The sequence below is a fragment of the Coptis chinensis genome, chromosome 7, assembly GCF_015680905.1.
Source record: "Coptis chinensis isolate HL-2020 chromosome 7, ASM1568090v1, whole genome shotgun sequence".
NCBI classification, from domain to species: domain Eukaryota; kingdom Viridiplantae; phylum Streptophyta; class Magnoliopsida; order Ranunculales; family Ranunculaceae; genus Coptis; species Coptis chinensis.
Genome location: NC_141462.1, coordinates 46,348,049 through 46,420,137, shown reverse-complemented (window position 1 = coordinate 46,420,137; position 72,089 = coordinate 46,348,049). Strand labels below are relative to the sequence as shown.

Genomic DNA, 72,089 nt, shown 5'->3' with positions numbered 1-72,089 from the left:
TGCTACATGGTCCCCGAAAGCATCCAATCTACTCGTTTTGCAAACAGGGCATAAACCACCGTCATAGTACAAAGGAATCATGAGACGGTATCAGAGAATAGAACGATACTCCACCGGCGACATATGCTGCCCAAGTCCCCCCTTCAGAATAACAAGTAGAAAATCTTTTGCATGTTCCGACTGCAAGCATCCTATGACTGCCTTTTGACGAATAGATAAATCAAACTCCCTCTCGAGACTAGCAACAATATTACCGTAAAATGCTTCCGCCAAAATGTTTTGTCGTTTTGAGGGGACGATAGCATTCACAGCTAGAGAATTGAAGTGAAAATTGGGTAGGCGGAGACTCAATGCACTGCTAACAACATCAAGAATCTCATCCAAAGGCACTGTACCACAACTCCTAAGAATGTGGTCCTAAAGCTCAAAAGTCTAAAAATGGGATGCCACAAAAGCAAATGTAGAAACATCAGTGGCATAATAAATACCTAAACCAGCCAGATATAATAGGAGTGTTGATAAACGCCACTATAAATCACCGAAGCCAGGGCCATCAGAAACCACAATACCCTAGAGAACACTGCGGAGATGCCGATCAAAAGTCTGAGCTGCCTCTCTAAAAAAGGATGGTGGACAAGTACGAATCGTGAAGACTGATAAGAGCCCAAAATTGTAGTTTTAACCCCTTAACAATAATACTTTTAGACCAATTATGCGACTAATAAATAAGAGTTAATGCTAATTACGTGCCTTTATATATTTTAGGCATTGAAGTCAATTATCTGCAGAAATGTGTCACTTTGGCGAGATAAAGGAGCAAGGGTTGGTTGCTAAGAAGTTCTGTGATTAAAGGCCAAGATTCAAGAAGAAAAAGCCTTTGTAAAGCCCGGTCAAAGCTGGAAAGCCAAAATCAACGCGGGTAGAAACAGCATACAAAAGTTAGTAGAACTTCTGAAGACTGTATCTTTGGACTCACACCTCAGAATTGGGCCTACCTCATGTCAAAATGACCGACTTCGAAAGAGCTTTCCAATGGTCTAAGCCTTGACCAAATCAGATGAGCAGAAGTGGATGAAAAGTCTATTAAATTCAAATCTACCTGGAAAGGCCTATGTACACTAAAGAAATTAGGTTTTGGGTTCGATTTTCCTGCTCAAAATATGGCTCCTCAGCCCATGCACGAAAATGTGGATCTGGTCTCCTCCATTTCAACACACAAGACTTAACTCTTAAGTATTCTTAGTTCAAGGTAGCCATTAGAGAATAGTTTTAGATCTAGATTTAGACTCAATTAATTAATTAGTTTTCATTTTTACCTTGTTTTTAATTTAGTATTTGAATCAATTGTTATTTCTTCATTAGATTAATAAAAATAGTTAGTTATTGATAATTTTAGTTTTGGGGTATTAAGTTACTTAGATCTAATTTCTGCTAGTAGTTGTTATTCATTTCTTAGTTGTTAATTTATATTTGAATTCTTGAGTAGATCAAAATAAACAAAGTTAGAATATTTATACCATGTCTTGTTTAAATTCATTGAGAAATGATAGTATAATGATTCTAGGCTAAACCTCCATTAGAAGGGGTTGAAGAAGCCTTGATGAAAACTTGATTTTTGTTAGCTTAGAAATAGTCGTGATAATCTATTCAATTCTAGAAAGTAATTAGTTCACCATGAGAATGGGTTTGACTGCTTCATATGCTAGTTATTATTTGGTAGAGGTTGACATGAATAATTAGGGATTAGAATTACCAATTTGTTATGCGAAAGCATTTCAATTTGGATTGCCACATTTATTTGTTAGTTGATTAAGTTGAGTTAAGGTGGAATCAATCCCCCCTAATTCCTTATCATAGATTCAATTTAGCATTTCGTAGTTGAATTATCGTATCTCGTTAGTATAATTTGCATTGTACTATAATTTCGTAAAACTCTCATTAACTTTGGATAGATTGATAATCTTAGGAAACGCGAATTCTAAAGAACTAGGAGTGGAACGAATCTTCTATTCCCACTATATTGTTATAGAATTGAGAGTAGAAAACTTTGATAACCTTCACACTAAAATATAAATTGCCGTGATGGTTCGATGTCCTCGTCTTTTGGCCATCTTTTTGTTGAGGTAAATGTTTTTCAATGATGAAACAGTTACCAGATTCGTCTGTAGATGGGGAGGTTAGCATTATCGAGAGCTTAGCTCAAGGTTATTTTAATAACATGTTTCCAGAAAACCAAATGCAAAAATTCCTCTCTTTTGGAAGTTTAGATTTTGTCGATAGCTCCTACTTAGAGGAAGTCAACACCATCTTTGAGTCTACACCTATCGTAAACCCTTTTGTTGCTCCATCTACTGAGTTTGAAGACCTGCTGCCTAAGCAAGTATTCATTACTCAAGATGAGGACCCTCCAGAAGCATTTATCGATATTCCTTCCACCCCGATGCTTAAACCTCTTCCTTCTGAGTTAAATTATATTTAACTTGCTCCGGATGGTAGTCATCCGGTAATTATATCTTCTCTGTTATCTAAGGAGGAAGAGACACGTTTGATTAGGGTGATTAGGGAACATCATTCTGCGATTGGTTGGTCCCTAGCCGACATTAAGGGAATTGACCCTAATGTGTGCACTCATCGTATCCATTTAGAGGATAACGCAAAGACTTCTCATGAACCTCAGCATCGCTTGAACCCTGCCATGAAAGAGGTGGTCAGGGAAGAAGTCTTACAATTACTAGATGCGGGTATCATATACCCAATCTCTGATAGTGAATGGGTAAGTCCCATTCATGTAGTTCCTAAGAAATCGGGGATTACCATGGTAAGTATTGCCAAGGGTGAATATGTTGCAATTCATGGTCCTATGAAATGGAGGATCTGTATAGATTATAGACGTTTAAATGCCATGACACGAAAGGATCATTTTCCTTTACCCTTTATAGATCAGATGCTATAACGTCTAGCTAGTCATGCTTTTTACTATTTTTTGGATGGCTACTCTGGCTATTTTCAAATTATTATTGATATTGATGACCAAGAAAAGACTACCTTTACATGTCCTTTTGGAACATACGCCTATAAACGAATGCCTTTTGGCCTTCGTAATGCTCCTGGTACCTTCCAGTGGTGTATGCTTCATATATTTAGTGACATGGTAGAGAACTTCATGGAAGTTTTCATGGATGATTTTTCTATCTATGGAGACTCTTTCACTGACTGGCTGTCTAACCTGTCTAAGGTTTTGACACGGTGTGAAGAGAAGAGTCTGGTTTGAAATTGGGAAAAATATCATCTCATGGTGAAAAAGGGCATAGTGTTAGGTCACATTGTATCTAGTAATGGCATCGTAGTAGATAAGGCCAAACTAGATAAGATAGTGACTCTACCTATACCACGGACTGTCCGTGATATTAAAGCCTTTCTAGGTCATGCAGGTTTTTATAGGCGCTTTATCAAAGATTTTTCGAAAATAGTTAGGCGTTGAACTTATCTTCTTTTAAAGGATGCCATCTTTTATTTTAATTTTAACTGTAAATAGGCTTTTAAAACTTTAAAAGGCACCTTAACCTCTGCACCCATTATACAGCCTCCCAATTGGTTTAAACCTTACGAACTCATGTGTGATGCTAGTGATTATGCTGTTGGTGCTGTTTTGGGATAGAAACTAGATAATAAGTCCACTGTTATTTATTATGCTAGTAAAACTCTAAACGATGCTCAAAAGAATTATACAACTACTTAAAAAGAATTTTTACCTGTCGTTTATGCTTTATATAAGTTTCGTCCTTATTTGGTTGGTTCTAAGACTCTACTTTACACGGACCATGCAGCATTTAGGTACCTTCTCGTGAAGAAGGATGCTAAGTAGAGATTAATCTGATGGATTCTTCTCCTACAAGAGTTCACATTAGAAATAAAGGGCAAAAGAGGGGTCGAAAATGTTGTTGCCAACCACTTATCTAGACTTACAAACGACGATGATAGTGATTCTGAGTCCATACCTGACTCTTTTCCTGATGAGCATCTGTATGCCATTTTTTCTACACCATGGTATGCTGACATTGTGAATTATTTAGCGTCTGATACTATTCCTGATGATTGGTCAAGAAATGAACGTAAGAAGTTCTTGGCCTGAGTTAAGCTATACTACTGGGATGAGCCCTATCTTTTTAAGTATTGTGCGGATCAGATTATTCGTTGTTGTATTCCCCAATGGGAATATAATGAGGTTCTCTCATTCTGCCATGACAAAGAGTGTGGTGGCCATTTTAGTGGTATGAAAATAGCTGCTAAAATTCTTCAATGTGGGTTTTATTAGCCTACTCTCTTTAAAGATGCCCAAGTACATTGCAAGACATCTGTTCGTTGCCAACAACTTGGGAGAATCACGAAGCGTAATATGAGGTCATTAAATCCAATCATGGTGGTAGAAATTTTTGACGTATGGGGAATTGATTTCATGGGTCTTTTTCCTGTCTCCCACGGTTTCATTTATATTCTAGTTGCCGTGGACTACGGTTTAGTGATGGTGGAACACATTTTTGCAAGAGAGTTGTTGCTTCTCTCGTGAAAAAGTATGGAGTTACACATAAGGTAGCAACTCCTTACCATCCACAAACTAGCAGCCAAGTAGAAGTTTCTAATAGGGAAATCAAAAAGATCTTAGAAACAACTGTAAATCCTGATAGGAGAGATTGGTTGAAGCATCTATCTGATGCATTATGGGCGTATAGGACTTCTTTCAAAACTCCTAGAGGTATGTCTCCCTTTAGACTTGTATTTGGGAAACCTTGTCATTTGCCCGTTGAATTGGAGCACCGTGCTATGTAGGCTATAAAAAGCCTTAACTTCAATTTTGATGAGGCGGGTCTCAAGCGCAAGTTGCAATTGAATGAGCTTGAAGAAATCCATAGCGATTCTTATGATCTCGCGAAGGATTATAAAGCTAACATGAAACGTGTTCATGATAAGCAAATCTTACCTAAAGCGTTTGTGGTAGGTCAAAAGGTCTTGCTTTATAACTCCCGTCTACATATTTTTCTAGGGAAATTAAAAACCCGTTGGTCTGGTCCTTTTCTGGTTACTGAAGTCACCCCTTACAGGGCAATCACCTTGATAAATCCCAAGGACAACAATTGGCCAACGGTTAAAATATTTTCACGAGCTATTGTCCCCGGATGTGGAGGAAGTCCTTTTACAGGACCCTGTCTATAAGGACTGACCTTTGTTGTTGGTGTACTTCCTTTTATTTCCATATATTGGTAAGTGCACCATTTAGGTAAACGGGCCCTCCTTATGGAGTGTGTGGCTATAAGTACTGGATCCTAAGTCCACATTTAACATAATTTACGTTTTCCACTCTTGCATGTTTTCTCGGTTTTTGAGTCATGTTCCTCTATGGTGTGAATTATGCATTTACTGCTTTATTGTTTTTCCCTATTAAATGTTTTTCATAAAAAAATAAAAATATATATTAAAACCATAAAAATAGTAATTTAGAAAGTCTCGGGAATCTGACTTTAAAAGACCCACTTTTAAAACAAATTTTCTAAACTCTGTTGTCTGAAATTTGTTTGGGGGTGGGGTGTTCGTTTTTCCGTCCTTGATTGTTCAACTTTCCATTTCTGTTGCTTAGGCCATTTACTCGTATTTCGATTTGGGTTGACATTTTCTATGAATTTAGATTTCATTCATTCGCATAACTTACGTCACGCACGCACTTTGAGGCGTTTTCCATCTTATATGTCACCCACGATTAGAATAGAGTGTTTTATGGATCATTGAATTGGAAATTCACCCCTGATCATTTCCATAGCTCATTCGCAAAAATCGGACCGGTAACGAAGCGGCAATTTTAGTTTGAAGTTGCAAGAAAAATCGACAAATTTGAAAAATCGAATTGGGCTTGGGCCCAATCTCGCACGTACATGCCATGCACGTGTGTCCCCTTCCTTCAAACCAAAACAGATCGCGAGTTTTCCCCTTCACCTCCGTAATTAACAAAGCTTATAAACCCTAACCTAAAATAAAAAAATAAAAAAAATAAAAAAAACCTAAATACACCCACGCCCAAAGTTAAACCAACTCCAAAAACTCCTCCAAACCTCTCCCATACCATTCCAAACCTTTCCCACCATTGAAAACATCCAAAAATCCAAAAAAATTGCACTGCCACCGCCATCACCGCGCCTCCTCCCATTACTTTTAGTGAGTTTGTTTCAAAACTCGTCTCCCTACCTTATTCAAACCCACAAATCCTATCAAAACTTCAATGGCTCAAAGACAAAGAATTTTGCCAGAACAAGCTTTTATTGCTGACCACTTTGAGCTGTTTTACAATGAGGAGATGATTCGGAGGGATTAGAATAGGTTGTGGTATACGACGAACGATTTTTATCACGAAGATTTGGTCCAACAATTTTATAGGACAAGGGAGTTAGTTAGGAATAAATTTTTTGTTAAAGTGAATAAAGTAAGGAGAGAAGTGGATAGGAGTTTGTTGGTTCATATCTTCGGGATGGAGGAAGGACGCACTCTCATAGCCATATTGCAGGAATCCCAAGCTAGTAGGATCAAGCCTTTGATGAACGAGACAGTTTTGGAGGGCAAATACAATCCGAAGTTAAGATTGTGTTCGCCCGGTTTTCGATGATTGGAATGTCATTGGAAAGGAGAAAGTCAGTGACATCAACCTGAATTATCTTCACATTCTATGGATACTCTAGACGAGGAAGTATAAATTTTGTATCCTCGAGTTTTTCATTACTATGATTAGAGGAGTTGGGAAGAGTATTGCACCTCTCCCTATTCTGATAACAAAGATCATGATGAGGTTGAAAGGGACTCCGAAGTCTGATCGGATTTGGCTGAAGAGGCACCAAAATACTACTATTTATACGGAGTGTATCCAGAAGACGTGGAGGTTGCCTAGAGAGAGGGTAGTTGAAGAGGATGAGTCAGAGGATGAGGAGGATACGGCATGTTTTGATGCCGATGCCTTGGAGAGGTGTACGTCCAATGCAGAACGCATGTCGGTGCTTCATCGTGGCATACGTTCTCTCAATAGTATTTGTGGAGATCTCCGGACTCGACATGCTACCATACATTATAACTTCGAGACTCGTGCCCAGCGCGACAATGAGCGTTGGGAAAAGATGAAGGCCGAGATGGAAGCTCAGTGAAAGTTTCGCGAAGATATGCTAGAACACTACCCACCCCATGGGGTTCTTCTACTGAGGAGGCATCTGTGAGGCACGAGCATCGTCGCCGAAGGACGGATGGCTGTGACCCATTGGGAGCTCGGGAGCCATCTCCTTCTCATGTGTCATCCACTACCAGCAGCACGTGGTTTAGGGATCTTATCAGTTGATGTTGTTTTTTTTTTTTTTTTTTGTTTTTATTAGTTTGGATGTTAATTTTGAATTCCATAGTTAAATTTGAATTCGGTAGTTAATTGTATTTGAATTTGAATTTGAATTTAATTTGGTTCTTTTCAAATTGTATGTTGTTTTTATTGTTAATCCCACCTTCCCGAATTGTTTGGGGGTGGTATTATTTATTCTAACATAATTTTTATATGATCCTCAATTTTAGAAGTTGTTTTGGAGTGATTGTTGGGAATATTGCCGATATTGGCAGGCTATGAGTAGATATGGTGGTAGGATGAAATCTAAAAGAGTTTGGAAGTTACTATTCTAAATTAAACCTAAAAGATATTTGGTTTGTTTTAGAATCAAGAATATGGGTTGTTTCCATTTTCGGTTTTGGAAATTTTTTGTTTCCGGCAATTGCCTTAAAACTTTTTGGAAACTTCCCGATTCGTTTTGAAAACTCAAAACCTATATAAACTTCATTCATTCTCCACACAAAACTCACATCTCTCACTTTCATCTCTCACCTTTCACTCCCAAGTTTTCCTTCTTTTTTTGCTTCACTTCAACACTCAAGTAGCTCGAGCGCGCCTGCGCCTCCGTTGAGATTTCGCCACCTGTGCCCAAAACACTGTAAGTCAATTTTCACCTGAGCGCGACCTGCGCTCTACCCAGACCAAGTCTGAGCGTGACCCGCGCCTAAAACACTGTAAGTCCAATTGCTCCTAAGCTCGATCCGCGCCCATACAAGGCATAGGTTTAGCGCACCCTGTGCCCTGACCTCCGTAGACACAAAAAATTTGGATTTTTTATGGGTTGTTCCAAGATCATTTGCAGTTGTTCTATATAGTAGTTTTGGATGACATCTCCTACAATCATGCTGGAATAGTCTTTCGAAGATTTGTCTTCGAGCGACACATACGGATATTGGTTTTGAGAAATAATCATACAAGTAGGATGACAATCTTTAATGGTAAGTTCTGATGAACTTTACTCTCCTACACTTACCTCGTATTTTTATAACCATTGTAAATTCTTTCATCAGATGGATGAGAACACGTGTTCTCCATCAACATTAATGATGAAATAATGGAAATAACCAAGTTCTTGTTGGCTTTTGTTGTTGAGCTTCCTATGCCTGCTGAGATTCAAGACCCATGGGGATACATAGTTGATAATTTCTCTGCCTACAACTATGAGTTTTTGCATGAGACTTATAGGGCCGGAATTTTCCGTGTAGAGGACCAAGGGAAATATAACGTAGCCCTTGGTAACTTGTCCCTTAACGTGGGAACGGTGATGTTCTTTATCCTACTAAACATATTAGGGGTGTGGCATTTTTCTTCTGCGACTGACGCCACTTGCGATGTTTTCCTTGCTCTAGCTAAGGGACGTCTGCTATATGGCCTTCCCAAGACATTAATGTCTAGTTTAGCACAAGCCCAGAATATAAGGCATAAGTATCTTCTTATGCCTGTCTTAGTTTGTCCCCCGAATCATGCTATCTTTCTTTCCCGTTTTTTGTACCCGTTTCACGGATTAGGCTTTTGTCGACACTGTGCGACCTACTAATTGTATTATTCAATTTTTCTGTGTAATGACTTGGCAAGGGTGGAGGATACAACCTCATCAGGTTGCACCTTACACCCCATCCGACCAAGTGGCGCTTAACAGGTTAGCAATCATAGATGATAAATGGTGTCAGGCTTGGCAAGTTATCATGGCATGGCAGGACACGAAGGAACCTCATCTCTTTGAAGAGGAGAATGATGAGGATGACGATTAAATGGGAGAGGAGGTTAGTTTTTAGTTTCAGTTAGTGTGTGCTTATGTCCCAATCAATTTAATTCTAATTAACCCCATAACGGGTGGAACTCCTATAGAGTTGCGTCAATTTTTATTTTCTATATTAGTATGTTTTAATCTTGTTTTACAGATGTTCCAGAATTTCACGTGTTTCCATGGTATTTTACTACCCTTTTTATTTCAAAACTTTGATGACAAAGCATGCTTCTTGTTTGGGGGTGGCATAGAAACACGTGTAATTAAGGCATCTGTTAGGATATAGATAGGTATAATATGCACTTGTTTTCTAGTTAAAATTTTAAAAAATTCAAAAATTTCAAAAAAATAACAATAAAAAGTTATGCTATACACTTAGGAATATTGGTATTGTTTTATTTCTCTATGCTCTTAATAATCTAGAAGTCTCACATAGTTTTTGCATTAGAATAGTTTTTGGAAACTTAGGTTAATATGTAGGTAATAATCTTTGCATCTATCTATAAACATATTACATGAGTATCTATGATTGTTTGGCAGTAAGTTTCTGAAATCTAAGCTAGAGTACTTATTCTACAGATCCTGTGAGAATATACACTACTACAGAAATGAACATTAACCACGGTAAACCAAATGGTATATACCACTATTTTCTCAATAACGGTGGCTAATAGTCAATAACCACAATAAGAAAGGCTTTTCTAATTTTAGTACAAGCAAATACCACTGGGCTAGTAAAACTGTCGGATATAATATGCCATATACCACGGTACAACCCAAAATTCCTAATTTGTTTTCTCACATTAATATACCCCACCGTTTCTACAGAAAATGTGGCTAATGCTTTGCGAAAAAATAGACCTACCGTGGGTAAAGCAATCAGACAAAACCCAAAAATCTGTCTCACGCTAAAACATAGTCTTTTCAACTTCCAGAACTCTTCTCAAGTCTCAACTTCTATCGGTTTCTCTTTTAAACTAGGGATTTGTACAAGGGTTTGAAGTAGTGATTTTGTTCATCTCTCCCCAATTTCAACTATCAGGTATTTGTTTTTTTCTCTCTCTCTCTCTCCCGATTTTGGCTGTAATATAATTAGTTTTGATGTTAATAGGGTTTTCTAAAAGTTTGATTTTCTTCTCCAAGCACAGAATTTTGATAAAGAAAATTGGTTCTTGTTTTGTGTTAGTCCCGAACGAAGTGAGTATTACCGCAAGGAAGGATTAAACCAGCCCAATTTTGTCGTTTGTCTGCTACACAAAGGTTACCTGTTGGCAGTTGCTACTACTTCCAGGTAATCCTCTTATATCATCCTTTATGCAAGTTTCTTGTTTGTTTGTTTGTGGTTTCTTTATCCTCTCTTCTATTAGATATTTAGAATTTTGGAAGAATAAAGCTAGATGTGTGTTTGTTGTTTTATGTAGAATAATTTGTTATGATTATTATAAGATGTGTGTTTGATTTATTATGATTGGATATATAATTCCCTATGAGGAAGAGTTTGTAATGTTGGCTAAAGTTGGGGTTCATCACTTCAGTGGAAACAATGTGGATCTCGGAACTGCCTGCGGGAAACACTATCGAGTGTGTTGCCTCAGTATCATCGACCCAAGTGATTCTGATATTATTAAAACCCTTCCGGGTGATTAGTGAAGATAAGAGACAATTAGATCAACTCCTTGTTTTGATTTCCTTTCATCATAGCAGTTTATTTCAGTAGGGGGTTTACTGAGTATGTGACCAAACCTTCAGCGTATCAGCCCAAGACGTCGAGGTACATATCGTATGTGTGGCCTGCGGTTGCATTCAGGATCTAAGAAAACCGTACGTTCTCCATTCACACTACCTCCCCCTCCAAGAAATTTGACTGAGACCTATGCGGTGGGGGATCATAATAAGTAAGGATTTGGGCTGAGGGGGAACAAATACTTACAAATAAAGATAGGTGTATTGCACATTAGGTGTTATTTCTACGATTTAACCCTATGAAAGGACAATATTGAGATAAAGACCTATTATGGGATACCCATGGGTTATGCTTAAATCACGAATGTTGTCAGTCAAAGTTGATTTCTGTATTGTAATCCATGAAGCACTGTCTTAACGGATCTAAGCATTAGTAGCGTACTTATGTATAGTTTCTTGGACGGAAATATTGCAGGTATTCAGACAAGCATTGATGCCAAGCATTCTGCCATATTTGCCAAGATACCTGAGTTTAGCAACAAAGACAGAACTTTGGTACTCCAGTACTCTGTTAAATTTGAACAAGACATTGAATGTGGTGGTTCTTATATCAAGCTTCATTCTAGTTATGTTAATCAAAATAAGTTTGGTGGTGACACACCTTATAGGTTGGTTAAAATTTTCTGTGAGTATATTCTTTTATTGTCTTCTCTATGAATAAATTTGCATTCTTGCCAAAACAAAAATAAAAACTTTAAACACTCACTTCGAGTGTAGAACTGTGATTGTCGCATTTTTGTGTCAGGTTATATGACATTATGAAAGGTATTGTTTTCATTATTCATTGCATTACATTAATATGGAAACGAGGAGTAGTCAAGTAGTTGTGTAAAGAGTGTATTGCTTGGTAAACTTTATAACCCTGTCTTACTTACCATTGTCTTGTGTACTTATGTGGCTCACAGACAAAGAAGCTCCATGTCATCATTTCCTATCAGGGGCAGAATTATCCCATCAAGAAGGACCTGCAGTGTGAAACAGATAAATTGACACATTTTTACACATTCATCCTTAGGCCTGATGCAAGTTATAGCATTTGGATTGATGGTCGAGAAAGAGAATCTGGGAGCATGTATACAGACTGGGACATTATTCCACCTAGGAAAATTAAAGATGTCCATGGAAAGAGGGTATGTACTTTTCCAAGGCCTTAGACTTTTGTATCAAAATGCACTGTTCATTGTTATCCTACTCCCTTTAGTTTTAGAGACTTGCTTCTCTTCAGTAATAGAGATTTAGCATTTGAGTATTCGATCTTCCATCCTGTTGAATCTGCTTGTTATGTCCACAGCCGGCGGATTGGGATGATAGGGAGTATATCGATGATCCAAATGATAACAAACCATAGGTACTTCATTGAGGGTTAAAGTATCTAACAAATACAAACTCTTAATCCTTATTAGAATGTTTTAAGTCTCATTTAAAATCAGCCGGTGACAGAATCTTTTCATTGAAACTGCGGGGGGTTATGATTCAATCCCAATTGAAATTCCCGATCCAAAAGCTAAAGAGGTCAAAGATCTAGATGAATTGTAATTAACTAATTACTGTGTTCTATAAGCCATGGAACGTTGATACCACACATTATTGGGTTTGATACTAATAGATTATGTCAGCCTTTTTTCGCTCCCTCAGACTACTTTCATATATGCCTAATATAATAGAGAAAAACTTCTCTAAATAGTAGATTTTATTATCCTTCTCCTTTTTTTTTTCTTTTTTTTTTCAAAAATAAAATAAAATAAAAATAGTAGTTGCTAGGTGTATTTATCTATATTTCCTTTTAATGGATGAAGCACTCCCTCCCCAACAACAACAACAAAAAAAAAACAAAAAAAATGTATCTAACTTTGCAATGGATACCATCTGACTTTGAGCAGCCTGATAGCTGGGATGAAGAAGATGATGGTATATGGAAAGCGCTAAAGGTACCTAATCCAACTTATAAAGGACCATGGAAGCACAAGGTATGATGACCATGCTTCTATATCACTTGGTACTTTTTCTATTGTGGGCTGACTTAGAGTTTTTCTTTTGATAAGTTTAGCCCAGAAAGTCAATGGGTGGTTCATCCAACATTTTTTCTTCTTCATTCAATAAATAAGAAATGAAAAATAGGTTACAGCTCACTTCACTCTACTCATTTTTATTTTTTCTTTGATTTAGCTTACAAGCTCTAATGACGATTTCTATGTTTTTCTTCTAGATTAAAGATCCTCTTTATTCATCAAGCAAGCTTCTATGTCTCGTCAATTTGCAGATTTGACTTGATTTAGTTCTCTGTTTGTAAGTTCATCAAGTAATCTAGGTTTCAATTTGAATTAATAATGACTAAATCCATCTAGTGAATTCATGTTGTTACTGATTGTTTGGTAACTTATGGCAAAATGTTGAATATTACTGTTGTTTTGGAAATTTAGGGAAAAATGTTAATTATTACTAATTTTGTGGAAATTATTGTCAAGGACAATAGTGATGCGATATGAAAATAGATCATTAACTATATGAAATAATTAGATCATTAAGTGCTTATCTTTTACTTGCTAATTAGGTTTTACATTGATCTTATTTTGGAGTGCAGTTATGAAAATAGAAAGACTTGAAGGGAAAGGAAGTAAAGGTCCAGTGAAGTGGGAGAGGATTATGGTAATATTAATAAACAAATTCTTATGCATACATACTGTGTGTTTGGAAAAATATATATATGCTTATGAATATTTTCCATGTTTGTAGTTAGGGCCTGTAGCAACCTGGTAGTAAAGAGTGGGTATTACGTAATGAAGTTTATGAGAGAAATAATGGAAGCTTGTTTAGATAATTCTTTTGAAAATAAGGTATAAGTTGTCATACACTAGCATTCTCTATTTTGTGTTACTCTTCATTTTTTAGTTATTATATTACTCTATGATCTTTGATCGTGCAGATAACAAATCTATCCCTCAAAGATACATACACACAGGAGGAACTTGATGTTGTTCGACTTGAAATTCTTAGATTCATTTAGCATAATGGAGCGTTCAAGCTTAGCGTTGTGTCTTAGCTAGGTTTTGACCCATTCCAGTTAAGGTTTGGTGTTTGGTTTCACCATTTTTTTGATATTTTAGATGGAACAAATAGATTTCTCTTTTGATTGATGGGATAAGTTATGTCATTATTATTTTGATAGAACAAGTACATTTGGATGTTTATTTCATTATTGATGGCTCGAAAAAGTTCAAAACTCTTTTAGCAATTCAATGTCTTCGTGCTGGATGTCTAAATTTATTTCTTTTGTTCGTGTTGCACTATGAATTGTTTATTTGAGCAATGTGTTTTTAAATCTAGTGTGGATATATATGGTGAAAATGGGCAGGTTGCAGGTTGAATGAATATGATTAGAATCAAATAATTAGGAGCTTTTATTTTTTTTTTTTTAATGACTATAAACCACGGTTTGGTAAGAACTGAGGTATAAGCAAATTATATACCCCACGGTATTTATCCAACCGTTGTATTTAGCATCACGATTCCCCACGGTTCACATTGAATAGAACATACTATTCAGACTATTAACCACGGTTTGGAAATCCTAATACCATGGTTTTAGTTAAAACCTTGGTATATAAAAGGTACTTTTCTCCACGGTTTTGCTAAAAGTATTTGTCACGGTGGTTGTTACCACGGTATGAAAACAGTGGCTAAAGGCTTTTTACCACTGTAAATAACAGTGGTATATGAGCTTTTCTGTAGTAGTGATAGTCTAAAGCCTTATATGAGTGAAATATTTGAGAAATGACACAATAGAGAAGTAAAATCTAGATATACAAATCACACGTCCACTTGCTTGATCATTAAACCATATCCTAAGCGAGAATTTAGGCCCTCTTTTGATTGATATAGCCAGAAATTCCAACCTATGAAATTATTTTCCGCAAGTCGCCCCTCTGAGCCTTTCTTTAGCCTTTCATAAACCGCAAATCCTTTAACCTTTTACAAAACAAAATAAAAATAAAAATCAGCCTACCCATTCTTTGAATGAGTCTGAGAATAGAGAAGAAGAATAGAAAAGAGAAAGACCTGTGAAATCAAGAATTTGTTAGTCACTTCAAATAAGAAAAGAAAGTTTCCATCCAAATAAAAAATAAATAAAAGAAAATAAGAGTTAGAACTCCAAAAATAGAATGAAAGGAGTCAAAAGCCAAAGAAAAAGAAAAATATGGCTAAGGTTGGAAACAAAGTGTAGAAGCAAAAGTAAAGAACAAGATTTTCTCTAGTTACATAATATAGAGACTCTATTATCTCAGACTTAACATTTTGAATATCCATTTCCTTCCTTCTTAAACCATCTCCTAATCCCGCAACACCTAATAATGACCTCTAGCTCAATTAGGAATAAGTTTGTGTGATAGTAAATGGCAGATGTGTTTGATCGACTCCGGCTTCCTTGTGTGTCATTGAGATTGTAAGGTAAAGTGTGCCCACTGCGCACTGGACTAGCAAAACTTGAGCGGAAAAATCGGAGTGGCTTTTGTCTTGACATTTATGTGAGGACCTACTTAAGGACGCTATTCTGAGTTTTCATAAATAGACCTGCTAGTGCATTTCATAGTATTACTCATTGTATATATGTTTATTCGTGGATGATTGATTATTATGCATATATTAGTTTAGGTTTCAACTTGATCATTCTGTATTCATTGCTAGTGAGGTGTATAGATAAATGAAGCATAAATAAGGAAACAATAGTTTTATTTCTTAGTCATTGTAGTATAGATGAAGTTTGTGAGTACCTTCACTGCAAAACTCTCACGAGGCTATAACTTGTCCACTAGGGAATTCCTAGTAGTTTAAAGCTTTGTTGCATATGATCAATGCAATTGCACTCGGCGAAACGAGAGTAGTTAGAACTCTATTTTTGGTCACTTATTCTAATTTCTCATATTTGCTTGAGGACGAGAAAAATATTGTTTGGGGGTGGTTTGATAAGAGCCCAAAACTGTATTTTTAACCACTTAACAATAATACTTTTAGACCAATTATGTGAGTAATAAATAAGAGTTAATGCTGATTACGTGCTTTTATGTATTTCAGGCATTGAAGTCAATTATGTGCAGAAATGTGTCAATTTGGCGAGATAAGGGAGCAAGGTTTGGTTGCTAAGAAGTTCTATGATTAAAGGCCAAGATTCAAGGAGAAAAACCCTTTTTAAAGCCTGGTCAAAGCTGAAAAGTCAAAGTCAATGTGGGCAGAAAGAGCGCACAAAAGTCAGTAGAACTTCTGAAGACCGCATCTTTGGACTCAGACCTCAGAATGGGGCCTACCTTATGTCAAAATGACCAGCTCGAGAAGAACTTTCCAATGGTCTAAGACTTGACCCAATTAGTGGAGCAAAACTGGACAAAAAGTCTATTGAAGTCAAATCCAGCTGAAAAGGGCTAAGTGAACTGAAGAAATTGGGCATTAGGCTCGATTTTCCCACCCAAAACATGGCTCCTCAACCCATACACAAAAATGTGGATCTGGTCTCCATTTTAAAAAACTCTTAAGCATTATTAGTTTTAGGTAGCAAATAGCCATTAGAGACTAGTTTTAGATCTAAATTTAGACTCAATTAATTAATTAGTTTTTATTTTTACCTTGTTTTTAATTTAGTATTTGAATCAATTGTTATTTCTTCATTAGATTAATAAAAGTAGTTAGTTATTGATAATTTTAGTTTTGGGGTATTAAGTTACTTAGATCTAATTTTCATTAGTAGTTGTTATTCATATCTTAGTTGTTAATTTAGATTTGAATTCTTGAGTAGATCAAAATAAGCAAAGTTAGAATCTTTATACCATGTCTTGTTTAAATTCATTGAGAAATGATAGTATAATTATTCTAGGCTAAACCTCCATTAGAGGGGGTTGAAGAAGTCTTGATGAAAACTTGATTTTTGTTAGCTTAGAAATAGTCGTGATAATCTATTCAATTCTAGAAAGTAATTAGGTCACCATGACAATGGGTTTGATTGCCTCCCATGCTAGTTATTATTTGGTAGAGATTACCATGAATAATTAGGGATTAGAATTACCAATTCGTTATGACAAAGCATTTCGATTTGGATTGCGACATTTCTTTGTTAGTTGATTAAGTTGAGTTAAGGTGGAATCAATCCCCCCTAATTCCTTATCATAGATTCAATTTCGCATTTCAAAGTTGAATTATCGTATCTCGTTAGTATAATTTGCATCGTAGTATAATTTCGTAAAACTCTCATTAACTTTGGATAGATTGATAATCTTAAGAAACGCGAATTCTAAAGAACTAGGAGTGGAACAAATCTTCTATTCCCACTATATTGTTATAGAATCAAGAGTAGAAAACTTTGATAACCTTCACACTAAAATAGTTTTAGGTTTACTTGCATTTAAGTTTCATCATCTATGCATAGGTACAACTATTCATTTATGCGTAGGTAAATCTCTACGAACCAACCAGCTGGCTATAGCTTAGTGGATTGGGAGGAATGTCATTGGAAAAGAGAAAGTCAGTGACATCAACCTAAATTGTCTTCACGTTCTATTGATACTCCAGACGAGGAAGTATGAATTCTGTATCCTCGAGTTTTTTATTACTATAATTAAAGGAGTTGGGAAGAGTATTACACCTCTCCCTGTTCTGATAACAAAGTTCATGATGAGGTGGAAAGTGACTTCGAAGTCTGATCGGATTTGGTTCAAAAGGCACCAAAATCCTACTATTTATACGGAGTATATCTAGAAGACATGGAGGTTGCCTGGAGAGAGGGTAGTTGAAGAGGATGAGTCGGTGGATGATGAGGATACGGCATGTTTTGATGTCGATGCCTTGGAGAGGTGTACTACCGATGCAGAACGCATGTCGGTGCTTCATCATGGCGTGCATTCTTTCAATACTATTTGTGGAGATCTCCGGACTTGGTAGGCTACCATACATCATAACTTCGAGACTCGTGCCCAATGCGAGGATGAGCGTTGGGAAGAGATGAAGGCCGAGATGGAAGCTCAATAAAAGTTCCGCGAAGATATGTTAGAACACTACCCACCCCACGGGGGTTTTTCTACTGAGGAGGCATCTGTGAGGTACGAGCGTTGTCACCGAAAGATCGGATGGCTTTGGCCCATCAGGAGCTCAGGAGCCATCTCCTTCTCATGTGCCATCGACTACTAGCAGCACGTGGTTTAGGGATCTTATGAGTTGATGTTGTTTTTTTTTTTTTTTTTTTATTAGTTCGGATGTTAATTTTTGAATTCCGTTGTTAAATTTGAATTCGGTAGTTAATTGTATTTGAATTTGAATTTGAATTTAATTTGGTTCTTTTCAAATTGTGCGTTGTTTTTATTGTTAATCCCACCTTCCCGAATTGTTTGGGGGTTGTATTATTTATTCTAGCATGATTTTTATATGATTCTCAATTTTAGAAGTTATTTTGGAGTGATTGTTGGGAATATTGCCGATATTGGCAGGCTTTGAGTAGATATGGTGGTAGGATAAAATCTAAAAGAGTTTAGAAGTTACTATTCTAAATTCAATCTAAAAGATATTAGGTTTCTTTTAGAATCAAGAATATGGGTTCTTTCCGTTTTCGGTTTTGGAAATTTTTTGTTTCCGGGAATTGCCTTAAAACTTTTTGGCAACTTCTCAATTCGTTTTGAAAAATCAAAACCTACATAAACTTCATTCATTCTCCACACAAAACTCACATCTCTCACTTTCATCTCTCACCTTTCACTCCCAAGTTTTCCTTCTTTTTCTGCTTCACTTCAGCACTCAAGCAGCTCGGAGCGCGCCTGCGCCTCAGTTGAGCACCACCTGCGCCCAAAACACTGTAAGTCAATTTTCACTTGAGCGTGACCTGCGCCCAAAACACTGTAATTCCAATTGCGCCTAAGCACGACCCGCGCCCATACAAAGCATAGGTTGAGCGCACCCCGCGCCCTAACCTCCGTAGACATGAAAAATTCCAATTTTATGTGGTTGTTCCAGGATCATTTGTAGCTGTTCTAGATAGTAGTTTTGGATGACATCTCCTACAATCATACCGGAAAAGTCTTTCAAAGATTTGTTTTCAAGCGACACATATAGATCTTGGTTTCGAGAAATAATCATACAAGCAGGATGGCAATCTTTAATGGTAAGTTCTGATGAACTTTACTCTCGTACACTTACCTCGTATTTTTATAACCATTGTAAATTCTTTTATCGGATGGAGTGTTCTCCATCACCATTAATGACGAAACAATGGAAATAACCGAGTTCTTGTTGGCTTTTGTTGTAGAGCTTCCTATGCCTGCTGAGATTCAAGACCAATGTGGCTACATAGTTGATAATTTCTCTGCCTACAACTATGAGTTTTTGCATGAGACTTATGGGGCCAGAATTTTCCCTGTAGAGGACCAAGGGAAATATAATGTAGCCCTAGGTAGCTTGTCCCTTAACGTGGGCACGGTGATGTTCTTTATCATGCTAAACATATTAGGGGAGTGGCATTTTTCTTCTGCGAATGACGCCACTTCCGACGTTTTTCTTGCTCTTGCTGAGGGACGTCTGCTATATGACCTTCCCAAGACATTAATGTCTAGTTTAGCACGAGCCCAGAATATAAGGCATAAGTATCTTCTTATGCATGTCTTAGTTTGTCGAATCATGCTATGTTTCTTTCCTATTTTTTGTACCCATTTCACGTATTGGGTTGGGGTCGACACTATGCGACCCACCAATTGTATTATTCGATCTTTCCGTGCAATGACTTGGCAAGGGTGGAGGATACAACCACATCAAGTTGCACCTTACACCCCATCCGAGCAAGTAGCGCTTAACAGGTTAGCAATCGTAGATGATAAATGGCGTCAGGCTTGGCAAGTTATCATGGCAAGGCAGGATGCGAAGGAACCTCTTCTCTTTGAAAAGGAGAATGATGAGGATGACGATTAAGTGGGAGAGGAAGTAAGTTTTTAGTTTCAGTTCGTGTCTACTTATGTCCCAAGCAATTTAATTCCAATTAACCCCATAACGGGTGGAACTCCTATAGAGTTGCGTCAGTTTTTATTTTCTATATTAGTATGTTTTAACCTTGTTTTGCAGATGTTCCAGAATTTCACGCATTTCCATGGTATTTTACTACCCATTTTATTTCAATACTTTGAGGACAAAACACTCTTCTTGTTTGGGGGTGGCATAGAAACAAGTGTAATTAAGAAATCTATTAGGATATAGATAGGTATAATATGCACTTGTTTTCTAGTTAAAATTTAAAAAATTTCAAAAAAATAACAATAAAAAGTTATGTTATACACTTAAGAATATTGGTATTGTTTTCTTTCTCTATACTCTTAATAATCTAGAAGTCTCACATAGTTTTTGCATTAGAATAGTTTTTAGAAACTTTGGTTAATATGTAGGTAATAATCTTTGCATCTATCTATAAACATATTACATGAGTATCTATGATTGTTTGGCAGTAAGTTTCTGAAATCTAGGCTAGAGTACTTATTCTACAAATCATAAGAGAATATAGCCTAAAGCCTTATATGAGTGAAACATTTGAGAAATGACACAAGGGAGAAGTAATCCGGATAGAGAAATCACACGTCCACTTGCTTGATCACTATACCATATCCTAAGCGAGAATTTATGCCCTCTTTGGATCGATATAGCCAGAAATTCCAACCTATGAAATTATTTTCCGCTAGTCGCCCCTCTGAGCCTTTCTTTAGCCTTTCATAAACCGCAAATCCTTTACCCTTTTACAAAACAAAATAAAAATAAAAATCAGCCTATCTATTCTTTGAATGAGTCCGAGAATAAAAAAGAGAAAGACATGTGAAATCAAGAATTTGTTAGTCGCTTCAAATAAGAAAAGAAAGTTTCCATCCAAATAAAAATATAAATAAAATAAAATATAAATAAAAGAAAGTAAGAGTTAGAACTCCAAAAATAGAATCAAAGGAGTCAAAAGCCAAAGAAAAAGAAAAATATGGCTAACGATGGTAACAAAGTGTAGAAGCAAAAGTAAAGAACAAGGTTTTCTCTAGTTACATAATATGGAGACTCTATTATCTCAGACTTATCCTTTTTGAATATCCATTTCCTTCCTTTTTAAAACATTTCTTAATCCCCGCAACACCTAATAAAACCTCTAGCTCAATTAGGAATAGGTTAGTGTGATAGTAAGTGGCAGATGTGTTTGATCAACTCCGGCTTTCTTGTGTGTCACTGAGATTGTAAAGTAAAGTGTGCCCATTGGGCACTGGAGTAGCAAAAATTGAGCGGAAAAATCAGAGTGATTTTTGTCTTGACATTTATGTGAGGACCTACTTAAGGAAGCTATTCCGAGTTTTCATAAACGGAACTGCTAGTGCATTTCATAGTATTACTTATTGTATATATGTTTATTCGTAGATGATTGATTATTATGCATATATTAGCTTAGATTTCGACTTGATTATTCTGTATTCATTGCTAGTGTGATGTGTAGATAATTGGGAGCATAAATAAGGAAACAATAGTTTTATTTCTTAGTCATTGTACTATAGATGAAGTTTGTGAATACCTTCACTGGAAAACTCTCACGAGGTTATAACTTGTCCACTAGGGAATTCCTAGTGGTTTAAGGCCTTGTTGCATATGGTCAATGCAATCGCATTCGGCGAAACGAGAGTAGTTAGAACTCTATTTTTGGTCACTTATTCTAATTTCTCATATTTGCTTGAGGACAAGCAAAATGCTGTTTGGGGGTAGTTTTGTAGGAGCCCAAAACTATTGTTTTAACCCCTTACCAATAATACTTTTAGACCAATTATGCGAGTAATAAATAAGAGTTAATGCTGATTACATGCTTTTATGTAGTTCAGGCATTGAAGTCAATTATATGTAGAAATGTGTCACTTTGGCGAGATAAAGGAGCAAGGGTTGGTTGCTAAGAAGTTCTGTGATTAAAGGCCAAGATTCAAGGAGAAAAAGCCTTTGTAAAGCCCGGTCAAAACTGGAAAGTCAAAGTCAACGCGGGTAGGAACAGCACACAAACGTCATTAGAACTTTCGAAGATCGTAGCTTTGGACTCAGACCTCGGAATTGGGCCTACCTTATGTCAAAACGACCGGCTTGAAAAGAAATTTCCAATGGTTCAAGCCTTGACCCAATCAGAGTAGTAAAAGTGGACAAAAAATCTTTTGAAGTCAAATCCAGCTGAAAAGGCCTATGTGGACTGAAGAAATTGGGTTTTGGGCTCAATTTTCCGGCCCAAAACATGGCTCCTCAACCCATGCACGAAAATGTGGATCTGGTCTCCTCCATTTCAACACACAAGACTAAACTCTTAAGAATTCTTAGTTCTAGGTAGCCATTAGCATATAGTTTTAGATCTAGATTTAGACTCAATTAATTAAATATTTTTTATTATCTTGTTTTAAATTTAGTTATTGAATCGATTATTATTTCTTCATTAGATCAATAAAGATTAGTTAGTTCTTCATAATCTAGTTTCATTTTCCATTAATTATTTAGTTTCAATTCATAGATTTAGTTATTTGTCATTACTAGTTTTAATTAATTCTTGCATGATTAGATTTCCATTTGAATTAAAATAAGCAAAGGTTAGAATCTTTATACCATGTCTTGCTTAAATTCATATAGAAATGATAACATAATGATTCTAGGCTAAACCTCCATTAGAGGGGGTTGAAGAAGCCTTAATGAAGCTTGATTTGTGTTAGCGTAGAATAGTCGTGATTTTCCATTCCATTCTAGAAAACGATTAGTTCACCATGAGAATGGGTTTGATTGTTTCGCATGCTAGATGTTAGTTGGTAGAAATTACCATGAACAACTAGGGATTAGGAAGAACCAATTGTTATGCGAAAGCAGTTCTATTCGGATTACGACGATTCTTTGTTAGTAAATTAAGTCTAGTTAAGGCGGAATCAATCCCCCCTAATTCCTTATCATAGTATCAATTTAATATTTCCATAGTTGAATTATCATAGTTAGTATTTTAGTAATTGAATTACCATCGTAGTATAATTTCGTAAAACTTTCATTAACTTTGGATAGATTGATAATCTTAGGAAACACGAATTTTAAAGAACTAGGAGTGGAATGAATCTTCTATTCCCACTATATTGTTATAGAATCGAGAGTAGAAAACTTTGATAACCTTCACAAGAAAATAGTTTTAGTTTTACTTGCGTTTAAGTTTCATCATTTATGCGTAAGTAAAACTAGTCATTTTACTATTATCAAATGGCGCCGCTACCATCTTAGTTCCCTTTAGAATTGTTTTCGTTAGTATAATTAGTCTTTCTAAAGTCCCATTAAACCCACCCACCCTTATTTGATTCTACCTGTGGTTGTTGCTTTCAGAACTGAATTTTTCATCACAGGAGTACACGGGACCGCCCCCTTGGTAGGCAAATTTGGAGCGCACCTCGCGCCCAAAACACTGTAACTAGAACTAGGAAGGAGCGCAACCTGCGCCCATCCAAGGCAAATCTCGAGTGCCACATGCGCCCAAAACACTATAACTCGAGTTTCACTTGAGCGCGACCCGCGCCCTCTTCCGAGTAGCCCGAATTCCACTGGTTAGTTCAAATTTCCATTACTTAAAGTTATTCAGTGTCTCTAACTTGTAATACACACTGAGCTCGCGTAAACAAGATGTTATTTATAAGTGAAGCAAGGAGGCATTCAGGTACTCCTTTCTTCCATTCCTCGCATCTCTAGTTAAAGGTTTATACTAGCATATCAGGATTGTTTTGAGTGTTGTCGTGTTTAGTTAAGATTGGTCTTAGCCTTGCATGAGATTAAGGTTAGGTAGAAGAAAAACACCTAACGTAATCAACCAGCAACGTCAACAAACACGCCTTTCTAGTATACCACTCACTACACCTCTAGCTAATATACGAGACACTACACCTGATATAATGGCTGAAGAAAGTGAGTCTCCTCTCTCTAACTTTTACAAAGCCTTGAATGATAACCCAAAATCTTGCATCGTTCTTGCAGACCCAGTGGGGGATTTCCGAATCCCCCCAAATATATTTAATTTGTTACCTATTTTTCATGGGTTAGACCATGAAAAACCTTATCAGCACATGCATAGGATTGAACAAGTCCTTACCACATTCCACCATCCTAAGGTTGGTGATGAACAAATTAAACTGAGGGTATTTCCTTTCACTTTATCCGATAAGGCAGTGTCTTGGTTAACTGCCCAAGCGCCTAATTCTGCGGACTCGTGGGCCAAACTTGTTCAACTATTTATGGAACATTTTTACCCACCCTGAAGATAGATGAAATGTTTTCCAAGATTCATTTCTTTCGACAGAATCCTCACGAATCATTTTCAGAGGCTTGGAATCGTTTCACCGATCTTCTTATAGAGTGTCCACATCATAACCTTGCGAAAGACACGTTAGTTCGTGGCTTTTTCAAAGGACTTTTACATCACCATAAAGAAGTCCTTGACATAATGAATGGGGGTAGTTTCCTAAGTAAAGGAGCCTCAGAGGCTTATAAATTTTTAGAAGATCAAACTAAGCGTAATAATAACTAGAGGGTAGTGACGATATCTCCCATTCCGCTAGTTCTTCTACAACAGTTAAAGCCGCCGATATGTTTGAGATGAAACCCGATCCTGAACTAAAAACTTTAATCGTATCTCTCACTAAAAAAGTAGAGGCTATTTTTGTTCAACAAAAGCATATACCCGTCATGAATGTCAACTCCAACCCATGTAATTTCTGTTTGAGTCCTGAACATCCCGACTCCTATTGTCCTCTAGCTTATGAACAACAAACATCACAACAAGATAACGTTTGCTTAATTAATAGTTATCCTATTCCAAACGCCCCTTGGAGACAACATCCCAACTTCAGTTGGAGAAATAATCAACAAGTAACACCTCCAGGGTTTAATAATCAAAATGTTAGGCAAGCAAACAATTATAACCAAGCTCCACCACGACAAGGTCAAGCTCAAGGACAAGGTCAGGGTAATTATAATAATTATAACAATAAAAATTATAATGCTAATAGAGGTATCATTCTGGTTAATAATAATAACTATCACAACCCACCCATTTATAATCAACGTGACATAGTTCCTGTCACACAACCTGTAAGAAATACTACTCCACAACCGGATCGTTTTGATACCTTTATGCAATCTCAATAACAGATTTTACAAGCCATCCAACTTTCCTTACAGCAGTTAGCACAAGAGAAAGTACAACCCAAAGGTGTGTTTCCAGGTCAAGTAATAACTAATCCTAAAACAACAAACACGGCCTTTGAAGCAAACGGTAATACTAGTATGGAAAATGCAAACGTAGGTGAGCTAAATGTCATCACCACTCTCCGTTATGGGAGAGTGGTTGATAACAACATAACTATGCCTATAGTTAACCAACAAGTAGTCCCCACACCTGATATTGAACTAGATACCGAAATAGAAACTGAAGAGCCTACCCTTGTAAAGGTACCAGTTAAACCACAACCTAAGAAACAGAAAGCCAAGGTTAGACATCCAGTTGATCCATACGCTAAATATAGAGAGAAACCACCGTTTCCCCATAGATTAGCTATGTTAAAAAATGATACAAACTATGACGAGATTAGGGAAGTTTTCAAAAATCTAACGATAAACCTACCCTTTCTCGAAGCAATTAAAAAGTTACCTCACCACGCTAAGTTTTTTAAAGAGTTGTGCATGACAAGGCGTAAGACAAATATTCCTAAAGACGCCTTTCTAACTTAACAGTTTCCAACTTTATCAGAACATAATGGAATCGTTAAGTACAAGGACCTTAGTCGTCCTACTGTACAATGCACCTTAGGAGATTCCCACACTACGACCGCTTTATTAGACCTAGGGGCAAGTGTTAACTTACTTCTGTATTATTTATACAAACAAATAGGTCTACAAGAGATGCAACCTACTCAAATAATGTTGCAATTAGCGGATCGGTCTATTAAGTATCCTAAGGGTGTGGTTGAAAATATGCTTATTAAGGTTCAGGATTTCTACTATCCTGTTGATTTTGTTATTCTCGATACGGAAGTCGTTAACGACTCTGTTCCGATCATCTTAGGGCGTCCCTTCTTGGCAACTGCAAACGCGCTTATAAATTGTCGCGACGGTTCAATGTCTTTGTCTTTTGGCCATCTTTCTGTTAAGGTAAATATTTTTAAAATGATGAAACGGTTACCAGATTCATCTGTAGATGGGGAGGTTAGCATGATCAAGAGCTTAGCTCAAGATTATTTTAATAACATGTTTCCAAAAAACCAAATGCATAAATTCCTTTCTTTTGGAAGTTCAGATTTTGTCGATGACTCCTACTTAGAGGAAGTCAACGCCATCTTTGAGTCTACACCTATCGTATACCCTTCTGTTGCTCCATCTACTGAGTTTGAAGACCTGCTACCTAAGCAAGTATTCATTACTCAAGATGAGGACCCTCCAGAAGCATTTATCGACATTTCTTCCACCCCAGTGCTTAAACCTATTCCTTCTGAGTTAAAATATATTCAACTTGATCCGGATGGTAGTCATCTGGTAATTATATCTTCTCTATTATCTAAGGAGGAAGAGGCACGTTTGATTAGGGTGATTAGGGAACATCATTCTGCGATTGGTTGGTCCCTAGCTGACATTAAGGGAATTGACCCTAATGTATGCACTCATCGTATCCATTTGGAGGATAACGCAAAGATTTCTCGTGAACATCAGTGTCTCTTGAACCCTGCCATGAAAGAGGTGGTCAGGGAAGAAGCCTTACGATAACTCGATGACGGGTATCATATACCCAATCTCTGATAGCGAATGGGTATGTCCCATTCATGTAGTTCCTAAGAAATCAAGGATTACCATGGTATGTAATGCCAAGGGTGAATATGTTGCAACGCATGGTCCTATGAAATGGAGGATCTGTATCAATTATAGACGTTTAAATGCCATGACATGAAAGGATCATTTAACTTTACCCTTTATAGATCAGATGCTAGAACGTCTAGCTGGTCATGCTTTTTACTATTTTTTGGATGGCTACTCTGGCTATTTTCAAATTATTATTGATATTGATGACCAAAAAAAGACTACCTTCACATGTCCTTTTGGAACATACGCCTATAAACAAATGCCTTTTGGCCTTTGTAATGCTCCTGGTACCTTCCAGTGGTGTATGCTTCATATATTTAGTGACATGGTAGAACACTTCATGGAAGTTTTCATGGATGATTTTTCTATCTATGGAGACTCTTTCACTGACTGCCTGTTTAACCTGTCTAAGGTTTTGACACGGTGTGAAGAGAAGAGTCTTGTTTTAAATTGGGAAAAATATCATTTCATGGTGAAAAAGGGTGATAAGAGCCCAAAATTGTAGTTTTAACCCCTTAACAATCATACTTTTAGACCAATTATGCGAGTAATAAATAAGAGTTAATGCTGATTACGTGTTTTTATGTATTTCAGGCATTAAAGTCAATTATGTGCAGAAATATTCCACTTTGGTGAGATAAAGGAGCAAGAGTTGGTTGCTAAGAAGTTTTGTGATTAAAGGGCAAGATTCAAGGAGACAAAACCTTTGTAAAGCCCAGTCAAAAGTTGAAAAGTCAACGCGGACAGAAATAGTGTACAAGTCAACAGAACTTCCGAAGACCATATCTTTTGACTCAGGCCTCGGAATTGGGCCTACTATATGTCAAAATGACCGGCTCGAAAAGAGGTTTCCAATAGTCTAAGTCTTAACCTAATTAGAGGAGTAGAAGTGGACAAAACGTCTGTTAAAGTAAAAGCCAACTGAAACGGGCTCTGTGGACTGAAGAAATTGGGCTTTGGGCTCGATTTTCCGGCCCAAAACATGGCTCCTCAGCCCATGCACGAAAATGTGGATCTAGTGTCCTCCATTTAAACACACAAGACTTAGCTCTTAAGCATTAGATTGATTAGGTAGCAAGTAGCCATTAAAGCTTAGTTCTAGATCTAGTTTTAGATTAATTAATTAGTTGTTATTCTTCTTTTAATTTCAGTATTGAACGATTGTTATTTATTTGGTAGATCAATAAAATAATTTGTTCTTGATAATCTAGTTTTAATTTCTATTAATTATTAGCTTCAATTCCTGGATTCATTTAATTGTCAATATTAGTTTGAATAAATTCTTGCATGAGTAGTTTCCATTTGAGTTTAAATAAGCAAAGTTTCAATCTTTTTATCCTGACTTGTTTAATTTCATATGGAAATGATAGCATGATGATTCTAGGCTAAACCTCTATTAGAGGGGGTTGAAGAAGACTTGATGAATCTTGATTTGTGTTAACGTAGAGTAGTCGTAATTTCCATTCCATTCTAGAAAACGATTAGTTCACCATGAGAATGGGTTTGATTGTTTCACATGCTAGATGTTAGTTGGTAAAGATTACCATGAACAACTAGGGATTAGGAAGAACCAATTGTTCTGCAAAAGCAGTTCCATTCGGATTACGACGATTCGTCGTTAGTAAATTAAGTCGAGTTAAGGTGGAATCAATCCCCCCTAATTCCTTATCATAGATTCAACCTGTAGCATTTCGTAGTTGAATCCTATTATCTTGTTAGTATAAATTGCATCGTAGTATAATTTGTAAACCTCTCATTGACTTTAGTAGGATTGATAAACTAGAAAACAACGAATACTAAAGAACTATGAGTGGAACGAATCTTCTATTCCAACTCTATTTCAATAGTATCGAGAGTAGAAATATTTGATAAGTCTAGCACAAAGTTAAGTTTTTAGTTTTACTTGCGTTTAGAGTTTCATCGCTTTATTCATTAGTAAAACTATCAATTTTACGTTTATCAAATGTTGTCGCTGCCATCTTAGATCCCTTTAGCATTGTTTTCGTAGTATAATTAGTCTTCCTAAAGTCCCATTACACCCACCCACCCTGGTTTGATTCTAACTATGGTTGTCCATTTTAGAACAAAAATTTTTCGAGCAAATTTACACGGAGCGCGACCCACCCCCTAGGCAGGCAAACTTGGAGCGCGACCCGCCCCCAAATCAGTGGAGGAGAACGCGCCCTGCGCCCTCTAAAGGTATATATAGAGCGCACCCCATGCCCAACAGCCTGGAGCATAATTTTCTCGAGCTCCATTTCCCACCAAAAGAGAAAAACGAAATGCCACAGAAAAGACTGGACCTCTTGATTATCTTGAGCGCGACCCGTGCAATCTAGAGGCCTATCCTGAACGTAACCCGAGCCCTCTGCCGAAATTGCCCGATTTCCACAGGTTTGTTTCAAACTTCCATTTCTTCAAGTTTTTCAGTGATCTAATATGTTATACACACTGAGCACGCGTAAACAAGACGCTATTTATAAGTGAAGCAAGGAGGCATTCAGGTACTCCTTTCTTCCATTCCTCGTATCTCTAATTAGAGGTTTCTACTAGCATATCAGGATTGTTTGGAGTGTTGTCGTGTTTAGTTAAGATTGGTCTTAGCCTTGCATGAGATTAAGGTCAGGTCGAAGAAAAACACCTAACGTAATCAACCGGCAACGTCAACAAACACGCCTTTCTAATTTACCACCCACTACACCTCTAGCTAATATACCACACACACCACCTGAAATAATGGCTGAAGAAAGAGAGTCTCCTCTCTCTGACTTTTACAAAGCCTTGAACAATAGCCCAAAATCTTGCATCGTTCTAGTAGACCCAATGGGGGATTTCTGAATCCCCCCAAATATATTTAATTTGTTACCCATTTTTCATGGGTTAGACCATGAAAAACCTTATCAGCACATGCGTAGGATTGAACAAGTCCTTATAATATTCCACCATCCTACGGTTGGTGCTAAACAAATTAAACAAAAGGTATTTCCCTTCACTTTAGCCGATAAGGCGGCATCTTGGTTAACTGCCTAAGCGCCTAATTTATGGAACATTTTTACTCACCCCTGAAGACAGATGAAATGCTTTCCAAGATTCATTTCTTTCGATAGAATCCTCATGAATCATTTTCAGAGGCTTGGAATCGTTTCACTGATTTTCTTATAGAGTGTCCACACCATAACCTAGCGAAAGACACATTAGTTCGTGCCTTTTTCAAAGGACTTCTACACCACCATAAAAAAGTCCTTGACATAATGAATGGGGGTAGTTTCCTAAGCAAAGGAGCCTCAGAGGCTTATAAATTTTTAGAAGATCAAACTAAGCGTAATAATAACTGGGGGGTAGTAATGATATCTCCCGTTCCACTAGTTCTTCTACAACAGTTAAGGCCGCCGGTATGTTTGAGATGAAACTCGATCCTGAGCTAAAAACTTTAATCGAATCTCTCACTAAAAAGGTAGAGGCTATTTCTGTTTAACAAAAGCATATCCCCGTCATGAATGTCAACTCTAATCCATGTAATTTCTATTTGAGTCTAGAGCATCCCGACTCCTATTGTCCTTTCGTCTATGAACAACATCCGCTCATCCGAACAATGTTTATTCCATTAATAGCGAACCTAACACACCTTGGCGACAAAACCCCAACTTCGGTTGGCGAAATAATCAACAAGTTACACCTCCAAGGTATAATAATCAAAATATTAGGCCTGTGCAAAATTACAACCAAGCTAAAAAAAAACAAGGACAAAGACAAGGTAATTATAATAATTATAACAATAATAATTATAATGCTAATAGAGGTATCGTTCTGGTTAATCATAACTATCAAAACCCACCCATTAATAATCAACGTGACATGGTTCCTGTCACACAACCTGTAACAACAACTCCTCCACAACCGGATTGATTTGACACCTTTATGTAAACCCAACAATAGATTTTACAAGCCATCCAACTTTCCTTACAATAGTTAGCCCAAGAGAAAGTACAACCAAAAGGTGTGTTCCCAGGTCAAGCAATACCTAACCCTACAGCAACAAACACAGTCTTTGAAATAAACGGTAATACTAGTAATGAAAATGGAAAAGTAGATGAGTTAAAAGTTATCACCACTCTCCATTTTGGAAGAGTGGTTGATAACAAAGTAACTATGCCGGTAGTTACCCAACCAGTAGTCCCTACAAATGATATTTTACTAGATACCAAAATAGAAACTGAAGATCCTACACCTGTAGAGGTACCAGTTAAACCATAACCTAAAAAACAAACAGCCAAGGTTAGATATCCAGTTAATCCATACGCTAAATATAGAGAGAAACCACCATTTCCCCATAAATTAGCTATGTTAAACAAGGATACAAACTATAACGAGATTAGGGAAGTTTTCAAAAATCTAACGATTAACCTACCCTTTCTCGAAGCAATTAAAAAATTACCTCACCACGCTAAGTTTCTTAAAGAATTGTGCACTACTAGGCGTAAGACTAATATTCCTAAAGACGCCTTTTTAACTGAACAATTTCCAACTTTAACAGAACATAATGGAATCGTTAAGTACAAGGACCCTGGTTGTCCTACTGTATAATGCACCTTAGGAGATTCCCACACGACGACCGCGCTATTACACCTGGGGGTGAGTGTTAACTTACTCCCTTATTATCTCTATAAACAAATAGGCCTACAAGAGATGCAACCTACTAAAATGACGTTGCAATTAGCTGATCGGTCTATTAAGTATCCAAAGGGTATAGTTGAAAACGTGCTTGTTAATGTTTAAGATTTTTACTATCCTGCAGATTTTGTTATCATCGATACAGAAGTCGCTAACGACTCGGTTCCGATCATTTTAGGGCGTCCTTTCTTGGCTACTGCCAACGCGCTCATAAACTGCCGCAATAGTTCGATGTCCATGTCTTTGGGCAATCTTTCTGTTGAGGTAAATATTTTTAAAACGACGAAACAATTCCCAAATATAATTTCGGATGGAGAGGTTAGCATGATAGAGAGCTTAGCTCATGATTATTTCAAAACCACGTTTCCTGATAATCATATGCACAAATTCCTTTTCTTTCGAAGTTCCAACTTCGACGAAAACTCCCTGGAAGCCGAGGAAGATTTCCTTCAACTCTTTTGCAACTCTTTCTTGCCACCTCGAGAGTCCCTCCCTGTCAACATCCATTCATCCCTTGACACTATGACGGAAGATGAATTTTTCACCCTCTATCCCAGTGATTCTTCTGACCCACCTATTGAGGAATGTCTTGCATATCTCAAGGCTTCTGATGATATAGACCTGAGAGCTCTAGCTGAGCCCCATTCATCCACCTCACATCATCCTGTCACTAATTTATCTTCCATCACCAATATTGCATACCTCCCACCTTTTCAAAAAAACCTCAAGTTTGCACTTGACCCTCTTGCTTATTCTGTGCATAATGATTTTCTAAATCCTCCTAATACAGAAATAATTCCTCAGGGAAAGGCACTTGACATCTTCATTTTCAGAATTGAGACAGTTCCTACCTACACCATGAATGAGTTTTGTGATAAACCCACATTCTCATTTTTTCCATTCTTTCCTTCTAAAACTTATCTATATCTTCCACAACCATCCATTTTTTCACGCTCATTCACTTGGACACCTTCTCGTTCAAAAATGAAGAAGAAAGTGCATGCTCGGTTACGTTCTAGGTTTATCAGACTTCGCTTTCATTTCACTAAGTTGCGTCGTAGAAAATCTTGGTGCTTGATTCTGTTTGGGGGTGCATTCCATGTTATTTATTTATGGAAAGACCCACAGCTCTTTAGGTTGTTGATATATGGAAAACTGCAGGGTATATATATATATAGTTATGTGTTAAAGTCTCAAGTAACTGACTATAAACGGCTCATTTTATTGTTTGGTGTACTTCCTTTCACTTCCATATATTGGTAAGTGCACCATTCAGGTAACCGAGCCCTCCCTATGGAGTGTGTGGCTGTAACTACCAGATCCTAAGTCCACATTTAACATAATTCACGTTTTCCACTCTTGCATGTTTTCTCGGTTTTTGAGTCATGTTTCTCTATGGTGTGAATTATGTCTTTATTGCTTTATTGTTTCCTTATATTAAATCTTATTCATAAAAAGTAAAAAAATATTAAAACCATAAAAATAGTAATCTAGGAAGTCTCGGGAATCTGACTTTAAAAGACCCACGTTTAAAACAAATTTTCTAAACTCTGTTCTATAAAATTTGTTTGGGGGTGGGGTGTTGGTATTTCCATCCTTGATTGCTCAACCATCTTCATCTCGTGGCGAGTTGTTTAGGAAAATTGTTTTTATTTGTTTTTTTCAGTTCGGTTATTAATTTTTGAATTCCGTAGTTAAATTTGAATTTTGTAGTTAAATGTTGTTCGAATTTCAATTTTAATATAATATGGTTCTTTTCAAATTGTACGTTATTTTTATTGTTAATCCCACCTTCCCGAATTGTTTGGGGGTGGTATTATTTACTCTAGCATGATTTGTTATATGATCCTCCATTTTAGATGTTGTTTTAGAGTGATGGTTGAGAATATTGCCGATATTGGCATGCCTAGAATTAGATGTGGTGGTAGGATGAAATATATAAGAGTTTAGAAGTTACTATTCTAGATTCAGTCTAAGAGATATTATGTTTGTAATAGAATCAAGAATATGGGTTGTTTCCGTTTTCGGTTTTGGAAATTTTTGTTTCCGGCAATTGCCTTAAAACTTTTTGGAAACTTCCCTATTCGTTTTAGAAACTCAAACCTATATAAACTTCATTCATTCTCCCCACAAAACTCACATCTCTCACATTCATCTCTCACCTTTCACTCCCACATTTTCATTCTTTTTCCTTCTCACTTCTGCATTTCAGCACCTCGGAGCGCACCTGCGCCCCAGTGGAGTGCCACCTGCGCCCTAGGCACTGCCATTCCAGATTTCACCTGAGCGTGACCCGCGCCCAAAATACTACAATCCCAAATTCTCCAGAGCATGACCCGCGCCCTCCACAGGCTTAGGCTGAGCGCACCCCGTGCCCTGACCCCCGTGGCCACGAAAAATTCCAAAATTGGTGTGGGTTGTTCCAGGATTGTTGCAACTATTCTAGGGGTAGTTTCGAGATAACATCTCCTACAGTCATACCCGAGCAATCTTTCGAAGGCTTGATGCGAAGCGACTCTTATGGACATTGGTTCCACAATAGGATCTTGCAGTTAGGATGGCGCCATCTACTGCTGAGGGACGTCGCCGCTATGACATTCCCCGAGTATTAGTGTCTAGTCTTAAGAGAGCCCACAGCATGAGGCATAAGTATCTTCTTATGCCTATTTTGGTTAGCCGCATCATGCGTGGCTGTTTACCAAATTCTGTACCCAATTCACGGATTGGAAAAGGGTTGAAGTCATGAGACCCACTAATTGGGTGGTTTGCTCTTTTCGAGTTATGACTTGGCCAGGATGGCAGGTGCAACCTCATTTGGTTGCTCTTTACACCCCATCAGACATAGTAACACTCGACAGGTTAGCACGTGTTGATGACACCCGGCATCAGGCTTGGCAAGTTATCATGGCATGGCAGGACGCGAAGGAACCTCATCTCTTTAAAGATGACAAATAGGAGGATGAAGAGTAAGCGGGAGATAAGGTAAGTTTTTAGTTTCAATTAGTGTCTGCTTATGTCCCAAGCAATTTAATTCTTGTTAACCCCATAACAGGTGGAACTCCGATAGAGTTGCGTCAGTTTTTATTTTCTATATTAGTATGTTTTAACCTTGTTTGCAGATGTTCTAGAATTTCACATATTTCCATGGTATTTTTTCTACCCTTTTTATTTAAATACTTTGAGGACAAAGCATGTTTCTTGTTTGGTTAGGGTTTTAAAAATATAAATAAAAAGTTATGCTATACACTTAGGAATATTGGTATTGTTTTCTTTCTATATGCTCTTAATAATCTAGAAGTCTCATGTAGCTTTTGCATTAGAATAGTTTTTAGAAACTTAGGTTAATATATAGGTAATAATCTTTGCATCTATCTATAAATATATTACATGAGTATCTATGATTGTTTGGTAGTAAGATTCTGAAATCTAGGCTAGAGTACTTATTCTACAAATCCTGTGAGAGTATAGCCTAAAGCCTTATATGAGTGAAACATTTGAGAAATGACACAAGGGAGAAGTAAAATCCGAAGAGAGAAATCACACGTCCACTTGCTTGATCACTATACCATATCCTAAGCGAGAATTTAGGCCCTCTTTGGATCGATAAAGCCAGAAATTCAAACCTTATGAAATTATTTTCTACTAGTCGCCCCTCTGAGCCTTTCTTTAGCCTTTCATAAACCACAATTCCTTTACCCTTTTACAAACAAAAAAAAAAAAAAAAAAGCCTACCCATTCTTTGAATGAGTCTGAGAATAGAGATGAAGAATAGAAAAGAGAAAGACCATTGAAATCAAGAATTTGTTAGTCGCTTCAAATAAGAAAAGAAAGTTTCCATCCAAATAAATAAAATAAATAAATAAAATAAACAAATAAAGGAAAATAAAAGTTAGAACTCCAAAAATAGAATGAAAGGAGTCAAAAGCCAAAGAAAAAGAAAAATATGGCTAAGGATGGAAACAAAGTGTAGAAGCAAAAGTAAAGAACAAGGTTTTCTCTAGTTACATAATATGAAGACTCTATTATCTCAGACTTGTCATTTTTGAATATCCATTTCCTTCCTTCTTAAACCATCTCCTAATCCCCGCAACACCTAATAAATACCTCTAGCTCAATTAGGAATAGGTTACTGTGATAGTAAGTGGCAGATGTATTTGATTGACTCTGACTTCCTTGTGTGTCATTGAGATTGAAAGGTAAAGTGTGTCTATTGCGCACTAGAGTAGCGAAACTTGAGCGGAAAAATCAGAGTGGTTTTTGTCTTGACATTTATGTGAAGACCTACTTAATCTATTCCGAGTTTTCATAAACGAACCTGCTAGTGCATTTCATAGTATTACTCATTGTATATATGTTTATTCGTAGATGATTGATTATTATGCATATATTAGCTTAGGTTCCGACTTGATTATTCTGTATTCATTGCTAGTGAGATGTATAGATAATTGGGAGCATAAATAAGGAAATAATAGTTTTATTTCTTAGTCGTTGTAGTATAGATGAAGTTTGTGAGTACCTTCACTAGGAAACTCTCATGAGGCTATAACTCGTCCACTAGGGAATTCCTAGTGGTTTAGGGCCTTGTTGCATATGGTTAATGCAATCGCACTAGGTGGAACGAGAGTAGTTAGAACTCCATTTTTGGTCACTTATTCTAATTTCTCATATTTTCTTGAGGACAAGCAAAATGTTGTTTGGGGGTGGTTTGATAAGAGCCTAAAACTGTAGTTTTAACCCCTTAACAATAATACTTTTAGACCAATTATGCGAGTAATAAATAAGAGTTAATGCTGATTACATGCTTTTATATATTTTAGGCATTGAAGTCAATTATGTGCAAAATGTGTCACTTTGGCAAGATAAAAGAGCAAGGGTTGGTTTCTAAGAAGTTCTGTGATTAAAGGCCAAGATTCAAGAAGGAAAAGCCTTTGTAAAGCCCAGTCAAAGCTGGAAAGTCAAAGTCAACACGGGCAGAAACAGCACACAAAAGTCAGTTGAACTTCCGAACACCGTATCTTTGGACTCTGACCTCGGAATTGGGCCTACCTTATGTCAAAACGACCTGCTTGGAAAGAGCTTTCCAATGGTCTAAGCCTTGACCCAATCAGATAAGCAAAAGTGGACGAAAAGTCTATTGAAGTCAAATTTAACTGAAAAGGCTTATGTAGACTGAAGAAATTGGGTTTTGGGCTCGATTTTCCGGCCCAAAAATGGCTCCTCAGCCTATGCATGAAAATGTTGATCTGGTCTCCTCCATTTCAACACACAAGACTTAACTCTTAAGCATTCTTAGTTCTAGATAGCCATTAGAGAATACTTTTAGATCTAGATTTAGACTCAATTAATTAATTAGTTTTCATTTTTACCTTATTTTTAATTTAGTATTTGAATCAATTGTTATTTCTTCATTAGATTAATAAAAGTAGTTAGTTATTAATAATTTTAGTTTTGGGGTATTAAATTACTTAGATCTAATTTCCGTTAGTAGTTGTTATTCATTTCTTAGTTGTTAATTTAGATTTGAATTCTTGAGTAGATCAAAATAAGCAAAGTTAGAATCTTTATACCATGTCTTGTTTAAATTCATTGAGAAATGATAGTATAATGATTCTAGGCTAGACCTCTATTAGAGGGGGTTGAAGAAGCCTTGATGAAAACTTGATTTTTGTTAGCTTAGAAATAGTCGTGATAATCTATTCAATTCTAGAAAGTAATTAGTTCACCATGAGAATGGATTTGATTGATTCACATGCTAGTTATTATTTGGTAGAGATTGCCATGAATAATTAGAGATTAGAATTACCAATTTGTTATGCGAAAGCATTTCGATTTGGATTGCGACATTTCTTTGTTAGTTGATTAAGTTGAGTTAAGGTGGAATCAATCCCCATAATTCCTTATCATAGATTCAATTTAGCATTTTGTAGTTGAATTATCGTATCTCATTAGTATAATTTGCATCGTAGTATAATTTTGTAAAACTCTCATTAACTTTGGATAGATTGATAATCTTAGGAAACACGAATTCTAAAGAACTAGGAGTAAAATGAATCTTCTATTCCCACTATATTGTTATAGAATCGAGAGTAGAAAACTTTGATAACCTTCACACTAAAATAGTTTTAGTTTTACTTGCATTTAAGTTTCATCATTTATGCGTAGGTCAAACTATTCTTTTTACTATTATCAAAGACGAAGTTAGAGAGCCCAGCACAAGCTCGTAAGAGCACTAACTCACACTGTGGATCTTCCAATACAGCTAAACGGTCCATCAGAGTCATAGCCTTGTCAATACGCTTGCGAGCAACACCCATGACAAAAGATGCGTCAGTGTTAACTGCACCTCCAAGCAACCTGACCCCCTACTGAGGATGGGACAAATCTGAAGGAAAGAGACCGGGAGTAGAGCGACGTGGATCCTATGATGGACAAAATATCTCAGTTTTAGCCACATTAAGAACCAACCCATAAGAAGGTCTTTCTTCCTAAATCATTCCCAAAGCTGTTGCCACCTATTCTGTATCCCCGATCAATGTCCCATCATCTAGGTACCACGCCTGTAGCAATAACTGACAACTGGACTGGATCCGTAAAATTAGAGGATGCAACACCAGTGCAAATAAAAGGGGACCCAAAGGGTCGCCTTACTGGACCCCAGTAGCATACCATATGTAGCCATCCCCCACGTATAACCTCGCAGGTTGACAATATAAGTACCCGACCCAAGGGGCAATAGCTGGGCATCAGATACGAACCTCTTTCAACATAATTGTCTAATTAACCATGTTAAAAGCATTCTGAAAATCTACCAGCAGCATAGAAAGAGAGCTATTGTCGCTGTTAGCATACACCATACGGTTAACAGCATGCAAAATTGCCTCTACTCCACCAGAAACACCCACCCCATACTGGAAATCCTATAAGTACCTAACCACATCCTCTGGAAACTCCTCTCATTGCAATCTTGGAGACTAGATGATGCCAAACCATGCCAATAGCTATAGGACGAATACTATTATCTGGCTTAAGAAGTGGAGTAAGCGGGGCACTCGCTATGAATTCCGCTAACGGCTGTGGACATCGTCCCTGTAAACAAAGATTCACCACAAGGGTCAATGCATCTAGCAAATCAGACAATATAACTACTAAAGCACCACTCATAGTATCCAACAAGTGTTGAGCTCGGAGACCATCACAGCCACAAGAAGTGTTTTTCATAAACGACCTGATACATGACAAAATGGTGTCTCTCTCTACCAATAAAGGGAGCTCAACAAAGGGAATAGTTGGTCTCATAGGTGGTTGTCGCATTGGGTGTTTCTCCTCTAATGCTTGAATAGTCTCCGCCGAGTTAGAGGAAACCCCTGATGATGACAACACTTTTACCGCTGCAGTAAAATGCCCATCAGCAACTTTCTATAAGCATCAATGCATATTCTGAGTGGAAACAGATCTTTGGGGTGGCTGGATTGAAGGAGGCTCTACTGCAGACTCTAAGAGGAGAAACAATCCACCAGGCTCGTTCCATATCGATAAAGCATGGAGAATCTATTTTTACTGAAGGTTTTTCCTATTACTAGACCAACGTTCCTGACAATTCTGTGGCTGAAAAACTTGTAGAGTGCAGCATGGAAGAAGGAGAAAACAAACCCATGACATGACTGAACTAGGATCAACCGTAATATCCTAGAGAGCAGACTTCAATGTACCAGAAAAGGCCAAATGACAAGCACGTGGTATACTTTTCACAATGCAAAATGGTATACGGAATGCACTATCAAGTAACATCTCATCAAGAGAGGGAACGACACCCAGAGGCTTCAGGATAACACTAGGGTCTCCTTGTGATGAGAGTGCAGGTTGCATAGTCATAAGGATAGGCGGTGGTTCTGGTATACCAACAATAAGACATCCCAACTCCCCATTATCAGTCATTTATGGTGGTTTTGTGATGCCTCCTGAATGACGACATGGTATGGTTAAGGCATGTATGCTGAGACAGTAGCCACATATCCATTTGTTCACCATTTTTAAAAAGTTAAGAAGGGATAAATATAAACTTATGTCCTCCTTAATCTTATCCCACAGTCTATCTGTATCTCCCTGGCCACTCAAGTGCTACTTCTTAATATGAGTTTCGATATACGAAATCATAAAACCACCACCACCATTGGCCCTATCTTTGCACTTGTCAAACTCACAAAGGGGCAATGCACATGCTTTTTCTGAGAGAGCATGATGACGACACCCTATGCCCTAATAAACCCAAAAACAGATGAAACCAAAACTAACCAACAACAAACAAGATCACTACCATAAAACGAACCCAAACAACGAACCCAAACCCTAGCATTGAAGCAAACCCTACTCCATCAAAACCAACAAACAACCATACCTAGCTAATCAATTAACCAAAACAAATTCTACAAAAATAGCGAAGGAAAAAACAAACCATCCTGACTTCTTTTTTCTTTCTTTTTTTTGGCTAATATAAGGAGGGGAAAGGATCGGGGAAGTGGTTGGTGGCCTGGACTTGGGGAATGGTGTATTGGAGGTTGTAGTGGAATAACCCAGATGGTGAGGATGGGTTAAGATGGTGGAGGTGGTGGCAGTAGCAGTGGCGGAAGGGATTGGTGAATCGCTGGTGAGGGTTGGTGAAGATGGTGGAGGCGATAGCAGTGGTGGTGAGGATTAGTGAAGGGCAAGTGAGGATTGGTGAGAATGTTACTGGCGGTAAGAATTGATGGAGATGGTGCGTGGCAGTGGCAGTGAGGATTGGTGGAGATGGTGTTACTGGCGGTGAAAATTGATGAAGATGGTGGAGGCAAAGGCAGTGGCAGTGGTAAGTATGTAGGTATTCGTCAATGTGGGAAGTGTGTTTGAAGATGATGGTGGCTCCAAGTGGTGGACGGTGGTGGTGCAGCACAAGGGTGCTGCAAAGTCAGATCTGTTTTTGGGTTTCCCAATTTAGTGCAGGTGGCGCAGGTGCAAGGGAGAAGAAGGGTGGAGCAGCACAAGCGGTGCTGCAAGGGTCGGGGAGAGAGATAGGGTGCTGTAAGGGTCGGGGTGCTGCCAATACATAAATCAAACTCTCTTACAAATAGTGTTATTCTTTAGACTAATAAACTTCAATCCTTAATTATCATCACTAAATTCGAAAACTTACAATGACTCTCTTACAAATAGTGTTTTTTTTTTTGGCATGATCAAAATAACGAAGCAAGTCTCCTAGAGTTGTTTTGGACGTTTATGTGATACCAACACTCTATATCAGTAGAAAAAGTCTAACTGCCCATTTTGTATTACTGTAAAACTGTAAAAGCTATGAAGTAAGAGAGAGAGTGTCACATTTCATTTGATTGATGCAATATGACTACTAATTTGGCTACTTGGCACACCATGTTCAATTTGAATTAATTGTTTGATGAACAAATAGGATGAATTGGATGGAACTATGGATGATGGCTGGTGATAATCAATTGCAAGGGAGGACACATGTATGATCTTTCACTCACCTCCATTAGAGTTGTTGACATAGAAACGGGTAGTGCTAAAAAAAATTTCCTCCCACCTATTCTATTCATTTTCTTAAATTTATATCATATAAGGTCAATCTCTGTTAATATTATATTAGGCCAATCAATTAATACAAATTTTGGTTTCTTTCAATATACTTGAAGTGGGCATCAGTATAGTTAATGAACATATCACTTCCATTCATGTCGAGGACTTTAAAAGAAACAATATTCCATATATTTGCATAAGTTATACTAAGTGCGTGTTTTTTGCGACAGTACAACCAATTTCCCAACACAACGTATAAAGTGAACTATTCTTTAAAATTTTCAATCGACAAGAAAGTTCCAAGTTTTGCCTCTTAATGAGAAACTTCCGTGAAAAACTTAGTAATAGATGTGGAATATATAGTCTCTTGGTAATGTATTTCTTCTTAGATTCGGGTATTATTTGTAATTTGTAGTTTGGATGGATTGCTGAAATTGTAGGATTTTGTATTGTGAATTATTGAATAAGTATTTTAAGAAATAAAGTATTAGAGTCATTGTAAGTTTTCGAATTTGGTGATGATAATTAAGGATTAAAGTTTATTAGTCTAAAGAGTAACACTATTTGTAAGAGTTTGATTTATGTATTGGAACTTGCTATAGTTAAGCTCCTTATTTGGATGCAGTAAAGTACCACCAAATATGTGGGAACAATTACTCATCTCTCACTATTGGTTTAAGAGGTATACAGAGGTCACATATATTTTAGGAGTAGAGGGGCTTTGATTCACTATTTACCATGTTTGGAGACCCTAGATCATGAGAAGCAGATGTTAATATGCAAGTACCATCCGACTCTACGGCAACAATGCAAGCATTTGGCAACAAGGAGATACCCCGCGTCATGAAAAGAAAATGGCTAAAAGATATGGGATCACCTAACTATGTACTTATCACTTCTTCACTGAGGGAGGTGAACTTCTCATATGATTGTGTGGAAACTCATGGTGAAAAACTACCCATCCCAGAAATAGTAGCACTAGGTGGTCAGTCAAATGGGAAGAGTTTGTTACTTGAAGCATTACTTGGTTTTTAATTTAATATTAGGGAAGTTGAAATGGGTACTAGACATCCTCTTATTATTCAAATGGTTCATGACTCTTTTGCTTTGGAACCCAGGTGTCAATTTCAGGTTCGACTTTATTTCGTTACATTTTAAATATTTGTTGTTATTATTAATTAGGGTTTCGAAGGTTTATTGTTTTTACTGTTATTTATTTATTTATTATACGGATTTGATGTAACTTAAATGATTAGAATAGGAGGAGAATTCGAAAGAATATGGGAGTCCGATGGTGTTGGCATCTGCAATTGTGGATTAGATAAAATCTCAAACTGAGGCACTTTTCAGGATGAAGAAAACTGCAGTTTCTTCAAAGCCGATTGTGATGAGAGTAAAATATTCACATTGTCCTAATCTAACCATTATTGACACTCCTGGTTTTGTTCTTAAGGTGTGTGATGATGATCTCTTTTGTTTACCTTCTATGAAATGAAAAATTCATTTTCTTTTTTGAAACTTGATGTTTAGGCGAAGAAAGGTGAACCAGATAAGACACCTGAAGAAATTTTGGCAATGGTGAAATCATTGGCAAGTCCTCCTCATCGCCTTCTTTTATTCCTGCAACAAAGTAGTGTCGAGTGGTGTTCATCAGTGTGGCTGGATGCTATTTGTGAAATTGATCCATCTTTTAGAAGGACAATGATTGTTGTTTCAAAATTTTAAGGTATAGACGTTTTCAGTTTCTTACATCCCACGAAAGAGTGAAAGACGAAAATCTTTGTGTTCAAAGAGTTTTAGGAAAATGAGAGGAAAAGAATTATTTCTTATGGTGAAACAATTTATCCATGCAGAATTTCACTGAGAAGTGGAAAGTGGATCGGTATTTGAGCGCAAGTGGTTACCTTGGGGATACCACTCACCCGTTCTTTGTGGTTCTACCAAAAGACGAGCACAATTTCAAATGAAGAATTTCGCAAGAAAATTTCACAGGTAGACATATAAGTTATACGTCACCTGCATGAGGGCGTCAATGGAGGATTTGATTAACAGAAGTACATGCCCTTTATCGGATTTGGTCGTCTGAGGGAGTATTTGGAGGAAGAGCTTCAAAAGCGATATAAAGAAGCGGTGTCTGCAACACTAGCTTTGCTTGAACAACGTTGTGATGAAGTTAGCATTGACTTGGCCAGGATGGACTCCAAGATCAAAGATACTTCTGATGTTGCCTATCTGCGGAGATCCGTAATGTTGCATGCAACTTCTATTAGTGGTCATATAGTAAGTGATATGTTGCGTTTGTATTCTCCATATGTACGTGTAGGTATAAATCTGTCATTGCGACAATTTATGAAATATTGTTTTGGATGGGTAACATCAAAGATATCTATTTGCAATGTTTGATGCTACTGATATTGGGTTATTGTGTTTGTTCAATTATTAGTTAATTAAGAAAGTGTGGACTCGGGGTTTAATACTTTGTTGCATGATTTTACTTCAAGTTCTCCTCAGATTGAAATATAGATTTTAATTAATACCCCTAGCTTTGATTTGTTTTATTTTATTTTATTTTTTAAATACCTATTGAATGAGGAATGTGAAACCCTGTTTGATGGAATTTAAAGACGGTGTGACACTATTGCAGAAAAGTACATAGATATCATCCCAAAAATGCTATGAATATTACTTGATACCACTTACAAAACGCTATCAAACACAATGCTATGCTTTTATTGATAGCATTGTCCAAAACAAACGCAATTGATTTGATAGCGTTTTCCAGTAAATGCTATTGACTTAATTGGATTTTTTGTTAGCGCTGTAATATATCTATAGTGTTTTGTGCTAAATGCTATCAATATGAATTTGTTTTATTTTAGCGCTATTAAAATATAGGTAGCGTTTATTATGAAAGTGTTATGCATTTCAGTAACGTTTTTCTTTAGCACTATCCCTACTTCAATAACATTTTTTTTTTAATGTTATACCTGTTTTATGACGTTTTAGAGACCTATGCACATTTTATTATCAAATTGAAAAACAAAAATGCAATCGGATCCAGATGGATTCGAACCATCAACCTCTCAATTATTTGAGTGCTCTTGCCATTTTGAGCTTAGGGAATTAGGCCATGGTACCTTGTACATAACGTGCAAATAACACATTAACACCTACACAACATAGCTTCAATTGATGAATCCTGAAATGAATAAAGGGACAAAAATGAGGAGGGTAAATTGTGATTAAATAGCACCTTAAAATGAACTTACATAGCTCACACAAATAGTTGGCCACAGAAGCAGTAGAAGAATAGTGTGAGGATTACATACCAGTGGCCAAAGAGTAATTCAAATGTTTTTAGCACTTCTCAAAGTTGCTAATCAACTCATTAACCAACAACAGAAACAACACACCTACACAATAATGAGCTGAACTCAAATTACCAAAATTCATATATGACAGGAAAAACTTACAAGGACATCAAAATGCTCTTCGCTTGCCCCATATCCAATAACTAACATCCTCCAATATACTCACAAACTGAAACAAAGTAAACACCAGAGATAGAATTTTCGAACATGATATACAAACATCTATGTCTGCAGTCAAATTGTTGCCTACCTTAAGCTTCAAGGTGTTGAACCCCTTTTTACAATATTTTGAAGCCAATAAAGCAACTTTCGATTGGCAAATAATTAGAATTATTAATCATTTCAGCATGTAACTTAATTTAGTAATCATTTCAGGACTAAATCCAACATAACAAATAACATCAATAACTAAGTGCAAGATAAAAACTTAAAGACCAGTATGGCCAATACAATATACATAAATACTAAGAGTGCGTGGAGAGAGAAAATATAGAATTGACAACACCCTGTGGAACTAATATGTGTTCAACGGGGACAAAAAAAATACGTAGAGAGAATAATAAAATTCAATCCCATTGATCTGCAACACTCACTGGGCAGTTTTGTGCGTGGTTTAAACAAGTATTTGTTTGATTCAACAAGAGGCTGCAAAAGGTTATATAGATATTAATTATAAAATCGACAAACGCGGGTGAAACCCACAATGTAAGTTAAACAAGGTGTGTAGTACATATGAGTGCTTAGTATACCACTTAATGTCAAACCACATTCTAAAATGATGCACTTATCTCTATAACAATTAAGACACTACCGGCCAATCATAAGTAATCTTAATTTGAAAATCAGATGCTTAAGTTCTACAAGAGAGGAAGTACAACTACTCTAAGAAAACAAATTAATGAATTTCGATTTCTAGGGTATTTTAACATACAACTTAAGAATAAACTGATTGTTCACATTATATCATCATTTTCGAGTAGGTAAATGATTGTTGTTACACCTTTCCATACAACGTAAACTATGCAAAAGGCAAACTAGATTTTCCTTCAAGTACCACCGTAGATATTATAAAGTCTTCCCCATTGGGGAACTATTTAAGCTTGGCCTTCCTTCTAGACTTGAACCTTTAATTGTTGGGATAGCCTGGTTACCTTAACATCTGATAAGCACCCAAAATTGTAATACTAAACCCCGTAGAGACATAGCATTTTTGTTAATTATGTGTTTAATAATCATGAAATAATTATATTTTTCATACTTTTGTAGGTTTTCGCAGTTAACGTGAATATGATGATAAAACCTGCATCAAAGTACGGGAATACTGTGCATACTTGAAGTTTTCCCACTCAGCCCCAGTGAAACCCAACAAACCCTGACTAGAACCGAAGATTCCAAAAGGACAAAACCAGTGCAGAACAGGTCCACGTGTAAAAAAGCAACAAACTTTCGAAGCTCACATCTTTCAAACCTGAATGCCGATTTAGCAAGTGAACTACCAGAACGACCTGGGCGACAAGCTCTACGCAAAGACAGAAAGTTGTAAAAATGCCAAAATTTGGGCCACCACTGGACACAGCATGTGGACACATTCTGTGGGCCCACAAAAAGGATGAGTCATCATGCATGGACAAGTGGCAAGTGATGGACACTTTTGTGACACCTTGCAAGAAAAGACAAAACAAGAAATTAATGCATGATTAGATGTTTGAAAAGAAAAAAAAAAACAAACTTTGTTAAAAATAGTTTGGAAGTTTTATACAAGAAAAAGACACACATAAATATGGGAAGACTTCACGTGAGATTCCCATGGGCTATATATTGAATGTTGGAGAAAGGAAGGGGATTTCTTTGCATTTTCCAGTTTGTATTTACATTTCATACGTAGCTTTTTCCTTTCAGTTTGAAGCTTTTGTATTAGGTATAGGAAGTATTAACTTCAAATAAAATCTCTTTCTTCAAGTTAGATTCCAGTTCTTCCTTTGCTTCTTTTTACCTTTTCATTGCATACATCAAAGAAATCAATCCATCCAAGGACCATGAGCTAAAACCTTCCTAAGGGGAGGGTTAATGATGCTCATGTGAGGATCAGTCTGCAATTTAGTATTCCAGAATCACTACTTAGGAAATAGGTTTAGATTATACATCCAGTCATAAAATGACTGAGTCTGACCAAGTTTGGAGTGCTGATACTCCAGACCAGTCTCGTGAGAGACCCAGTTTACACTAGATCAAGTCTCGTGTGAGACCCTATGGTGGCCGTTAACCCCTTTGGTTTGTCCAGCTGATGTAAAATCAAACCAGGAGCTGAAGTGATATTCTAGAGATGGAATGTTAATTCAACTCCTTATGCTAGTGAGATGAACTCAAAGATGAGTGCATCTCACTAGGGATCGATACTCGACGCCGTTCGGGTTTGTCTATGAACTCTAGATGGATTAGAGCTGTAGTGATAAGGTACGCTAAACTTTTGTAGTTGACCTTGCATGATTACGATTAACTCTATTCCTGTATCTCTCTCTATTTAGTTTACTTAGAAAGCAATCTTTGTAATATTGCGTTAACTTGCATTCCTTGTTTTAATTGAGCAACATAAGAAATAACAAAGTAAATCCTACTCACTATTCCCTTGAAGCTGTAATTTCAGTTGTGAGCCTTGCCTAGTCCTAAGGTTTGGACGATCCCTTACTTGATTTATGCTACCAACCCATGTGAGTAAGGTAACTTGACTAATCAGACATTTTACGGACTTTGGACTTAAAAGAACAAAACCATAAATTACTGATTATCAACGTCCATGGGTGATTGTGTGTACATGAGATCCATCAGCAGACTACAACCCGCACAAATTTAACCAATAAATTCGTCCAAAGAAGTAAATCCATTTTAACACTACCCAATCAAGAAAGATACACCAAACTACACATCTCAATCTTGTTAAAAGTTGCTATCAGTCCTTGCATAAATGCTAATTCATAGTTATAACTACTAAACGAGAGATAATAAGCATATACTTTCTTAAGTAATTTACACAAATGAATGAAGGGCATACCTTAACTCCCTGCAATGTCACATAGTTGACATTGGACATCCATTGAATAACGTTCTATGTCTGCATAACTACTTTGCTCATCATTTTCATATCAACTATACCCACATGAATTGCAACATTGACTACAACATTATGGTTATCCAACAAAGAAACATGATTCATTAAGAAAAACAAATTCACAAATTCTAACAACCAAAAGGAAGAAAAGAAAATAGAAATAAGAAATGGCGGAAATTTTTAAACCCTAACCTAATTTCAAAAGTTGGCAGCCTCAGACAAATCACCAGCTTTCATGTCTTGATTATGGTAATTATGCACATCTTTGAGTGTTTCTCCAGACCCTTCTCCTTCTTTGTCAACATCTTGACCTTTTATACCAAGTAATATCTGCAATCGTTTCCAGGGTTTATTCAACCCTTATATCAATGGTTTCTTTTTCGAAGGCATACATGGTTTAGTGGGCGATGGGGATTTGAAAGGAGTGCGATAGAGACAAGACAAGATAGTTGGGCAAGAAAGAAAGGGATTGATTCACTTTCCTCATAGTAGCAAGCACAATTCGATGGAGTTCTAATTTGAAATCTCATGACCATTGGAGTACCTTCCTCAGATTCTGTTTCTAGGGATTTCTTTTTCTATTTTCAACAAGTTAAATAACTTATATTTTCACCTGATTGTCACGTGTGTGAAGTTTAAGTGCTCGCTATACCCACATGTTAAGTTAAGATAGCGTTTGTGAGGATTTGGGGACAGCGTGTAAGCATTAAACGCAATTGAAAAGGAAAACATACAGGTCAAGGATAGTGCTTGTTTAGCCGAATACAATGCCCATTTTTAACATAACATGTTTTTACAAATGCAATTAAATAAAAGCTATGTATGGCCATTGATAGGGTTACAGGGTTGACTTGCTAAATAAACTCTAAATAATTGAGTCTTCATGCCCAAAACCAAACGTACCAAAATACAAGTGGTTCTAAGGGAGTTGTAACTAAATGCATCTAAAACCAAAAAAAACTTACTCATACACCCACAAGCAAATTATAAATGTGTTATATGTGTTAATCTATTTATATGAGTCTGTCTATACCTTTCTCTCACGCACACATTCAAATTGGAAAAGTCATTGAACTCAAAATTTAACTGTTGAAATGATTTTATAGTGGAACCTGTTCACTTCACATTTTTTACGAAAAAAAATATTTACTAATTTTTTCTTTCCTTACATAAATTAAGTAAAACGACACCCTTCAATGCTTAGTAAAGTATATATTAAGTTACATAACTTATCTACACTTCCCGTTGATACAAAAAAACAACATTTTAGTCTAACAAATTATTGGCGATGGGAATTTTGATCAATTAATTTACTGTCTGAGTTTCAATATAGTTTGGAAGTAAGATTTTTGATATACAATAATAAAATGGGAAAAAAATTTATATAAAAATGGTCCCCGTTCATTTAATTTACTATCTGAGTTTCAATATAGTTTAAAAGTAAGATTTTTGATACACAATAATAAAATGAAAAAAAAATTATATAAAAATGGTCCCCAATCTTTGAACGGGTCCAAAAATCTAGTTGAAAGCAACAACCCCGTCCCGTTGTAGTCTATCATTGCTCCTCCATAAGTGTGCTTGTCATGTCCTGTTCAAATCTATATACAACACTAGATCTACGCTTAGTCACCAAAACGTCAAGCGGAAGCGGGAGTGCAAAAGCGCCTAAGTTGAGAAGCTCCCACTTTGAGAGCGTCTATAGAGTGCTTATATACACTAGTATAATTTATTAATTAATGAGTTATTAAATCATGCATGAATATTAATTAGCAATGATTTTTAAAAGAATAAAAGAATAAAAGAGATTAAAAAAAATGATCAAGGAACAAAAGAACAAAACCGTATGCAGTGTCTTCGCCCACTAAATCGTGTATGTATAGTGTATACCACATTTTCAGTCTTAAGTAGTAATAACTATTTCAGTCTTAAGTAGTAATAACTATATAAGGGACCAATGGTCCTACAGACTACTAAAAAGAGTTGTACAAGTACTAACTAGTTCTATGTTGGGATGGGGAGTATAGAATAATGGCCTTAGTCATCTTCTCCTGACATTTGCAATTTTAGTTTAGAGAGACCCACGGAATCTATCCCGAATGCATACAAAATACCAATTTGGTTCATGATTCTCCTTCAAAATAACATCGAAACTGTCACAACCGATTTTCTAAACAATTAAAAAAAATGAATAATTGAAATATAAATATCTCAACCATCACTTGGTTCAATTGTCTAAAAACCCAGGCTATGACGGGGGGATGCAACACATGTCAAAACCTAAAACCCACATCACAACAGGATCAACTTAACAACAAAAAACTCCAAATTCCTCAACTATCACTTTATTAAAAACTTTCTTCCATCCCAATACAAACATAAACAACTTTAAGAATAACAATTTCCAACATTGTATTCTCATGTCATATACAAAGAAAACTACGTTATTACATACTTCCAAAAGAAATAGACCTAATAGAATAAACTCCCGGACTGCTCCAGGCACGAATCCCAAATCACACGCCGCAATTCCACTGCCTTCTACCTATGTTCCCAAGAACACACCCACGTTGCCAAAACAAAGCAAACATAGGTCAGCAAATTGAATTTGCTGGTATGAGTAGACTAACCACATATAAACATTATCATGCTTTAATTATCCAAACACTCACTTTATATTTTTCCCATAACTTAAGCATTCACAGCTTGGAAGACAGGTAGTTCCGTCATTTTAACCAGCATAATTTCTTCCCAAGCAAGACTTCCATTATATAACTCATTATAATAACTCGTTTTAATATCTAAACTATTGAATTAAAACTTACCGATATCCGCTGCTGTATAAAGGTAGGACCGCGTCCCTGCACAAAATGTTATTAAGTCCTACCCTCCTGCAAAAGAAAGTTAGAACTTCTAACATTTGTTAATATCCTATAGGTATTCAAAAGTAAACCCAAGCACACTCACCCAATCAACTTAATTTCTCTTATTAATTAATCAATTACTTTTCTTATACACATATTTCACAACCTATGTACCTTAGGTCATTCCTGCCACATTCAAGGAATACCCAACCCTACATTCCCGTACACTCAAGGAATACAACTAACCCATGGCCGAGGCTTAATACCTTAGTTCCTCTCTAGGGTAGTCCAAACAATCTGGTCATTCATGGCACATTCAATGAATACCTGGGTCATTCATGGCACATTCAATGAATACCCATATGTAACGCTAACGGGCCATTTATGGCACATTCAATAAATGCCCACCTAACATATGACATCATCAGTCATAAATTCAATTCCAAAACTTGAGGCGTGGAGAGTTCTAAAGGGTGCGGTAAGTTTTGTTTACGCATTATTAAACTTTATTTCATAAATTATTTCAGAGAACGAAAGAGTATCTTTATTCCTGTATTGTTTATTTACGCGTTATTAATTTCAGGGATGTCTTAGTGTCATAACGTTGTATATCATAAAATACTGCAAAATCACATAGTAGATAATACACATATACACGTATATATAGAGGTCTTAGCCTAAAGTCAAGTATGCTAATCACCCTAGACCTATCTTAATAACCCAAATCATAATCCGAGTTAAAAGGTCAAATTGGGTCAACTGGTCAAAGTCAACCCTGGTCAAAGTCAACTCTGGTCAAAGTCAACCCTGATCAAAGTCAAAGTCAACACGTCATGGTCGAAGTCAAACTGTCGTTTCCAAGTTCAACAGGTTCGAGGTCATAGCCATGGTTCATGGCTAAGGTCAAAATGCATGGCTCATGGGCTCGTGACTAAGGTAACGGTTCGGACCCAACTGGCCAAGCCCAAAACTTAGAACCCGAAAGTCTAAAAGTTGGAAGACCCAAATAGATCCATTTTAAGTCCTATGGACTGGCCCCAAGAAATATTTGAAACGGGCCCAAAAGCTGTTAAGTGGTTCGGTCCAAAATTGAACTGAAGCCGGTCCAAAAACTTAACTTAAACCGGTCCACAAAACTTAATTAAATCGGGCCCAAACAAAACAAATGAAACTGGCCCAAACTTTAATTTAAGCGGTCCACAAACTTAATATAGAATCCGGGCCCAAACAAAACCAAAGGGTTTGGCCCAAGGCCCAAAGCCCAAAACCGAAATTGTTCTTGTTCATCTTCCCTCCACCAACACCACCAAAATCCGGCCACCACACCTTCTACACAACCACCCCCATTTCAACCAATCGGTTTTAACCCTTGCAAAACCCCTACAACATTAGTTAAAGCAAAACCCCAACTCATACAATCCAAACCTCACCAAACTAGATCTGGAAATTTCTTGCACCCCCATTAATGGTTTCCCCAACCTTTCAACAATGCCCCCATCCACATTCCAACATCAAACAAACATCAACAACCCACCCAAAACAGTTCGAACTACAAACAAAATCTCATAAACCCCCAAGTCCCAAAAGAATGGCGGTAATGGCGATAACGCCATTAACGCCTCAAGCTTTCTCCAAGCTCCAACAAATAGCCACACCGCGACCATGCTAAACCCGACATTCATCATATATCAACAACCAATTAATATTAACATCACGATATCAAAAAATTAATCAAATTCATCGGGGCGATTTACGCTCTTTGGAATGTCGCCACCATTGGCGTCTGTCGAGAAGCTTCGACCGACATCAACCAACGAATTCAAACATATAAAAACATCATAGTTCAACCCACAGTAAATCAAAAGAGTATACACCGAGAAAACAAGAAAAAAAAGATGATTTCTCTAATGGGGCTTTAACTACCCTTAACGCCCAAAATTTCGACAGTTCTACCTCAAAATCCGAAATTCAATAAAGTTTAATAACACAGATGGCACGAAGTCCAATACCACGGATAATGAACGATATAAAACTAAAATATTATAATGCCAATGTATGTAAACTACAAATCCGGTGAAATAGCCAAATAGCTACTCACCTGTATGAACAGCTCGACGAATTTTCCTAGCCCGAATCGTCGTGCTCCACCTCTCCAGCAAACCAGCTTCTTTCTCTGCCTCCATTTTTTTTTTATATTTTATTCTCTTCCAAACCCTATTATCTAGAACAATGTGTTTATATACTTGGGTCCGAAACCCAAGCCCAACACCGACTCGGGCCCAAAACCAGGCCCACGTATCCCGAGTCCAATCCGACGAATTTTGAAAATAAATAATTTAATTAATTAATAAATATAAAAATACGTATAAAAAACACGGGGTGTTATAGAAACTTGTAAAAAAACTCTTACTAATTAAATCTTTATCTCTTCAGTTCTTCGATTGGGTTCTAAATCATACGGAATTTTGTTGATCTTCAATTTGCTCATTTGGGGTTTAGAATATCTGATAATACTCCAGATTTATAATTATTGTTTCTTTAAGAAGATTAATTGGGTTTTAATCCAGTTATAAACTTATCAAAAACTTATAAAACCGCATCTCTCATCATCAAGAGCGGCTTAGAAAATTGAGGCCTTGGTTTTCAACAGGGGTTTGCTCTAAAACCGCAAAAGCTGGGAGCTCCGCACCATTCCGAGGGTTTGTGTGACTAAGGACCTACGTAATAATAGCTTAATGAATATATCGAATTGAAGTGCATCCACGGGTCTTGGAAATTGGGCTTTGGGCTTTGGGCTCGGGGCTGGTTCCCATAGAGATAGAGAGAGGAGTTTTATGTAGGTGGCTCTGGGCTGTTGGTCATGGCGGTGGCGGACAACGAATAGACGGTGGTCATGGTTACCTTCTTTTTTCATTTTGGAAAGTCGGTTCTTAGAGCATCTCCAATGGAGTGTGTAAATCTACACCTCCACATAGGCTCCATGTAAGCACCACTAGGATTTTACACTCTTATTTCTAAAGTAATAAATATACACCTCATGGCTCTTCCAATGGTGGTGTGGAAATAAAGAGTAAAACGACAGATGTTAACCGTCGCAAGTTTGCAAAAGAAAATTTTAAGAGGAGAACGCACGTCACTTTAACTCACGTCCGTATTCTAGAAATCTGGAAACAAGAGTAGCAACGGTCATGGGCCGTCGCAAATGAAATATTTTAAGTACCCACGTCTGTTGAAGTGACGTCCGAATTTTGAAAACCCACCCACGACATTTAAAGTTACGTCCGTGTTTCTTATTAACTAATAATCTGGGAGGGGAATTTCCACCAAATTTTAACAACTAATAGCTATTATATACGGTTTACACACTCCATTGGAAAGGGTTTTTTCAAAGTAGGGGTGTAAATTTCACACATTATACGCTTTACACTCTCCATTGGAGATGCCCTTATTAGTAATAAGTTGTCCCATCCACGTGCCCACATGGTATTGGTTGTTGCCATTTTCTCCTTAGAAGTTTAGTAATTAAGTTTAACTTGGAAACAGAAATTGCTTCGGATTTGGTAATTGGTAAAAGGCTGTAAATAGGGACGGAAGATAAAGTACGTTTATATTCCAAAAGCTTGTTCTTAGGGTCCAAACACCTCTTGCTCCTTGTCGATCCAAAGTTCCAAACCTAGAAAGAACCTAGAAAGAAATATGGCAACTAGGCAGGTTGTTGTGCGGTGTAATTATAAGACCACGGTAAAGGATCCTGGCGTGAAGGGCGTGCTGATAATGATGGAAGACAGAATAATCTTTACACCTAATGATCCTACTTCTGTGAAGCTTACTATTGGGTTAGAATCAGTCCACAAGCACCTATTTAACAGGAAGGGGAACCACAAAGAAGCTCTTCTAAATCTTATACTAGATACTGCTATCAATGGGGGACGTTGCATTTTTGAGTTTGAAAATTTCTCTGAGCGCGATGTTTGCTGGGAATTTATCAGCAAGTTCCTTACTAATAAGCTTCAATCTAAGAAATCATGTCGGAAGGATCCCAAACCAGTTTCTGAGATATTTTCTGCTGAACAACTTAGTACTGCTGAGATGGATTTTCGTATGAAGCTGCTTGAAGAGAATAATGAGTTGCAGAAATTACACAAGCAATTTGTGCTCAGTGGTGTGTTGTCAGAATCTGAATTTTGGGTAACAAGAAAGGAGTTGCTTTCTACTGATGCCAGCAAGGCTCTGAAACAACGAGTAGGGTTTAAAAGTGCTATGATTACAGATATCAATCCAGTGCCAGATGGGAGGAGCAACAAAGTCACTTTTAACTTGACACCGGAGATCATTGATCAGATATTTGCTGAAAAACCAGCCGTTCACAAGGCATATCTGAAATTTGTCCCTTACAAGTTCTTAGAAGTTGAGTTTTGGAGAAAATATTGTCGAGCAAAGTATCTGTACAAGGAAAGCAATGTTGCTGCTGTTGTGGCTGCAGCTGATGATGATGAGGTGATTGCTTCTTTTTTTAAGGGTGATGAAACGGTAGCCAATGATTCTCGGCGGAAGCTCAGGCGAGTTGATCCAACCTTAGACATGGAAGCTGATCAAGGCGATGATTACATGCATCGTGATGAAAGTAAAGGAGCTATTGACTTAAAGTGTGATGAGTACAATCTCTCACATAATCTTAACAGGCATGCTGCAGTTGTTCTTCAAGGAAGAGCCGAACATGTTGCATTAGGAAACACTTGGACTGTAGCAGAAGCACTTTCTAGGTCCAAACAGGCTGGGTTGGATGAGAGTGCAACTCAAGCTGCAAGGATGGAAATGGTCTATCGGATGGTTGCAATTGAAGATCTGCAGGATCCTCATCATAAGCTTCCGTTTGCACCTCTTTCTATTAAGGATCCTCGACAATATTATGATTTTCAGCATGCTAACGCTGTTAGAAATGTGGGAGATGCAGAATTCAGCACAAAACCAATCAGTCACGACTTGAACACTCAGCATACTTGGGGTTCTTTGAAAAATCTTATTTCAGATATGAGAGAAAATGGGTTTAGTGATCCCGTTGTTAGGCCTGATGTTGCTCTTAAGGTTCTAAAGGACTTGACTCAACATCACTCAAGTACCAAGTATCACATTATTGGCAAGAGCCCTCAGGAAAATATCCTTGACCGACTGGAAAATAAAAAGGAAGTCCTGCATCACTCGGCATCTACACAAGAATTACTGAAGCACTTCTGGTCATCCTATCCAATTACGACAAGTTACCACTTCACTAAGGTAAGCAGATTAATTGACGCAATGTCGGAGATATATCTTAAGCTACAGGGGATAAAGGAATCTGTACAGTCAGATTTCCGGCATCAAATCTCTCAACTTGTTCAACCTATGCTTCACGCTCTAGATGCTGCATTTGGACATTATGATACACATACCCAGAACAGAGGTCTAGGAAAGACCCAATAAATATGCTTAGCGACTGCTGCGGCCAGCTGCCTATATGATTTTGGATAACACCTACTTTTTTTTTAAGTGCTGAATGTTGGTTGCTGGTTCGGGTTGCTGATTGAAGGTGTTTCGTTAAATTGCCTAAATGTGTGCTGTACAGCGGGGAAAACCCCAATGGATATGCTTAGCGACCGTAGCCAGCTGCCTATATGATTCTGGACAACACCTACTTTTCGGGTCTAGATTCAGTAAAGCAAAGCATAACGTAGTGAATGTTGACTGCTAGACCTGCTGTTTTGGTTGCTGATCGATGGTGTTGGGTTAAATGGTTAAACTGTGTGCTGAATGGTTGTATGGGGTATAATTACTTACATCATACCAGCGCGTACTAATCAAGTGCTCAGATCACTCAACTGAAATCTCATGATTCACGAACTACATGTTAGTACGACAGTACCAGGTCGTCCCATACAGTTGAATTTAGATTACTAATGTAAGTAAGACCTAGAAGTATTTAAAATAGAGTAATGCTAATTGTTAAAACCATGCTTCGATCTTGTCCTACATTGCATACTTTACGGACGGACGCTTTATGTTTCTAAGGTTAGAAGACCTTAAATCCTTAATGGCCGGAAGAGGAAAAATTTGGGATTTAAAAAGTAGTAATTGTGCTGAATATAAGGTGTGCAATATGATATTTCGCTTCTCTTAGTTGTTTATGCGGCCACATGTAAACGAATTCTCCACCTAATTAGCCTTTCGTCATCTGAATTTTTCTAAGATTTGACTTGATTGAAAATTTTGACACAACCAAATTTTGTAGTACCAATTGCACTTGTTTTTTTTCATATATACCCAAAATGTAAATTTTGACCAAGTTCATGGTGGTAATTACTGGTCATAAACTAGTTAATTTTTTTGATGATTTATTTTTACGTAAGTTGGCGGTGAGCTGGTGACAATGGAGGAGAACAAGAAGAGTGGGAAATTGAGAACGACATGAAGATAAGGAAAAGGTGGTGATAGGTGTGGGCTGTTGGTTGAAAGGCATAATTGTTAATGCCATTTTGTTGGAGGAGATTATAATGACTCTGTTCATGAGTTGTCTAGAGAAAAAAAAAAAAGTTTTTCTCTGTTTTTCACATTCAGAGCGCGCCCGCCCTTTGAAGGGGCGCGACCCGCGCTCATGGTCCATGGTTTTGGTAGCGACCAGCGCTCGAGAAGAAGGCCTTTCGAAAGGAAGCGCCAGCCAGCATCATCATTTTTGTGGGCTTTCTGATAACGCGATTTTGGTTTTTGGGTATAAAAACAAAATCAGTTTTTTGGAAAACCTAACTTTTTCTAAAACCAAGAAAGAGAAAGATTATAAGAGAGCAATTCTTTGTGAGTTGAGTGTTCATTCTTTGTGAGTGAATTGAGAGACTTGTAATCTGTTACTCATGACATCCAGTAAAGCTTGGAACTCGTAGTGTGGAAGTAGGCAAATTGCCGAACTACGATATATCTCGTCTTGTGGTTTGTTCTTCCTTTACATTAATTGTTTTACTTTATCTGCTTGTTATTTGATATTGAGAAGTGTTGGGATATTGCTTGGAGGGTGTTAAAGTCTTGTCTAGTGTGAAGGATCGATCTTTGTGTAGGATTGATCCGTTTGTTGTGGGTAATGTTGTGTCCGCACTTATATATTCACAACAATTGGTATCAGAGCTTAGGTATACGACCTAGGATTTTGAGTTTAATGCTCAAAATTTGTGTAGACAAGGTGTTCGATTAAATTCCGAGGTGAAACTGTTTCTTACGGGTTATTGTGTGTAACTTGAAAGATGGCTCCTAAGATGTCAAAACGAGAGGTTTGAAGTAGAAGTTTAATGGGAAGAATAACTTTGGGATTTGGCAAGTCAGTAAAAGGACATCCTCATCCAACAAAGGTTTGCCTGAAGGCTTTAAAGGGGATTAAATCTAAAGCGCGAATGAGTAATGATGATTGGGAAGAGTTCGATCTTCAAGCTTGTTCATCAATCCGGTTATGTCTTGCTAATGAGGTTATGTATAGTGTGATGGGAGAAAATACATTTGCGGTATTTGGCTCAAACTAGAGTCATGTATATGACCAAGAGCATGACGAACAAGATGTACCTTAAGAAGCGTCTTTATCGGTACATGATGGTCGATGGTTCAACGATGCAAGAACACGTTAGTGAGTTCCGTCGGCGTCTAGCGGATTATTTGAATGTTGGTATGAAGATGGATGATGAGGATCAAGCGGCATGTTTGATATTCTCCTTGCCCGGAAAGCTATGAGCATCTAATGACTACATTCATGAAACGAGAGAAGTCGTTGATCTTGTGAAGTTCAAAGTGCACTTCTTTCTTATGAGTTGATGAAGAAGACACGTGTAGAGAATAGCATTGATGCAGGTCGGGGGCTAGTGGCAAGAGGAAATTAGTATGAAACGAAATTATTCAAGTAATGAGAATTCTAGGTCCAAGTCAAAGAAGCCTTTAAAATATATGCATTGCTACAATTGCAATGAAAAGGGACATTATGCAAGTAATTGTCCTCACCAAGAAAGAAAGAACAAAGAGAGATGGTGGTGGAAGAAAGGTAAAGGCAAAAATTGAGGCAAATTATGCTTCGGGCTCAAGAGGATGAGTTCACTGTGTCTCCACACAAGACTATATGACCGAAAAGTGGATTCTTGATTCGGATGTTCCTATCATATGTGCCCGAATAGAAAGTGGTTTACTTCTTATGAGAGAGCATTGATGGTGGTTCCGTTTTAATGGGTAATGGCGTTGCTTGTAAGGCGGTAGGAATTGGAACTATACGGGTCAAGATGTATGATGGTGTAGTGAGGACTTTAACCGATGTGAGACATGTTCCTGAGCTAAAGAAAAGTCTTATTTCTCTTGGTACCTTGGATTCCAAAGGCCACAAGTTTGTGGCGAAAGGTGGAGTCCTAAATATTGTTAATGGCTCTTTAGTTGTTATGAAGGGTCAAAAATATGGAACCTTGTATACCACGATAGGTAGTACGGTGATAAAGCGATGTAGCGAGTGGGTGCATATAGTAATGATTACGAGTGCACTAAGATATGGCATATCGTTTAGGGCATATGAGTGAAAAGGGTTTGTCCGAGTTGTCTGGCGAGGGTTCTTGAAGAACTTGAAGAAGCCAAGTATGGGGTTACGTGAGCATTAGCGTCTATGGGAAGCGATCTGAGTCAAGTTCAAGTCAAGCAAGCACACCGACAACGGCATCCTTGATTATGTGCATCACGGATGTTTAGGGACCCTCGGGTGGCTTCCAAGGGAGGTAACGCTATTATGTCTCATTCATTGATGATCATACTACGCTATGTATGGGTGTATATGATGAAATCGAAAAGATGAAGTGTTTGAGACATTTAAGAAGTGGAAGGCAAGGGTTGAGAATCGCACTGAGATAGGAAGGTAAAGACATTACGGTCCGACAATGGTGTGCGAGTATACCTATGGACCTTTCCAAGTTAAATGCTAATAGGGAATTGCTAGACAATCGGATGATCGAGGGGCACGCCACGCCAGAATGGAATGGCGAGAGGATGAATAGAACTTTGCTTGAAAGAGCAAGATGTTTATTGTCTAATGCCGGTCTAGGCAAAAGTATTATTGGGCATATCACGGTGTCCATGGCGTGTTACCCCACAATAGGTCACCAGTACCAGCTATAGATTGCAGGACACCTTATGAGGTGTGGTCAGGTAACCCAGCTGATTATAGTATTTTGCGAGTGTTTGGATCGACAGCTTACTACCATGTGAAGGACAGCAAGCTAGATCCTAGAGCTAAGAAGGCCATATTCTTAGGCTTTGCAAATGGGGTAAAGGGATATCGATTGTGGTGTCTAGAAGACCACAAGTTCCTGGTCAGCAGAGATGTTACCTTTGATGAGACTTCCGTGTTATCTTTGATGGCCGGAAGTAGGCAAAGCGAGAATGGTGAGTCTATAGAAGTTCAAGCTAATGAGCTTGAGTTATGCGATCTGGCCGGATGGTAGGTTAGATCATGATGAGGTACCAAATCATGGAACCACCGCAATAACATGAAGAAGAGCAAGAGCATCCGCAACTTGTAATGGGTGACCCTAGGCCACGAGACAAGTTAAAGAAGTGCACAAGTATGGGCACGACGGGCCGTGAAACACTATGGTCGTGGATTTAGTGGCATATGCTGCTTGAATATCGAATATGATGAGCAGGATAGCTTCAGGAAAGCCGTTAGAGATGCTCATTCTGAGATTGGTTGGTAGCTATGCAAGCGAGATGGAATCTCTTGATAAAAATCACACATGGGACCTAGTTTTATTGCCAAAGGGGCAAAAGGACTATCGGCGGTAAATGGGTGTTCGAGAAAAAAGAGGTCCTTCCTAAGTCCGGCGATCTTTGGGTACAAGGCAAGAGTGGTAGCAAAGGGTTTTCCGCGAGAAAGAAGGAGTTGACTACAATGAGGTATTTTCCCGGTGGTCAAACATACGTCCATTAAGTGTGTTATTAAGTTTAGTTGCTCACTTCATTTTGGAGTTAGAGCAACTTGATGTGAAAACTTGCTTTCTTGCATGGGGACTTGGAAGAAGAGATCTATATGAGACAACTTGAAGGGTTTGTCGTTCTTGAAAAAAAGAAGATTATGTATGCAAATTGAATTGGTCATTATGCGGGTTAAAGCAATCGCCCGAGGCAATGGTACAATGACTTTGACACATTCATGATGCAACATGAGTACACCAAGTATGTATGACTCTTGTGTGTCTACTTTAGAAGGCTTAGGTGGTAATGACTTCATCTATCTCTGCTTTATGTGGATGACATGCTTATTGCTTCCAAAAGCATGGTGGAGATAGACAAGTTGAAATCTCAACTTAGCTCACGAGTTTGAGATGAAAGACTTAGGTGGAGCCAAGAAAATCTTGGGCATGGAGATTGACAGAGATAGGAAGAAGCGGCGGATAGTTGTATCTCGGAAGAAAATACATTGAAAAGTAATTTCTCGATTTGGTATGGAGAATGCAAAGTCGGTTTCTACACCTTTAGGCAGGCATTTTAGGCTTTTAAACTAAGTTCTCTCCTAGTTGATTGGAGGAACAAAACATATGGCAAATGTTCCTATGCAAGTGCAGTGGGCGGTTTGATGTATGCTATGGTGTGCACATCGGATATTTCCACGAGGCCGATTAGTGTTGTCGGTATATGGCAAATCTTGGGAAGCGACATTGGGAAGCGATGAAATGGGTACTAAGGTACTTGAAGGGTACTTTGGATGTGGGATTAGCTTATGGTGGAGGCACTTGTTATGTCGGTGGGTTTGTGGATTCTGATTATGCGGTGATCTAGATAGGCGACGATCGACTCACTGGTTTATGTGTTTATGATGCATGGTGCACGGTTAGTTGGAGGTCTATGCTTTACACGAGTTCTGATTGCTCTATCTACTCTTGAGCGAGTATATGGCGATGGCAGAGGCAGTGAAAAGAGGCACTATGGCTTCAAGGTCTTCTAGATGATTTGGGTATTGAAGCGGAAACGGTGTTCTTTGTGTATTGTGATAGTCGAGTGCTATTCATTTGGCGAAGAACCAAGTTCATCATGGTCGGACCAAACATATTGATGTCCGTTATCACTTTATACGGGATGTCGTTGAGGATGGTGATGTAGCACTTGAGAAAGTAGACACCGTGACAACCCCTGGCGATATCTTGGCGAAAGTTGTCACGGGAGTTAACTTCCAACACTGTTTGGACTTGCTCCAAATCCTACATGTTTGAAAAAGAGCCACATGGGCATAGCCCTTCGGCGGATTGACTGCGAAGTCTTCCTTCTTTGGAGGTGTTCTTCTTGGATGTGATCTTCTTTGGATGTGTTAGAAGGCTTGGTTTTATGTGTTAAAACCTCACCGAGGTGGAGAATGTAGAGAAAAAAAATAGAGTTTTCTCTGTTTTTTCACATTCAAGGCCGCCCAGCTCTCTGAAGGCGCGACCAGCTCATGGTTCAGATGTTTTTGGCGCGACCAGCGCTCGAAAGAAGCGCACCCGGCTTCGTCATTTTTTTGTGGGCTTTTCATAAGAACCGCGATTTTGGTTTTGGTATAAAAACAAAATCAGTTTTTGAAAAACCTAACTTTTTCCAAAACCAAGAAAGAGAAAAGATTATAAGAGAGCAATTCTTTGTGAGTTGAGTGTTCATTCTTTGTGAGTGAATTGAGAGACTTATAATCATTTACTCGGGACATCCAATAAAGCTTGGAACTTCGCGGTGTGGAAGTAGGCAAATTGCGAACCACGATATATCTCGTCTTGTGGTTTGTTCTTCCTTTACATTAATTGTTTTACTTTATCTGCTTGTTATTTGATATTGAAGTGTTGGGATATTGCTTGGAGGGTGTTGAAGTCTTGTCTAGTGTGAAGGATCGATCTTTGTGTAGGATTGATCCGTTTGTTTAATGGATAACGTTGTTTACGCACTTATATATTCACAACATTTGTTGGAGGAGATTATAATGACTCTGTTCATGAGTTGTTTGTTAACACATGAGACTTATATGAGAGAGTTCCCAATAAAAATGTCACTAGCTTGTATATATAGTACCTTCAGACAATATCAATTTTCATTCGATTGTATACTTTTTCTCTCCACCAATTTAAGCTAATCATGACTTATGTTAAAATAGTTAGAGAACAAGACAACCAAGAGATGTATGCAAATCTATATGATGATATAACTATAGGAAATTAAATTAAGAATGAAATAGAAAAAGAGTGGGGAGTACCAAAATCGAACAAAAATTTGTATGTTCAAAGACAAGAAATGAAATGATACTACAATCTGAGGAGAACAAAACCCTTCAAGATCTTGATATTTTAGAGTATTCAATTACTTTCGGACTTGAAATGCATGACATTGTAAGGCCTATTACTCAAAGTTGATATTAGGTTTGCAGCAACAATATCACGAATGTGAGATCTGAGGAAGATACCACAGTTTTGGAGTTGAAACAAGTGATTAAGAAATGGGAATTTTAACGCGTTGCACGGAAGATATTAAGTTAACTTGTAAGGGAATAATAATGGAGGATTCATACTATGTGTCGTTACTACTTAGAGTACTGAAGGCCTAGTAATTGCTTTCACTACCTGTTGATGGCTCCAAACTTCGATGATCTACTTAGTGATTTTAAAGAGGGCGTTGACGATGGAGATGACTAGATGACTAGTATCATATTTTAGAATTCTAGTATATTATTAGAGCTACAGTAAGATATTAGCTACTGTAATTTGGTTAGACGGTTAGACTATCATACAATATATATAATATTAAGTGTTGTTCCAAATGATTTGATCTAAAATTCCTAAGACATTGCCAATTCATAGCTAGACATTAAGCGTTTTATACAAAGTTGCAAATTCACTTCTAACACTATTATTATATGTTAATCACAACATATTTTTCTGGTTAAGATGAAGAGCATATTGCAAAATAAAAGATGAGGACTTTCATACCAACAATAACGCATAGAGGAATATAAATATAGGTGTTTGTTACTGCCGGACCCATATTGTGTTCGCATAACCCAAAAACTAAAACACTTATTACAAATGTGTCATTGGTCCCAAAAGTTGTTTTGTGTTGGGGCGGACCCCAAAACCAAAGTTAATTTGACTTGTTGCAACCTTTTCAGCCCTTCTCTTCTATTCTTTTCTCTTCCACCATCAAAAATCATAAACCCTTAAACCCTTAAACCTTTAAACCCTAACACTAAATACTAATGGAAGAGCCCAACCCAATTTTAGAACATGAAGATGACGAAGAAAATGTAATGCATCATGACCCCATTCAAGAAGAAAATATAGAACAAGTTCCAAGTGACCCCATTCAAGAAGAAAATGTAGAACAAGTTCAAAGTGAAGAAAATAGAGGAATGGATGATGATGCATTTAATAAGAATAAGGTAAATCTAAATTAAACGTAATTATGCATGTAGTAATTATTGATGTGTACAGTGATTATACATGTAATAATTATGCATGTAGTAATTAAACGACCCGGCTAGGTCGTTTGTGTTTCACACCAAACGGTCTGGTCACACTGTCTAGACTGTGTCCAAAACGATGTGGCCATGTCGTTTGGCATATGGACTAAAAAAAATTTGTCGGTGTGTCCACACCGTTTGAACTTAGTCCCAAACGGCATGGCCACACCGTTTAGACTAGGTCCCAAACAGTGTGACCATGTCGTTTGGGATTTGAACTTGGAAAAAAAGTTGTCTGTTTTTTTGCCACTTGAACGGTGTAGACACACCATTTGGACTTAGTCTCAAACGACATGGCCACATTATTTGGGACCTAGTCCAAACGGTGTGACCATGTCGTTTGGGATTTGAACTTGGAAAAAAAGTTGTCGTTTTTTTGCCACTTGAACGGTGTGGACACACCGTTTGGAGTTAGTCTCAAACGACATGGCTACACCGTTTGGCCATGTCGTTTGAGATTTGAACTTGGAAAAAAGACTTGTCTGTTTTTTTGCCACTTGAACGGTGTGGCCACACCGTTTGGACTTAGTCTCAAACGACATGGCCACACCGTTTGGGACCTAGTACAAACGGTGTGGCCATGTCGTTTGAGATTTGAACTTAGAAAAAAGAGTTGTCTGTTTTTTTGCCACTTGAACGGTGTGGCCATGTCGTTTGGGATTTGAACTTGGAAAAAATATGAAGTTCTGTTTTTTGGAATCTCTAACGGTGTGGCCATGTCGTTTTTAGGATTTGAATATAGAAAAACAAAAGCAGGTGGTAAACGGTGTGTTTGTGGCATTTGGTACTTAAGCCAAACATCAATTAACAACTATTCTTTATTTAGGATCCTTCGTGTTTTCGAGAACTCTGGAAACTCGAATGACGTGGATGATGTTCAACCGCTTTCAATGGATACAACAGAAATATTTACTACGGAAAAGGTACATAGTAGACATTGTTTTCACTTGTTTTTATTTTCTAAATGAAATTATATTAGTTTATTGATTGTTGTTTTCTTTCACATCTTTAGGTATTTCATTAACGTAGTGACGTAATTGGTTGGGCAACTGCTCGGGGAAAACAATGTAATGTGGTTGTGGTAATTGATAAGCACCCAAAACTGTAATATTAAACCCCGAGAGACATAGCATTTTGGTCGATTATGTGTTTAATAATCATGTAATAATTATATTTTCGTACTTTTGCAGGTTTCCGCAATTAAAATGAATATAATGATAAAACATGCATCGGCATGGGAATCTTGGAACATTTGAAGTTTCCCACTCAACCCCCGTGAAGCCCAACAAAGCCCTCGACTAAAGCCGAAGTTTCCAAAAGAACAAAACCAAATCGCGAGCGGGTCCACATATAAAGAAGCAAACTTCCGGCTCAAATCGGATAAATCTAGATGCCGACGTTGGCTAGTGAAGCTGCCAAGTCTGCGAATCTGGGAATATTTGAAGTTTCCCACTCAACCCCGTGAAGCCCAACAGAGCGACTAGAGCCGGTTTCTAAAAGAACAAAACCCGGTCTGAGGCGGGTCCACATATAAAGAAGCGACAAACTTTCAAAGCTCAAATCGGATAAATCTAGATGCCGATGTTGGCTAGTGAAGCTGCCATAGCGACCTGGGCGACGAACTCGGTGCAAGGACAAAAATCGTAAAATGCCAAAATCGGTAGCGACTCTTGGACACACTAAGTGGACCCACTCTGCGGGCCCAGAAGGCATGACGAGTCAGCATAGGCAGGTGGCAAAGGATGGTTTCAATTTAGTGCCACCTTGCAATGAGGAAGACACGTACCGATTCAATGTTTGAATTGAATTGGGCTAAAATACAAAACCAAAACATAAAAGGACAAAACAAATGATAATAAAACAAAACTTTATAAAAACCGAAGTTTTGATCCTAACAAACTGAATTGGGCTAAAAAACAAACCTGATTCGATATTAAGATTTCACGTGAACCCCAGCCTATATATATGTGAGGGGGGTCTTCATATATCTTCCTTTAGCATATTAATGCTTTAGCTACGCCTAGTTAGATTTTCTTCTTCAGTACTTACATTCTGCCATTTCCATTTCAAAGGCTTAAATCTTCGTAGTTATTTTACCCTTAATAATTGATCATTTCTTTTCTAGTTTAATTTACCTCACGCATTTATTTACTTAATGTATACATAAAGTTTTATTATTCCTTCTATGACCATGAGCTAATCCCCTCGGGGAGGGTTATCTTTACTAGTGTGAAAATCGGATTGACTTCGTTACTATTCTAGAATCACTACTTAGGAATTAGGCATAGAATTGACATCCGATCCCAAAATGGCTGAGGCGTACAAAGTTGAATTTCTGCGATGCTCCAGGGATAGTCTCGTACACTCTGCAGTGTCGGGCGGCTCTCCAATTAGTCCGGTGATGTGAAATCGAGCCGAGGAGCTGAAATAATATACGAGAGATGAGGTATTATTGAAACTCCTTATGCTAGTGAAATGCGACCTAGAGATGTGGGCATGCACTAGGGGATCAATACTTTCACGTCGTCTCGAAATGAGGCGAACTAGAGATGTAGTGATTTGGTAATAAAAACTGTTGAAAAATGATTCTTGCTTGAGCATGATTAACTCTCTCCCTGTTTCTCTAATTTTGTTTACCTACATTTAATCGCCATAGTAATTTACATTACCGTTAATTTAATTAAAACCAACTAAAAAGAAACCTAAAAGTCCTACTCACTAAAAGTTGTAATTTCCAGTTGTGAACCTATCCGAGCCCTAAGGTTTGGACGATCCCTTACTCGACCTATCCTACCAAACCCACGTGAGTAAGGTAACTTGACTAAAACGTACGACTATACGGACGTTGGAACTTGGACTGTGGACCTCGAACTTAAGAAAATAAGTAACTGAAAACCAAATAAACGTTCGAATAAATACGCGTTTATCAAATGGCGCCACCGCACGCCGAAGGACTCTGGACTTAACGTAATAAGCTGGAATACATCCATAAAACCCTACCCTACCTCCTCATCTTTTTTAATTTTCATTTTACATTTACAATACTAACAAGTTACGAACGGTTTACCTTAACTTTTTCTACTAACAAATATCTGTGAACCAAGTTTGTTTATTTTCATGAGCACAGTCTAAGTACTCCGTAGGAATTTGAAGTACTGAATAGACAAAAGATTCTCGGATGAGACTGAATTAGTAGCCGCGCCTTGAGACTAACACGGAGTATCAACACTCCGGTTTTTCGTCTGAGCCACTTTCCTTTTTCGATTACTCTTTTGGGCTCTTTGGTCTGTTTTGCTAGTAAGCATAAGCTCGGGAGTAGTCGATCGCTATACAAGGAATCGCGGGACGCCAGGTTTCAAACTCTTAAACTCCTCAAACTTTGTCGAGGATATTATTTGCTATAACCTGTTTTACCTCGTATATATGTATGTTGGCATGAGAACTCCATGCATGTAAAGGTGGTTCGTCATTACATATTCACGTAACACAATTAATATGATTCGAATATATTTTGATATATGCATAGCGCCAAACCACCTGCTTAGAATATTTTTGTATGTGTATGTTACATCAATTCCGTCTGCAGCGTATTCAATTGCATGAGTTCGTTCTCGACATTCCCCTAGCTCACGTATAACTTACACATAGTTGCACGTATAGGTAATATAGATTTGCATGGGTAGACTTTCTGCGTAAACTAGTATATGTTAGTTAGTTTCTATTTTGGCATCTATCGTTTTTAATTGCATATTTCGTAATCACGTCTCCATAATACACTAATTACGTAAATTAAAATAAAAAAAAAAAAATAAAATAAAAAATAAAAAAAAATAAAAATAAAAAAATAAAAAAATAAAAATCATAGTAATTAAAAATTTCATCTAAATCATCTTAATAACACCCCGCATAATACACCATCATAAATCATCATCCTATTCCATCAGTGCTTAGGAAACTTGGAAAAAAATTGAGGTTGCCTAATTAAGGAACGTGCTAGCACGAACAACCTCCCTCAATTCTCTCAGGTGACCTGGCTGCTGGAATATTTACACGTTATCCTAGCTTCCCTGCTCGAGTTAGCAACATCTCAGGAAGACGTGCTTCAACTCCCTCCTTCCTAAATTCTAAAACCTCCAGTCATTATTCATTCCTTATGAGCCTTAAATTAAAATTTATATTTGTATGAGACTACGGTCTGGTAAACATAAGGAATTAGAACTTACATATCATCGTCGAAAATACAAGTAATAACTGTTTATGTTATCTCCTAGACATAGTCCCTCCTCCGTAAATCAACCTCGTCAAACATCTCCGTTGCCATTATCTCCTTTAATTATGGCTGAGGAAAATCTCACAGTCGAGAAACCCTTTCGGTTTCTATCTTGCCTTTACAGGGAAGGACATGCTTCTGCGTTAAACTTCGATCGCGATTGTAGGTGATTTTTAAAATATTCCGCCAAACATTTTCGGTTTGTTACCTGTTTACCATGGGTTAGACCATGAAAAACCGTCTGATCATCTTCGTCGGGATGCAACAAGTAGTCACCACTTTCCGCCATCCGACCGTTACCAACGAACAAGTCTTGCTTAGGTTGTTTCCTTTCACCTTAGCTGATAAAGCTTCAGTTTGGCTCGCCCGGACAAAGCGCCCGCAATCCATTGACATATGGGCCAAACTTGTTCAAGCATTCATGATAAAGTTTTATACTCGAAGAAAAACTACAGAAATGCTTCAAAAGATTCAATTCTTTCGCCCGGCACCCCGGGAATCCTTTTTGTGCGTGGAGCGGATTTTACGATCTACTTCTCGAATGTCCCCATCATCAACTTCGACACGCTGTATTAGTCCGTTCATTCTTTAATGGTCTCTCGACCATCAAAAGGAAACATTAGATATCATGAGCGGCGGTTGTTTCATGGACAAAGGGCCTTGAAGAATACACTTTTCTTGAAAATAGGGCCTCATGAAGCACCCATTGGGGAAACACTCGATTCTTCTAGATCTTCTAAAGATACTCCTACCAAAGTTACGGTCTATGTTTGAGGTCAAACCCGATCCGAATTAAAACTCTAATCGAGTCCCTAAACAAAAAGGTTGATGCTCTTTTCGGTACAAGTAAATGAACAAAACCCAAAACAGTCATGGTCGCCAACGCTTCCCCATGCCCTCTTTGTTTAAGTCCCGAGCACGCCCGATTCTTATTGTCCTTTTGGTATCACGAGTGTCATCCCCAACCTTCGAAGAGGCTTGTGCTTTCAACATCCCTAATGCACCTTGGCGACAACATCCGAATTTAGCTTGGGCACCCCCTGTCCAACAACAAGCTCCTTCGGTGGGCAATAACGTTCTTATCGACCACCCGCGAACTACAATTCCTATCTCAAGGAAATCCTCCACAATTCCAACAGGGGGCAAAGTAATTTTCCCAACAACGCAAATATAGGGTACCAAAATAACCACAACCTTGTTCCCGCTAATCAAGGATATGGCTACCAAAATCAACCCGTGAATAATAACGTGAACTAGTTCCCTGTGCCGCCCTTTAGTCGATCCACGGTAGATAAAGCGGGGTGAAACTTTCCTGACATACATGAATCAACGAGAATCAAATCCTAGCTTCTATCCAACGGTCTCTTCACCTGTGTTTAGCTTTCGGGATAAAAAGTCAAAAGAAAGCGTGTTCCCTGGCAAAATGAGGTTCAAACCCTAAGCTTCAAACCACTGCCTTTGAACTCAACAATGCACGGGACCTAGTAATCCAAGCCAGGGTGAGGTAAATGCCATTACCACTCTTAGTTACGGCGAACCATCGACAATAATATCATTATGCGGGCGAGGAATCGGCGGAAGTCACGGACGGCGTCCTTCTCCTACTACCTCAACCTATAACGGACGAAGTTGTACCTTCAAAATCTACACCTCGTCCCTAGGGAAAGATGCCACTGATCCTTATCTGGCGATTTAGGTCCAAAAGCTCCGTTCCACTGCCCGTTTGGTAAAGAACAAACATGATGAATATTTTGATGAGATCCGTGAAACCTTCAAAAATTTGACCATAAACTTACCTTTCCTAGATCGCTAAAGCATTTGCCCAAGTATGCCAAGTTTTTTGAAGGACATGTGCACCACCAAACGGCGTCTGCGAATGTACCTCAACAAAGCGTTCCTCACTGAGCGGTTTCCCTCGATTACCACTACCAATGGTGTGGTAAAAATTATAAGGACCCGTGTCGACCAACTGTACCATGCACGTTGGGCGACAAGTATACCGCTACTGCACTTTTAGACCTAGGTGCTAGTGTTAACCTACTTCCCTACTACTTATTTAAGCAGTTAGGTCTTCATGAATTAAAACCTACCAATATGACTCTGCAACTCATGGATCGGCTCCATCAAATACCCAAAAGGCATAGTAGAGAACGTTATAGTAAAGGTCCAAGATTTTTACTACCCAGTGGATTTTGTCATTCTAGATACTGAAGTAGCCTGTGACTCCATCCCTATCATCTTGGGACGTTCTTTTCTTGCAACATCTAACGCTCTCATAAATTGTCGAGACGGTTCAATGACATTGTCTTTTGGGAACCTTTCTGTCGAACTCAACGTGTTCAAATTAATGAAACAGTTTCCCGATCCTATAATGGAGGGCGAGATTAGCTTGGTTAATAGTGCGGGTCATGATTATTTCACAAACTCTTTTCCCCGGGCGAGATACACCAATTCCTCTCTTTTGATAATCCGAGTTTGGCGATGGCTTCATTACATAAGGGATGTCCATGCATTATTAGAGTCGGTACCATTATTTGACCCTAATGCTTCGGTGCAAACCGATTGAAGAACCGATTAAGCTCTTTTCCATTGAAGAGATGATCCTCACGAATCCTTGATCCCCAATCCTCCAACTCGGATTTAAAACCTCTACCCTCGATTTGAAGTATGCGTGCATCTCGATCTCGATGGCGGTCACCCTATAATAATTTCTGCTCCTTGACTCTGGACAAAGAGGCATGTTTGATTCACATCATTATTGAACACCGCTCCGCTTATCGGATGGTCCTTAGATGATATTAAGGGGATAGACCCTAGCATATGCACGCATCATTATACATCTTGATGGCGGCACAAAGACATCGCGAGAACCACAACGCCCGCCTTAATCCCGCCATGAAGGAAGTAGTGAGAGAGGAAGTTTTACGTTTACTTGATCGCGGTATCGTATACCCTATCTCGGATAGTAGTGGGTTAGTCCTCATCCCGCGTTGTTCCTAAAAAGTCCGGCATTCAAGTTGTGCAAAATGAAAATGGTGAGTGCATCTCCACCGCATTCCTTTGAAATGGAGAATTTGCATTGACTATCGCAAACTTAATGCCATAACCCGTAAAGATCACTTCCCTCTCCCATTCATTGACCCGGATGCTAGAGCGTTTAGCGGTCATGCTTACTACTGTTTTTCTTGATGGCTATTCGGATACTTCCAAATTGTCATCGATCCCACCGATCAAGAAAAGACAACTTTCACATGTCCCTTTGGAACCTTTGCATCTGAGGCGAATGCCTTTTGGTCTTTGTAATGCCCCAAGCACTTTCCAACGCTGCATGCTTCACATTTTTAGTGATATGGTGGAGCGTTATATGGAAGTCTTCATGGGCGACTTTTCCATTTTTGGAAATTCCTTTAACGATTTATATCAACCTTTCTAAAGTATTAGCGTTGCGTTGAGAAAAATCTGGTACTTCAATTGGGAGAAGTGTCATTTCATGGTTACCAAAGGACTTGTTCTAGGTCATATTGTTTCAAAAGGCGGGATAGAGGTCGATAAAGCTAAAATTGTTAAAATTTCTTAAGCTACCTTTCCCGCGTCACGTTAAGTGATATCCGTGCCTTTTTAGGCTCTGTTGGGTTTCTGAGAGATTCATTCAGGATTTTTCTAAAGTTGCTCGACCCTTAACCAATCTCCTACTTAAGGATGCAGTATTCGACTTCAATTTCAATTGCAAACAAGCTTTTGATACTCTAAAACGCTCGACTACGCTCCTATCATTCAACCCCGATTGGTCTCAACCATTCGAACCGATGTGTGGCGCTAGCGACTTTGCTATTGGTGCCGTGCTAGGCCAGCGGCGTGATGACAAACCCATTGTCATTTACTCACGCTAGTAAAACTCTTAACGGCGCTCAGCGTAATTATACCACAACTGAGAAAGAGTTCCTAGCTGTTGTCTATGCTTTGGATAA

General features: G+C 37.8%; 2 pseudogenes; both read left to right on the top strand.

Moving 5' to 3' along the window:
* Window positions 1-41,870: 41,870 nt before the first annotated feature.
* Window positions 41,871-46,797, top strand: LOC147487706 (dynamin-related protein 5A-like; annotated as a pseudogene).
* A 7,243-nt stretch (window positions 46,798-54,040) lies between these two features.
* LOC147487705 (general transcription and DNA repair factor IIH subunit TFB1-3 pseudogene) lies at window positions 54,041-55,804 on the top strand (annotated as a pseudogene).
* The last annotated feature ends 16,285 nt before the right edge of the window (window positions 55,805-72,089 follow it).